Genomic DNA, 60,003 nt, shown 5'->3' on the forward strand with positions numbered 1-60,003 from the left:
TGGGTTGTGACCCCTGACCTATCGCTGGACGATATGTCCGACAGGGTCAGGGGTCGTTTCTGCAGCCGTGGCGACGCCACTTAAAGGGCAGGTGTTGGGCGGCAACTTTTTATTTTGGCCAACAGCCAGCACCTGCTCCCTTCTCCTTTCTTCTTCGGGGTGTCGGCCACGATCGCACAGCCCGGCGCTCCTCTTGATCTGACACCCCACACCCCGGTGGTCCAGCAGGGCCCCGGTGTGTGCAATGCTAGGCCCCTCCCCTTTAATCAGGGAGGTCTGCTAAGACATGGTGCTATGTGCCGACGGGCATGGCGCTGTTACACGAAGCACCGTGAAATTCACTGGTAGTGCCTCAAGAGGGAGGGGAGCGCTTCCAGTAGCACCCTGCTTCCTGCCTGGGGCGCTACCACTGAATTTAATGCGCAGGGGCGCTAACTTTTTCGGGGCGCTAAAATTAGCCCCGGCGCCACCGAATTTCTCCATAAGAGTCTAAATGGGCTGGAGGAGCAGAGGGATCCAGGGATACAGATACACAAATCACTAAAAGTAGCAACACAGGTTAATAAGGCCATTAAAAAAAAAGCACTGGGGTACATTCCTAAAGGAGCCTTCTGTTCCGTGCCTAGGAGCTCTGAACCATGGCAGAGAGCGGCTGGGACACGTTTCTCACACGCCTCGAGATTAACCCGCACGGCAACTTTGCTGTCAGTGAAGAGAGACAAGAAAGACCAAAGTGCCGTTTGCCCCTCTCAGTGTGGCCCTGAAGGACTGTGTCCAGGCTGGAGTTCTGTTCCCGCCGTACGATCCTCCCCAGATTGTCCTTTGAGCTCCAGCCAGGTGATGCTAAACACTCAGGTGGGAAAGAAGAAAATCTACAATAATGTGTTTAAAACAAAGCTCGTTTATTTGACATCTATCCAGAATATTAAACTCCAGCCCAGTTATAGGGGTTATTAACATCAGCAGAAACAAACCCCAACTGTCAGAATGAACATGGTTCAGTCCTGAATGTGATTAACAGCAGCAACAACAGCAGAATCCAACCCCTGCAGTCACTTGTGAACTCGCTGGTGTGTCAGCAGGTTGGATGACTGAGTGAATCCCTTCCCACACACGGAGCAGGAGAACGGCCTCTCCCCAGTGTGAACTCGCTACTGTATCAGCAGTTTGGATGCCAGAGTGAATCCCTTCCCTCACATGGATCAGGTGAACTGCCTCTCCCCAGTGTGAACTCGCTGGTGATTCAGCAGGTTGGATGCCAGAGTGAATCCCTTCCCACAAACGGAGCAGGTGAACGGCCTCTCCCCAGTGTGAGTGCGCTGGTGTACAGTGAGCTCAGATGATCGCCTGAACCCAGTCCCGCAGTGAGAGCACCTGAACGGTCTCTCGTCAGTGTGAACTCGCTGGTGTGTCAGTACGTGGGATGACTGAGTGAATCCCTTCCCACACTCAGAGCAGGTGAACGGCTTCTCTCCAGTATGAACTCGCTGGTGATTCAGCAGGTTGGTTGAATTAGTGAATCCCTTCCCACACAGAGCAGGTGAACGGTCTCTCTCCAGTGTGAACTCGCTGGTGATTCAGCAGGTTGGATGCCAGAGTGAATCCCTTCCCACAAACGGAGCAGGTGAACGGCCTCTCCCCAGTGTGAGTGCGCTGGTGTACAGTGAGCTCAGATGATCGCCTGAACCCAGTCCCGCAGTGAGAGCACCTGAACGGTCTCTCGTCAGTGTGAACTCGCTGGTGTGTCAGTACGTGGGATGACTGAGTGAATCCCTTCCCACACTCAGAGCAGGTGAACGGCTTCTCTCCAGTATGAACTCGCTGGTGATTCAGCAGGTTGGTTGAATTAGTGAATCCCTTCCCACACAGAGCAGGTGAACGGTCTCTCTCCAGTGCGAACTCGCTGGTGATTCAGCAGGTTGGATGAATTAGTGAATCCCTTCCAACACTCAGAGCAGGTGAACGGCCTCTCCCCAGTATGAATTCGCTGGTGTGTCTGAAGGTCAGATGACCGAGTGAATCCCTTCCCACACTCAGAGCAGGTAAATGGCCTCGCCCCAGTGTGAACTCGCTGGTGTGTCAGTAGGTGGGATGAATTAGTGAATCCCTTCCCACACTCAGAGCAGGTGAACAGTCTCTCCCCGGTGTGAATGCGCTTGTGTCTCGATAGGCCAGAGGATCGGCTGAAGCCTCGTCCACACACAGAACACGTGTACGGTTTCTCCCCGCTGTGAACGGTGCTTTTTGCTTCCATGTTCAGAGGCCGATGATATTCAGATCGGATGAGTTGAGTGACTCTGTCAGATCTTGAAGTGATGTTTGGTTTGAGCTTACCATCTGTAAATCCTCCCCTTTCAGTGCCCTGTAAAATTAATATAAAACAGGGAGCGTGAGAGACAACCCACAAGAAAACAAAGGCAGGTTGTGAAATTGAGCTCAAGGAATCTGGTCAATTGTGGGTCCGGCACTAGAAAAAAGTGACCATGAAAGCTGCTGGATTGTCATAAATACCCAACTGGTTCACTGATGTCCTTCAGGGAAGGGAATCTGCCACCTGGTCTGGGCCTACACAAGACTCTGGCCTCTATGGGAGGAGAGAGAGAGGTGGGAGGGGGAGGGGGCGAAGGAAAGGAACTTTATACATCTGCAACTCGACCAGAACTTTGATAGAACCTCCAAAACCCACAACCTCCACCACCTAGAAGGACAAGGGCAGCTGTTGTATGGGAGCACCATCACATCCAAGTTCCCCTCCCAGTCACACACCATCCTGACTCAGATATATTCATCGTTGCTGGGTCATAATCCTGGAACTCCTTACCGAACAACATTGTGGGAATACCTTCACCACACGGACTGCAGTAGTTCAAGAAGGTGACTCACCAGCCCCTTTCTCAACAGGAAACTGGGGATTGGCAATATTTGCTGCTCTTGCGAGCTACGCCCACATCCCAAGAATGAATTAAAACAAATCTGTAGATGTAAACTGGATTAAAAGCCTGTACAGAAATACTTGTTCCTAAAACAATACTCTTTTACATTGTACGGACAGTGTCTGTGTAACAACCTAATCTCCCCTAGAATCCACCTCCCTTGACAGTCTCACATTGGAAATTGTTGGGTCCTCCTGGGCTCAGAAGTACTGGGGGTTAAACCCAACAGCTTCTCCTCCATCTCCACTCCAGCTCAAACTGAAACATACAAACATAGAAACATAGAAGATAGGAGCAGGAGTAGGCCATTCGGCCCCTCTAGTCTGCTCCGCCATTCAATGCGATCATGGCTGATCATCAAAATTCAGTACCCGGTCCCTGCTTTCTCCCCATACCCCTTGATCCCTTTAGCTTTAAGAAATATATCCAACTCCTTCTTGAATATATTTAATGTATTGGCCTCTACTGCCTTCTGTGGTAGAGAATTCCACAGGTTCACCACTCTCTGGCTGAAGAAATTCCTCCTCATTTCTGTCCTAAATGGCTTACCCCATATCCTTAGACTGTGACCCCTGGTTCTGGATTCCCCGACCTTCAGGAACATCCTTCCTGCATCTAGTCTGTACAGTCCTGTCAGAATTTTATAAGTTTCAATGAGATCCCCTCTCATTCTTCTAAACTCCAGTGAGTACAAGCCCAATCGTCCCAATCTCTCATACGTCATTCCTGCCATCCCAGGTATCAGCCTGGTGAATCTTCGTTGAACTCCTTCCACGGCAAGAACGTCCTTCCTCAGATAAAGCGACCAAAACTGCACACAATACTCGAGATGTGGTCTCACCAAGGCCCTGTACAACTGCAGCAAGACATCCTTGTTCCTGTACTCAAACCCTCTTGCTACGAAGGCCGACATACCATTTGCCTTCTTAACCGCCTGCTGCACCTGCATGCTTACCTTCAGCGACTGGTGCACAAGGACACCCAGGTCTCATTGCACTTCCCCTTCTCCCAATCTATTGCCATTCAGATAATAATCTGCCTTCCTGTTTTTGCCACCAAAGTGGATAACCTCGCATTTATCCACATTATACTGCATCTGCCATGCTTCTGCCTAATCACCCAACCTGTCCAAATCATACTGGAGTTTTTCGGCATCCTCCTCACACACGCCCACCCTGCTTTGTGTCGTCTGCAAACTTGGAGATGTTACATCTAGTTCCCTCGTCTAGATCATTTATATATATTGTGAATAGCTGGGGTCCTAGGACCGATCCCTGCGGTACCCCACTAGTCACTGCCTGCCACTCGGAAAAAGACCTGTTTATTCCAACTCTTTGCTTCCTGTCTGCCAACCAGTTCTCTATTAAAGTCAGTACCTTGCCCCCAATCCCATGTGCCTTAACTTTACACGCTAATCTCTTATACGGTACCTTATCGAAAGCCTTCTGAAAGTCCAAATACACCACATCCACTGGTTCTCCCTTATCTATTCTACCAGTTACATCCTCAAAAAATTCAAGTAGATTAGTCAAGCACAATTTACCTTTTGTAAATCCATGTTGACTTTGTCCGATCCTGTCACTGTTTTCCAAGTGCTCTACTATTACATCTTTTATAATGGACTCTAGCATTTTCCCCACACCGATATAATTCCCCGTTTTCTCTCTACCACCTTTATTGAATAGTGGGGTAATATTAGCTACCCTCCAATCCATGGGAACTGTTCCAGAGTCTATCGAATTTTGGAAGATGACCAGCAATGCATCTACTACGTCTAGGGCTACTTCCTTAAGTACCCTAGGATGTCGATTATCAGGCCCTGGGGATTTATCGGCCTTCAATCCCGTCAATTTCCCTAACACCATTTCCCTACAAATACTGATTTCTTTCAGTTCCTCCCTCTCATTAGACCCTATGTTCCCCGACATCTCTGGGAGGTTATTTGTGTCCTCCTTTGTGAAGACAGAACCAAAGTATGTATTTAATTGGCCTGCCATTTCTTTGTTCCCCATTATAAATTCCCCTGATTCTGACTGCAAGGGACCTATGTTTGACTTCACCAATCTTTTTCTCTTCACATATCTACAGTTAGTTTTTATGTTCCCTGAAAGCTTACTCTCATACTCTATTTTCCCCTTCTTAATTAATCCCTTTGTCCTCCTTTGCTGAATCCTCAAATGCTCCCAATCCTCAGGTTTACTACTTTTTCTGGCCAATTTATATGTCCTCTCCTTGGATCTTATGCTATCCCTAATTTCCCTTCTTAGCCACGGTTGAGTCACCTTTTTTGTTTATTTTAATGCCAAACAGGGATGAACAAATTCTGTAGTTCATCCATGCGAATGTTTGCATAGCCTATCCACCGTCAACCCTTTGAGCAACATTCCCCAATCAATCCTACCCAACTCGCGCCTCATACCATCGTAGTTTCCTTTATTTAAATTCGGCACCCTAATCTCTGAGTCAACTACTTCACTCTCCATCTTAATGAAGAATTCTATCATATTATGATCGCTCTGACCCAAGGGGCCTCGCACAACAAGATTGCTAATTAATCCTTTCTCATTACATAATACCCAGTCTAAGTTGGCCTGATCTCTAGTTGGTTCCTCGACATATTGGTCCTGGAAACCATCCCGTATACACTCCAGGAATTCCTCCTCCACAGTATTGTTACTAATTTGGTTAGCCCAATCTATATGTAGATTAAAGTCACCCATGATAACTGCTGTGCCCTTATTGCACGCGTCTCTAATTTCCCATTTAATGCCATCCCCAACCTCTGCATTACTGTTTGGCAGTCTGTATAACACTCCCACTAATGTTTTCTGCCCCTTGGTATTTCTTAGCTCTACCCATACAGATTCCATATCATCAGAGCTAATATCCTTCCTTTCAATTGTGTTAATCTCCTCTTTAAAAAGCAATGCTACCCCACCTCCTTTTCCTTTTTGCCTATCTTTCCTGAATATTGAATACCCCTGAATGTTGAGTTCCCAGCCTTGGTCACCCTAGAGCCATGTTTCCGGAATCCCAATCATATCATATCCATTTACCTCTATTTGCACAACTAATTCATCCACCTTATTACGAATGCTCTTCGCATTAAGACACAAGGCCTTCACTCTTAACACTCTTACACCTTTTAGAATTATTATTTACTGTGGCTATGTTTGATTTAAACCCATGATTTCTCTGACCGCCACCTTTGTTTTTCTCCTTCCTGTCTTTTGCTTCTATCCTTGTTTCCCTTTCCTCTGTCTCATAAGAACATAAGAAATAGGAGCAGGATTAGGCCAATCGGCCCCTCGAGCCTGCTCTGCCATTCAATAAGATCATGGCTGATCTGATCCTAACCGCCAATCCACTATCACAGAACCATCTCCTGAATCTAACAGAATTAGACACACGAAATAGGAGCAGGATCAGGCTACACGGCCCCTGGGCCCGCTCCGCTACCCACAGGGCCATGACCGATCCGAACCTAGACTCATGTCCAAATTCCTGCCCGCTCCCCGTAACCCTTAATTCCCTTTACTTCTAGGAAACTGTCTATTTCTGTTTTAAATTTATGTAATGATGTAGCTTCTACAGCTTTTTGGGGCAGCATATTCCATGGACCTACCACCCTCTGAGTGAAGTAGTTCCTCCTCATCTCAGTTTTGAAAGAGCAGCCCCTTATTCTAAGACTATGCCCCCTAGTTCTAGTTTCACCCATCATCGGGAACATCTTCCCCGCATCCACCCGATCCAACCCCTTCACAATCTTATATGTTTCAATAAGATCGCCTCTCATTCTTCTGAACTCCAATGAGTAGAGTCCCAATCTACTCAACCTCTACTCATATGTCCATCCCCTCATCCCCGGGATTAACCGAGTGAACCTTCTTTGTACTGACTCGAGAGCAAATATGTCCTTTCTTAAGTATGGACACCAAAACTGTACGCAGTATTCCAGGTGCGGTCTCACCAATACCTTGTACAACTGAAGCAATACCTCCCTATTTTGATATTCTATCCCCCTAGCAATGAAAGCCAACATTCCATTGGCCTTCTTAATCACTTGCTGCACCTGCATACTAACCTTTTGAGTTTCGTGCACCAGGACCCCCAGATCCCTTTGTACTTCAGTACTTTCCAGTTTCTTGCCATTAAGATAATAACTTGCTCTACGATTTTTCCTGCCAAATGCATAACCTCACACTTTCCAGTATTGTATTCCATCTGCCAAATCTCTGCCCACTTACTTAGCCTGTCTATGTCCCCTTGCAGGTTTTTTATGTCCTCCTCACTCACTACTTTCCCTCCCATCTTAGTATCATCTGCAAACTTTGATATGTTACACTCAGTCCCCTCCTCCAAATCGTTAATATAGATTGTAAAGAGTTGGGGACCCAGCACTGACCCCTGCGTAACACCACAAGTTACTGATTGCCAGTCTGAGAATGAACCATTTATCCCAACTCTCTGCCTTCTGTTAGATAGCCAATCCTCTATCCATGCCAGAATATTACCCCCAGTCCCGTGATTTTTTATCTTAAGCAATAATCTTTTGTGTGGCACCTTGTCAAATGCCTTTTGGAAGTCTAAATACACTACGTCCACTGGTTCCCCTTTATCCACGCTATATGTTACTTCCTCAAAGAACTCCAGCAAATTTGTCAAACATGACTTCCCCTTCATAAAACCATGCTGACTTTATCCTATTAAATTATGATTTTCGAAATGTCCTGTTACTGTCTCCTTAATAATGGACTCCAAAATTTTACCTACCACAGATGTTAGGCTAACCGGTCTATAGTTCCCAGCCTTCTGTCTACTGCCCTTTTTAAATAAGGGTGTTACATTAGCAGTTTTCCAGTCTGCCGGGACCTTTGCCGAGTCCAGGGAGTTTTGGAAAATTATTACCAATGCATCCACAATCCCTACTGCCACTTCGCTCAAGACCCTAGGATGTAAGCCATCAGGTCCAGGTGATTTATCCGCCTTGAGTCCCATTATTTTACCGAATACCACTTCCTTAGTGATTTTGATCGTGTTTAGCTCCTCCCCCCCTTTAGCCCCCTGTTTGTCCAGTGTTGGGATATTCTTAGTGTCTTCTACTGTAAAGACTGATGTAAAATATTCATTCAGTGTTTTTGCCATCTCCATATTTCCCACCATTAATTTCCCGGTCTCATCCTCTAAGGGACCAACATTTACTTTAGCCACCCTTTTTCTTTTTATATAACTATAAAAACTCTTACTATCTGTTTTTATATTTTTTGCTAATTTACTTTCATAATCTATCTTCCCTTTCTTAATCAATCTTTTTGTTATTTTTTGCTGTCTTTTAAAGTTTTCCCAATCCTCTATCCTCCCACTAGATTTGGCTACCTTATGTGCCCTTGTTTTTAGTCGAATACTATCCTTAATTTCTTTACTTAGCCACGGATGGCTGTCTTTTCTTTTACACCCTTTTCTTCTCAGTGGAATATATATTTATTGGAAGTTGTAAAATAACTCCTTACATGTACACCACTGATCATGTATCGTCTTACCCTTTAATCTATTTTCCCAATCCACTCTACTCAATTCCGCTCTCATACCTTCATAGTCTCCTTTATTCAAGCTTAGCATGCTTTTTTGAGATCCAACCTTCTCACCCTCTAATTGAATATGGAATTCAACCATGTTATGGTCACTCATTCCAATGGGATCCTTTACTAGGACATTTTTAATTAATCCTGTCTCGTTACACAACACCAGATCTAAGGTTGCTTGCCCCCTGGTCGGTTCAGTTACATACTGCTCAAGAAACCCATCCCTAATACACTCAATGAACTCATCCTCAAGGCAGCCCTGCCCAATTTGATTTGTCCAATTAATATGATAGTTAAAATCCTCCATAATTATGGATGTTCCCTTATTACAAGCCTCAACTATTTCCTGATTGATACTCCGTCCAACAGAGTTGCAACTGTTCGGAGGCCTATAGACTATGCCCACTGTGGTAAACCACTTTTATCGTTACACTATGTTTATATCGTTACACTATGGTTATCACTGTTTACACTGTTGTATCACTACACAAGGTCACCTCTTGTCATGCTGTTATACCTGGGCTGACCACAGCTGACTCCGCCCATGGCTCCGCCTGCTTGCCCAGGTATAAAGGTGGTCGACTGGCTGGTATTCCTCCTTGTTGGACCCGATCACCCACAAGGGTGGGCTCTGTTATTTAGCCAATAAAAACCTATAGTTACTTTCTTAACTCGTCGCTTTTCATTGGATGAATTGATAGGTATATCAATTTTATTGGCTAAATTTTGAAATGAGTGGATCAGAGCAGCAAAACGACCAGCCAAACGGCCAGCTACAACAGCCACAGCAGCCGGCCTGGCTGTGAGCCCTCCGACCGCCGTACCTGGATCTAAACCCACAGGCAGCGAACTCAGCCCTCGACTTCAAACACTGGCTGAGCTGTTTCGAATCCTACCTGGGAGAATCCAGCGTGCCTCCGGGATCCAAACTAAGAGTTCTGACCGCCCAAGTGAGCCCTAAAGTATTTGCATTCATCCAGGACCTTACTACATATGAGGACGCCCTCAACCTGCTGAAAGAGCAGTACCGGAGCCCGGTAAATTCCATGTATGCCAGACATCTCCTGAGATCCCGCTCGCAACAGCCAGGAGAGTCTGTAGATGAATTTTTACGGGCGCTACAAACACTCGGCAGGGACTGTGACTTTAAAGCTGTAACGGCTGCAGAAAATACTGAAGGGAATATCCGCGATGCCTTCGTGAAAGGCCTTCGGTCCGACTACTCACGGCAAAGACTGCTCGAATCAAAGGACCTCGACCTGAATACAACTGCAGCCCTCGCTCGCTCTCTGGAAGTGGCCCATCGGGACCTCGAGGCGTACTCCAGGTACTGTGCTGCGCGACCCTGGGACTCGGGCACGACCCCGGCCGCAATACCACTCGCACTGCCGCCTCTGGGACCTACCTCAGCGTCGGCGTCCCAGAACCGATCGGGACCGCCACCCCCGGTACCGGCTGCGACATCGGAGCCCCGCGATCGGGCCGCCGGCTGCTTCTTCTGTGGCCAGGCGAAACACCCGAGGACGCGCTGCCCTGCAAGAAACGCGACTTGCTCTGATTGCCACAAGAAAGGCCACTTCGCGAAGGCCTGCAGGGGGAGAGCCACAGACGCCAGCAGTGCCTCATGCGAGTTGTGGGGGTGGCCATCTTTCATCAAGGCCACAGATGCCAGTATCCCCTCGTGTGAGTCGTGGGGGCGGCCATCTTTGATCAAGGCCACCGACGCCAGCAGTGCCTCATGTGAGTTGTGGGGGCGGCCATCTTCTCCGCCATTTTATTCAACGTCGTGGGCGCCGCCATTTTGTCCACCGCACTCGACCGCCACCTTGTCTCCAGACCCGACCACCGCCTCACCCGCAGACTACAGCAGCTCGCTCAGCCATACACTAGCCTCCGTCACACTGGACCAAGCTCGCCCGCATCACCTGTCCAAGTCTATGATGGACATCAAAGTAAACGGCCACGCCACGACCTGCCTGTTCGACAGCGGAAGCACGGAGAGCTTCATCCATCCAGACACGGTGAGCCACTACTCCCTCACTGTCCGGCCAACGCGCAACCGGATCTCAATGGCGTCGAGGTCCCATTCTACAGACATCAGCGGCTACTGTGTCGTGACCCTGTCGGTTAGGGGCACGGAGTATAAAAATTTTAAACTCCTCGTCCTGCCCCAGCTCTGCACTGCCATCCTACTAGGGCTGGACTTCCAATCCCACCTCCAAAGTGTCACTTTGGCATACGGTGGACCCCTCCCCCCACTCACAGTCGACAACCAGCAGCCTCTAAACCGCCCACCGCGTACCACCTGCGGCCTATCCACCCTCAAGGTCCCGCCCCCCTCCCTGTTCGCTAACCTCACCCGCGACTGTAAACCCGTCGCCACCAAGAGCAGGCGGTACAGCGCCGGGGACAGAGCTTTTATTAGCTCTGAGGTGCAGCGTCTCCTGAAGGAGGGCATCATCGAGAGGAGCAACAGCCCCTGGCGTGCCCAGGTCGTAGTCGTTAAGACCGGCAATAAAAACCACCTGGTCATCGACTACAGCCAAACCATAAACCGGTACACCCAGCTGGACGCATACCCCCTTCCCCGCATATCTGATATGGTCAATCAGATTGCACAGTACCGGGTTTTCTCTACCATCGACCTTAAGTCGGCCTATCACCAACTCCCTATCCGCACTGAGGACCACCAGTATACCGCCTTCGAGGTGAATGGCCGCCTCTACCACTTCCTTAGGGTTCCCTTTGGCGTCACCAACGGGGTTTCGGTCTTCCAAAGGGAGATGGACTGGATGGTTGACCAGAACGGGCTGCAGGCCACGTTCCCTTATCTAGATAACGTCACCATCTGCGGCCGCAGCCAGCAGGACCACGATGCTAATCTGGAGAAATTCCTCCGTACGGCCCAACGGCTGGACCTCACTTACAATAAGGAGAAATGTGTGTTTAACACCTCGCATCTTGCCATCCTCAGCTGCGTAGTAGAGAACGGAGTCATTGGCCCCGACCCCGAAAGAATGCGCCCCCTCATGGAGCTTCCCCTCCCCCACTGTCCAAAGGCGCTGAAGAGAACCCTGGGGCTCTTCGCCTACTATGCCCAATGGGTGCCGAATTATGCGGACAAAGCCAAACCCCTCATGAAGTCCACCTCCTTCCCCCTGACGGCAGAAGCGTGCGCAGCCTTCTCCCTCATAAAGAGAGACATTGCTAAGGCCACAATGCACGCGGTGGATGAGTCTATCCCTTTCCGAGTGGAGAGCGATGCATCCGACTTCGCCCTAGCTGCAACCCTTAACCAGGCGGGGAGACCTGTGGCCTTCTTCTCAAGGACCCTCCAGGGCCCTGAGATCCGACACTCTTCGGTCGAGAAGGAGGCCCAAGTGATCGTGGAGGCAGTACGACGCTGGAGGCATTACCTGGTGATACGCTTATCAATTACTTCATAAAAGGTGATGAGTCGAAGAAGAGATGATGAGTCGAAAGAAGAGATGAATAAGGCTTTTATTAGCTAAGAAGAGACCATGCTTCTTCGTGAGTGACTGAACAAGTCTGAACGAAACCCACACAGTGGTGGGTGGAGTCAGCTGAGGCATGCCTCCATACACAGCGCCACCCAGAGGTGGCAATATACAATACAGTGGTTTACCACATTCACCCCTTGTTTAATGTGAAGTCCGGCGGGGTGAAGGGTACTACAAGTTAAGTCTATCAGGAGGCCTTGTCTGACGTCCTGATCGTCGTGGTGGCGGCGGTGGTGTTGCAGCATCCGACGTCGGGTCTGGTGTCTGGGTGGTTGGCGAAGATTCCTGGGGCTTTGGCATGCCGTCTGCAGGGGTTGGGTTGGGAGGGGTGGTGGGGGTTAACAGTGGTAAGGGGGATAACGGTGGTAAGGGGGATAATGGTGGTAATTCAGGGGTACCCGAGGGTGCGAGATCTCGTATGGAGACCGTGTCCTCCCGCCCGTCTGGGTATGTCACCCAGGCATACTGGGGGTTGGCGTGCAGGAGGTGCACCCGCTCGACCAGGGGGTCCGTTTTATGCGTCCTCACGTGCCTCCGCAGTAGGACGGGCCCAGGAGAAGTCAACCATGCCGGTAGCGAGGTTCCCGATGTAGACTTCCGGGGGAAAACGAACATTTTCTCATGAGGGGTCGCATTAGTGGCAGTACAAAGCAGTGACCGAATGGAGTGAAGCGCTGCAGGGAGGACCTCCTGCCAGCGGGAGGTCGGAAGGCCCTTAGATTTTAGTGCTAAGAGGACTGCCTTCCAAACCGTCGCGTTCTCCCTTTCCACCTGGCCGTTCCCCCGGGGGTTGTAACTGGTGGTCCTGCTCGTGGCGATACCTCTTGTTAGCAGGTACTGCCGAAGTTCGTCGCTCATGAACGATGAGCCCCTGTCGCTATGTATATAGCTGGGGAACCCGAACAGAGCGAAGATGTCATTCAGACACTTGATGACCGTGGTACTGGTCATGTCTGGGCAAGGGATGGCAAAGGGGAAACGGGAGTACTCATCAACTATGTTGAGGAAGTACACATTGCGGTCAGCGGAGGGGAGGGGCCCTTTAAAATCGACGCTCAGGCGTTCGAAGGGGCGGGTGGCCTTGATCAGGCTTGCTCTGTCCGGCCTATAGAAGTGCGGTTTGCACTCGGCGCAGATTTGGCAGCTCTTGGTCATGGTCCTGACCTCCTCGATGGAGTAGGGCAGGTTACGGGATTTGATAAAATGGAAAAACCTGGTGACCCCCGGGTGGCAGAGGTCATTGTGGAGGGACTGCAGCCTATCACTCTGCGCGTTGGCGCATGTACCACATGATAGGGCATCTGGGGGCTCATTGAGTTTCCCTGGCCGATACAAGATATCATAATTGTAGGTGGAGAGTTCGATTCTCCACCTCAAGATCTTGTCGTTCTTGATTTTACCCCTCTGCTTATTATTAAACATAAAAGCTACTGAACGCTGGTCAGTGAGCAGGGTAAATCGTTTCCCGGCCAGGTAATGCCTCCAGTGATGCACCGCTTCTACAATAGCCTGGGCCTCCTTTTCGACGGAGGAGTGTCTCGTCTCGGGGCCCTGGAGGGTCCTTGAGAAAAAGGCCACGGGTCTGCCCGCCTGGTTAAGGGTCGCGGCTAGGGCGAAGTCGGAGGCATCGCTCTCCACTTGGAAGGGGATGGACTCATCCACCGCGTGCATTGCGGCCTTCGCGATATCGTTCTTGATAAGAGTGAAGGCTGCACACGCCTCTGGTGTCAGGGGGAAGGAGGTGGCTTTGATGAGGGGCCTGGCTTTGTCTGCATAGAGGGGCACCCACTGGGCGTAGTAGGAGAAAAACCCCAGGCATCTCTTCAGTGCTTTTTGGCAGTGGGGAAGGGGTAGCTCCATTAGGGGGCGCATTCTGTCGGGGTCGGGCCCGATGACTCCGTTCTCCACCACGCAGCCGAGGATGGCCAGGCGCTTGGTGTGAAACATACATTTTTCCTTATTGTACGTTAGGTTCAGCCGTTGGGCCGTACGGAGGAAATTTGCTAGATTAACGTCATGGTCCTGCTGGTCGTGGCCGCAGATGGTGACGTTATCCAAATAGGGGAAGGTTGCCCGCAGCGCGTTCTGGTCAACCATTCGGTCCATCTCCCTTTGGAAGACCGAAACCCCGTTGGTGACGCCGAAGGGGACCCTAAGGAAGTGGTAGAGGCGGCCGTTTGCCTCGAAGGCAGTATACTGGCGGTCCTCATGGCGGATGGGCAGCTGGTGGTACGCTGACTTAAGGTCGATGGTGGAGAATACTTTGTATTGCGCAATCTGATTGACCATATCAGATATGCGAGGGAGGGGGTACGCGTCCAGCTGGGTGTACCGGTTTATGGTTTGGCTGTAGTCGATTACCATGCGGCGTTTTGCAGTGGTTTTAACGACTACAACTTGGGCTCGCCAGGGGCTAGTGCTACCTTCGATAATGCCCTCCTTCAAGAGCCGCTCCACCTCAGAGCTGATAAAAGCTCTGTCCCCGGCACTGTACCGCCTGCTTTTGGTAGCGATGGGTTTACAGTCGCGGGTGAGGTTAGCGAACAGGGGAGGGGGGGGGACTTTTAATGTGGAAAGGCTGCAGGTGGTTTGCAGCGGGCGATTTAAAAGTTGTTGGTTGCAGACTGTGAGTGGGGGGAGGGGTCCACCGTATGCTAGTGTGACACTCTTAAGGTGGCACTGAAAATCCAACCCTAGCAGGACGGCAGCGCAAAGACGGGGCAGGACTAGCAGTTTAAATTTTTGATATTCAGTGCCCCCTACTGACAGGGTCACCACACAGTAGCCGCTGATGTCCATTGACTGGGACTTGGACGCCATAGAAATGCGATGGTGCGTTGGCAGAATCGTGAGGGAGTGGCTACGTACCGTGTCGGGGTGGACGAAACTCTCTGTGCTCCCGCTGTCGATCAGGCAACTGGTGGCGCGGCCGTTTACCGCGATATCCATCATGGAGCTGGATAGATGGTGAGGGTGGCCTTGATCCAGCGTCACGGAGGCCAGTATGTGGCTTAGTGAGTCACTATAGTCATCCGCCGAGACGGTGGTCGGTTCCGGTGACGAAATGGCGGTTGAGTGCGTTGGATACGATGGCGGCGGATGCCATGCGGCCGGGGGTACACAAAATGGCGGATAAGATGGCTGCTCCCACGGCCCGCACGCTGCGCTGCTGGCTGGCTTCCCCTTGCAGGCGTTAGCGTAATGGCCTTTCTTCCCGCAGCCCGAGCAGGTAGCTGTCTTAGCTGGGCAGTGCGCTCTGGGATGTTTTAACTGGCCACAGAAATAGCATTTTTGGGCCTGGTTACTGGGCATCGAAGCAGTTCTTACCGGAGGCTGCTGTCTCGGTTGGGTCGCTGCAGCGGTTGGTGCCGGGGGCGGCGGTCCCGTGTCCCACGGTTTCGATTGCCATGTCTCGGCGCCGTTACGGGGGTATGCCTCGAGGTTTCGGTGGGCCTCCTCTAACGAGAGCGCAAGGGCAATGGTCGTCTTCAGGTCGGGTTCCTTGCTTTCTAGCAGTCTCTGCCGGGTGTGGTCTGACTGGAGGCCCCTGACGAAGGCATCACAGGCGAGTCCCTGCGCGTGCTCCACAGCCGTTACCGCTTTACAATCGCAGTCTCTGCAGAGTGCCAGTAGCGCCCGTGCAAATGCCCCTACCGATTCTCCCGGTTGCTGCCTGCGGGATCCCAAGAGGTGTCGGGCGTAAATTGTGTTCACTGGGCGCGTATATTGCCCTTTTAGTAGCTCGAGGGCCGCCACGTACGTATTAGAGTCCCGGATTAGCATATATACTTGATGGCTCACCTGGGCGGTCAAAATTTTCAGTTTGTGATCCTCCTCTGTAACCTGTGAGATTGCGAGGAAGGATTCAAAGCAGCTCAGCCAGTGTTCAAACTTGGCTGATGCACCCACATCTTGAGGGTCGAGGTCCAGGCGTGGTGGTCTGAGGGCTCTCAGCAATGTCTGCTGTATCCGTTGCTGTTGTTGCTCCTCAGGTGTCGCCATTTAACTTTTAGCTAATAAAATTGATACGCTTATCAATTACTTCATAAAAGGTGATGAGTCGAAGAAGAGATGATGAGTCGAAAGAAGAGATGAATAAGGCTTTTATTAGCTAAGAAGAGACCATGCTTCTTCGTGAGTGACTGAACAAGTCTGAACGAAACCCACACAGTGGTGGGTGGAGTCAGCTGAGGCATGCCTCCATACACAGCGCCACCCAGAGGTGGCAATATACAATACAGTGGTTTACCACACCTGGCAGGCAAACGATTTACCCTCCTCACCGACCAGCGTTCGGTCGCTTTTATGTTTAATAACAAGCTGAGGGGCAAAATCAAGAACGACAAGATCTTGAGGTGGAGAATCGAGCTCTCCACCTATGATTATGATATCTTGTACCGGCCTGGTAAACTGAACGAACCCCCAGATGCTCTATCACGAAGTACATGCGCCAACGCTCAAATTGATAGACTGCAGACCCTCCACAACGACCTCTGCCACCCCGGGGTCACCAGACTTTGCCACTTCATTAAGGCCCGCAACCTGCCCTACTCCATCGAGGAGGTCAGGACCATGACCAGGAACTGCCAAACCTGTGCCGAATGCAAACCGCATTTCTTTAGGCCGGACAGAGCAAGCCTGATCAAAGCCACGCGCCCCTTCGAGCGCTTGAGCATCGACTTTAAGGGGCCCCTCCCGTCCTCTGACCGTAATGTGTACTTCCTCAACATCATTGATGAGTACTCCCGTTTCCTCTTTGCCTTCCCCTGCCCAGACATGACCAGTACCACGGTCATCAAATGCCTGAACGACCTTTTCGCCTTGTTCGGGTTCCCGAACTATATACATAGCGACCGGGGCTCATCCTTCATGAGCGAGGAACTTCGCCAGTTCCTACTAGCGAGAGGTATTGCTGCAAGCAGGACCACCAGCTACAACCCCCGAGGGAACGGCCAGGTGGAAAGAGAGAACGCGACTGTCTGGAAGGCCGTTCTCTTAGCCTTAAAGTCTAAGGGCCTCCCAACCTCTCGCTGGCAGGAAGTCCTCCCGGCAGCGCTGCATTCCATCCGGTCACTGCTTTGCACTGCCATTAACGCCACCCCCCATGAACGAATGTTTGTTTTCCCCAGGAAGTCGACTACGGGAACCTCGCTACCAACATGGCTGACTTCCCCGGGGCCCGTCTTGCTGCGAAAGCACGTGAGGGCCCATAAAACAGACCCCCTGGTCGAGAGGGTGGACCTCCTGCACGCCAACCCCCAGTACGCCTATGTGGCATACCCAGACGGGCGGGAGGACACAGTCTCCTTACGAGACCTTGCACCCTCGGGCACCCCTGAGACACCACCGTTACCCCCCACCACCCCCCCAAATCCAGCCCAGGTAGACGGCATGCCGGAACCCCACGAGCCTTCGCCGACCACGCAGACACCAGCATTAACATCGGATACTGCACCACCGCCGCTGCGCCGATCAGAAAGACTTACGAGGCCTCCGGACAGACTGACATACCCGAACTGGTAGTACACTTCACCCCGCCGGACTCAAATTTAAACAAGGGGTGAATGTGGTAAACCACTTTTATCGTTACACTATGTTTATATCGTTACACTATGGTTATCACTGTTTACACTGTTGTATCACTACACAAGGTCACCTCTTGTCACGCTGTTATACCTGGGCTGACCACAGCTGACTCCGCCCATGGCTCCGCCTGCTTGCCCAGGTATAAAGGTGGTCGACTGGCTGGTATTCCTCCTTGTTGGACCCGATCACCCACGAGGGTGGGCTCTGTTATTTAGCAATTAAAAACCTATAGTTACTTTCTTAACTCGTCGCTTTTCATTGGATGAATTGATAGGTATATCACCCACTAGTGTTTTTTCCCCTTATTATTCCTTACCTCCACCCAAACTGTTTCATTATCCTGATCTTTTGACCCAATATCATTTCTCTGTATTAGTGATTCCTTCCTTTATTAGCATAGCCACCCCACCTCCCCTTCCTTCCTGCCTGTCCTTCCTGATCGTTAAATAACCTGGTATGTTTAATTCCCAGGCACTGTCACCCTGCAGCCATGTTTCTGTAATGGCCACAAGATCATACCCATATGTAGTTATTTGTGCCATTAACTCGTCTATTTTGTTACGAATGCCAAGTGCATTCAGATAGAGAACTTTCAAATATGTTTTATGACACTTAGTTCCTGCTTTTGCCCTTTTTATTACTTTACCTTTTACTCCATACCTTCTGCCTCTTCCTGACATGCTCTGGTTTTTAATTTCCCCACTGCTACCTAAGTCTATGACCTTCTCTGTTGTCATTTTTATTATTTGCTCTCTAGGAACCTCCCCCCTGCTCAGGTTCCCAACCTCCTGCCATTTTAGTTTAAACCCTCCCCCAGAGTACTAGCAAACACTCCCCCTAGGACAGCGGTCCCGGTCCTGCCCAGGTGCAAACCGTCAGGTTTGTACTAGCCCCACCTCCCCCAGAACCGGTTCCAATGTCCCAGGAATTTGAATCCCTCCCCCTTGCACCATTCCTCTAGCCACGTAGTCATCTGAAATATCCTTCTATTTCTACTCTGACTAGCACGTGGCACTGGTAGCAATCCTGAGATTACTACCTTGGAGGACCTATTTTTTAATTTACCTCCTAACCCCCTATATTCAGCTTTTAGGACCTCATCCCATTGTTTTACCTATATCGTTGGTACCTATATGCACTATGACAATTGGCTGTTTACCCTCCCCTTCCAAAATGTTCTGCAGCCGCTCTGAGACATCCTTGACCCTTGCACCAGGAAGGCAACATACCATCCTGGAGTCACGTTTGCGGCCGCAGAAATGCCTATCTATTCCCCTTACAATAGAATCCCTTATTACTATAGCTCTCCCACTCTTTTTCCTCCCGTCCTGTGCAGCAGAACCACCCACGGTGCCAGGAAGTTGGCTGCTGCTGCCTTCCCCTGATAAGCCATCCTCCCCAACAATATCCAAAGCGGTATATCTGTTTGAGAGGGGGATGGTCACAGGGGACCCCTGCACTACCTGCCTGCGCCTACTACTCTGCCTGGTGGTCAACCATTCTCTTCCTGCCTGTGCAGCCTTTACCTGCGGTGTGACCAACTCCCTAAACGTGCTAGCCACGATGTCCTCAGCATCGCGAATGCTCCAGTATGTATCCACTCGCAGCTCCAGCGCCGCAATGCGCGCTGTCAGTAGCTGCAGCTGGATACACTTCCCGCACACATGGTTATCAGGGACACAGGAAGTGTCACAAGAATTACAGACACCCTATAAACTCCGCCGCCTCGCTCTTTATATCACTGCCGCCACTCCTCACAGGTCCGCTGCTGTGGGGCTTACCTGCTCCACCACCTCGCTTTATATCACCACCGCCGCTCCTCACAGGTCCGCCGCCACTGTGGGGCCTACCTGTGCCTCGGATAATAGATACATAGAAGATAGGAGCAGGAGTTGGCCATTCGGCCCCTCGAGTACCTGAAGGAAAGAAATGTGCAGGGTTACGGGGAAAGGGCGGGGAGTGGGACTCGCTGAAGTGGTCTTGCAGAGAGCCGGCACGGGCTCGACGGGCCGAATGGCCTCCTTCTGTGCTGTAACTATTCTCTGATTTGTTTGTTCTACAGAAGCACAAGGTTTATCTGCTTTTATTGATGAATTTAAAAAGTCTCTATTAAAACCTGAGCCAGTGTGTTGTGAGACAAAGAGCCTTGTGTCCAATGCGGGGAATAAAGGCCAACAGCCTCCCCGGGCCCCGGGCCCTGAACAAGGGACTGGAGAAACTCGCTGCCCTGCGGATCAGACAATCAGCCGGCGCTAGTCCCGCCCCTCAGGCTCCCCGATTGGTTGGAGGACCCGCCGCCGGCTCGCTCCTGCAGCCCCGCCCACTGGGTGCCGCTAGTCCCGCCCCTCGGGCCCGCGATTGGTTGGAGGACCCGCCGCCGGCCCCCTCCTCCAGCCCCACCCACTGGGTGCCACTAGTCCCGCCCCTCGGGCTCCCCGATTGGTTGGAGGACCTGCCGCCGGCTCGCTCCTCCAGCCCCGCCCCGCTCCCTCCCTATTGGTGGGAAGCTGCCGTCAATCAGGCGGCGGGCCCGGGTGACGTGTCCCCGAGGAGATCACGTGCACCATCCAAGTGCCGCCGCTCGGTCCGGGGCCTCGCGGACTCTGAGGTTTTTCTATTTCTCTCGATTCTCTCCCGATCCACCCCGCGCCATTCTCCACCCAATCGGAGCGGAGAAAACTCACTTCGCGTCACCGATCGCGACTCTGGAACCGACACCAAGGCCTTTCCCCGGAATGGCCCCGCGCCGACTCCGTCCGGTAGGAATCCGAGTGCGCAGGCGCAGCTCCGAGTGGGGGAGGGGGGTTGGTCTCCTCTGGGCATGCGCGGTCATTGCCCTTTGTGACCGGGAGGGGTTGCTGTGCCGGACTCGGCCCAAACCGCCGCTCCCTGTGCGCATGCGCGGACTCTCGGCTGTCAATCAACCAACCGCCAGAAGAGGTCGCTGGTGACACCAGTGAAGAAAGAAAGACTTGCATTTATATAGCGCCTTTCACCACCACCGGACGCCCCAAAGTACTTTACAGCCAATGAAGTACTTTTGCAGTGTAGTCACTGTTGTAATGTAGGAAATGCGGCAGTCAGTTAGCACACAGCAAGCTCCGACAAACAGCAATGTGATAATGACCAGATAATCTATCATTTTTTATGTTGATTGAGGGATAAACATTGGCTCGGACACTGGGGATAATTCCCCTGCTCTTTCCCACATTACAACAGTGACTACTTCATTGTAGTACTTCATTGGCTGTAAAGCACTTTAGGATATCTGGTGGCACTATATAAATGCAAGTCTTTCTTTCCTGAAATAATGCCATGGGATCTTTTACATCCACCTGAGAGAGCAAACAGGGCCTCAATTTAACATCTCATCCGAAAGACAGCACCTCTGACAGTGCCGCACTCCCTCAGCACTGCACTGGAGTGTCAGCCTGGATTTTTGTGCTCAAGTCTCTGGAGTGGGACTATGAACCCACAACTTTCTGACTCAGAGGCGAGAGTGCTGCCCACTGAGCCACTGGCTGACACTAAAGAGCAAGCAGTTCTGACGAATGGTCATCGACCTGATACGTTAACTCTGTTTCTCTCTCCACAGATGCTGCCTGACCAGCTGAGTATTTCCAGCATTTTCTGTTTTTATTAAAGAAACGAGGGAGTGATTGCTGACGGGAAGAATGTTGGGTCGTCCTGCGCATGCGCACCTCCCTGGCGGCTGAGGCAAAACACCGACTCGCCCCCACCTGAGCCGCTCACGCGTACCAGATGTTGCAGCTCCGCATGCACGCCCGATGTTCCAACCACGGGGTTTTGTGTGCTGAGCATGCATGTTGCAGACTGATCGGGACGGGCGATTGTAGAGCAGGAGGGAGAGCGCGGGTGCCATGAGCACATGCGCGGGACTCAGTCAAGAGTGCTTTCTGGAGCGCGGGGGCTTGTGGGTATTACAGCCGCCATTACTGCTGATCCTTTCAACCAACCTGTGCAGCAGCTGGGGCCTGAAAATCAGCTTCACTGCCCCTAGGTTCGGAAAGGGGAAAATTAAACAACAGTTTGCCTCTGATCCTTTTCTGATCTCAATTTACAGGGTTATAGAAGTGGAGCAGTTACAGGCGGGAAGCTCAGACCAAACATCACGTCAAGATCTGACAGAGTCACGAGATTCATCAGGACCTGAATATCATCGGCATTTGCACATGGAAGGAGAGAGCAGGGATCGCAACGCAGACAAACCGCACACGTGTTCAGTGTGTGGACGCGGATTCAGCCGATCGCCTGACCTGGTGAGACACGTGCACCGTCACACCGGGGAGAAACCGGGTAAAGGTGGGGATGGCGGAAAGGGATTCAGTTCCCCGTCTGCATTGGAAGTTCAACGGCGCAGTCGCACCAGTTGACCTGCTCCGTGTGTGGAAAGGGATTTGTTCGTTCATCCCACCTGCAAACACACCAGGGAGTTCACACTGGGGAGAGACCATTTCAATGTTCTGACTGTGGGAAGAGCTTTAAAAGCGCTCAGTATCTGAAGGGACACCAGCTTGTTCACACTGATGAGAGACCATTTCAATGTTCTGACTGTGGGAAGAGCTTTAAAAGCCCCAGGGAACTAAAGCAACACCAACTTGTCCACACTGATGAGAGACCATTTCAGTGTCCTGACTGTGGGAAGAGCTTTAAAAGCCCCAGGGAACTGAAGGGACACCAGCTTGTTCACACTGACGAGAGACCCGTTAAATGTTCTGACTGTGGGAAGAGCTTTAAAAGCCCCCAGGAGCTGAAGCGACACTGGCTCCTACACACTGGGCAGAGGCCGTTCACCTGCTCTGTGTGTGGGAAGGGATTCACTTGGTCACCCCACCTACTGACACACCAGCGAGTTCACACTGGGGAGAGGCCGTTCACCTGCTCCGTGTGTGGGAAGGGATTCATTCAGTCATCCCACCTGCTGGAGCATCAGCGAGTTCACACTGGGGAAGAGACCGTTCACCTGCTCCGTGTGTGGGAAGGTATTCGCTCGGCCCTCCAACCTGCTGGTATATCAGCGAGTTCACACTGGGGAGAGACCGTTCACCTGCTCCGTGTGTGGGAAGGGATTCACTCAGTCATCCAACCTGCTGACACACCAGCGACTTCACACTGATCATAGAATCTAACAGCACAGAAGGAGGTGATTCGGCCCATCGTGTCTGTGCCCATCGTGTCTTTGAAAGAGCTGTCCAATTTAGTCCCAAACCCCAGCTTTATCCCCAGAACTCTGCAAACTAGTCCTCTTCGAGGACTCGTCCAATTACTGTTTGAAAGTTCCTGTGGAACCTGATTCCAGCATCCTTTCAGATGGTGCGTTCCAGATCTTAACAACCCTCTGTATGAAAACAATTCTCCTCATTTCCCTCTAGTTCTTTTAGTATCTATTTTAAATCTGTGACCTTTGGTTACCGACCCACTTGCCAGAGTGAACAATTTCTCCCTACTTGCTCGATGAAAACCCCTCATCATTTTGAACATCTCTATTAGGTCTCCTCTTAACCTTCTCTGCTCTAAGGGGAACAATCCCAGCTTCTCCAGTCTCTCCACATAACTGAAGTCCCTCATCCCTGGTACCATCCTGGTCAACCTCCTCTGCACCCTCTCCAAGGCCTTGACATCCTTCCTAAAGTGTGGTGCCCAGAACTGTACACAAGACTCCAGCTGAGGCCAAAACCCTGCAGCTGTACAAAACCCTGGTTAGACCACACCTGGAGCACTGTGAGCAGTTCTGGGCACCACACCTTAGGAAGGATATATTGGCCTTGGAGGGAGTGCAGCGTAGGTTTACCAGAATGATACCTGGACTTCAAGGGTTAAGTTACGAGGAGAGATTACACAAATTAGGGTTGTAATCCCTGGAATTTAGCAAGTTAAGGGGTGATCTGATCGAAGTTTTCAGGATATTAAGGGGAACAGATAGGGTAGATAGAGAGAAACTATTTCCGCTGGTTGGGGATTCTAGGACTGGGGGCAGAGTCTAAAAATTAGAGCCAGACCTTTCAGGAGTGCAATTAGGAAACACTTCTACACACAAAGGGTGGTAGAGGTTTGGAACTCTCTTCCGCAAACAGCAATTGATGCTCGATCAATTGTTAATTTTAAATCTGAGATTGATAGGTTTTTGTTAACCAAAGGTATTAAGGGATATGGGCCAAAGGCGGGTGTATGGAGTTAGGTCACAGATCAGCCATGATCTCATTGAATGGCGGAACAGGCTCGAGGGGCTGAATGGCCTCCTCCTGTCCTATGTTCCTAACTAGTGATTTGTAAAGGTTTAGTGTAACTTCCTTGTTTTTGTATTCAATGGCACTATTTACAAAGCCAAGTATCCCATACGCTTTCTGAACCGCCTCACCAACTTGCCGTGGCACTTTCAAAGACTTGTGAATATGGACCCCCAGGTCCCTCTGCTCTTGCACCCCCTCAAAATAGTCCCATTTAGATTATACGGCCTCTCCCTGTTGTTTCTCCCAAAGTGCATCACTTCACACTTATCCTCATTTAATGTCATCTGCCTTGTGTCTGCTCATTTCACAGTCTGTCTCTGTCCTTCTGAAGTCTGCTACTACTACACTCACAAAACTTGGCAACATAGTAAATAGTATCATCCGTAAACTTTGAAATTGTTCACCTATACCCAAGTCCAGGTCATTTATATATAACAAGAAAAGCAATGGTCCTAATCCCGACCCCTCGGGGAACCCACTGCATACTTCCCTCCAGTCAGAAAAACATCCCTCAGCACTGCTCACTGCCTCCTCTCCCTTAGCCAATTAGCAGGAGTGGGCCATTCGGCCCCTCGAGCCTGCTCCACCATTCAATAAGATCATGGCTGATCATCGACCTCCATATCCCTTGATACCCCCAGAGTCCAAAAATCTATCGATCTCAGCCTTGAATATACTCAAAGACTCAGCATTCACAGCCCTCTGGGGCAGAGAATTCCAAAGATTCACAACCCTCTGAGTGAAGAAATTCCTCCTCATCTCAGTCTTAAATGGCCAACCCCTTATCCTGAGACTGTGCCCCCTAGTTCTGGACACTCCAGCCAGGGGAAACAACCTCAGCATTTACCCTGTCAATCCCCCTCAGAATCTTGTATGTTTCAATGAGATCACCTCTCATTCTTCTAAACTCCAGAGAGTATCGGCCCATTCTACACAATCTCTCCTCGTAGGACAGCTCTCTCATCCCAGGAACCAATCTAGTGGACCTTCGTTGCACCGCCTCCAAGGCAAGTATATCCTTCCTTAGATAAGGAGACTAAAACTGTGCACAGTACTCCAGGTGTGGTCTCACCAAGGCCCTGTACAATTGGAGCAAGACTTCCTTACTCTTATACTCCAACCCCCTTGCAATAAAGGCCAACATGCCACTTGCCTTCCTTATTGCTTGCTGTACCTGCACGCTAGCTTTGTGTTTCTTGCACGAGGACACCCAAATCTCTCTGAACACCAACATTTGAAAGTTTCTCACCATTTAAAAAATATTCTGTTTTTCTATTCTTCCTACCAAAGTGAATAACCTCACATTTCCCTACATTATACTCCATCTGCCACCTTATTGCCCACTCACTTAGTCTGTCTATATCCCTTTGCAGACTCTGTGTTCTCCTCACAGCTTACTGTCCCACCTAGCTTTGTATCATCAGCAAACTTGGATATATTACACTCGGTCCCTTCATCTAGGTCATTAATATAGATTGTAAATAGCTGAGGCCCCAACACTGATCCTTGCGGCACCTGAGGAAGTGTACTTTTATATTACAAAATGGCTTCCCAAGGTACAGACCAGAAAACACAAAATGGCTTCCATAGTTTAGTAATTGCTAGTTCTGCTGAAAAAGCGGAACTCTCCAATTAACAAAATGATCTCAGCTGTTTATTAGAACAAAAACCTCCAAAGATACATACTGCTAGCCTCCCTATCTCTTTCTCATAGCGAGATGAAGAGAGTCCTTGAGTCATGTATAAACCAGGATGGGGAGTCAGAGAACAGAACTTATAGATTAGATAACCCCATCTGTAGGCATTCCTTTTGTTCCAGTCCTTTTTATCCTTGATTACAGTTCGACTGACACTATATTTTTCTTATTACTAATTATGATCTCAGACTTCGATCGTGTGATTCTGAAGGCCTGCTTTAACTATAAATATGTTACCTTTTGCCTATGATCTTCGAAGTGGTCAGCGTAGCCATTGTCTACATGTCCACTTCCCTTGTATACAAGAAGTAATAAAGTCTTCCTTTGACGATACTTTGTGTTTAAAGAGTCTTACTCGGAAGTCGAGACTTCGACACACCCCACTAGTTACAGCCTGCCAACCTGAAAAAGGTCCGTTTATCCCTACTCTCTGTTTTCAGTCCATTAACCAATCTTCTATCCATGCTACTATATTACCCCCAACCCCATGAGCCCTAATCTTGTGTATAATATTTTATGTGGCACCTTGTCGAATGTCTTTTGGAAATCCAAATATACTACATCCACTGGTTCCCCTCTATCTACCCTGCCAGTTACATCCTCAAATAACTAATAAATTTGTCAAACACCATTTCCCTTTCATAAAACCATGTTCACTCAGCCTACCCATGTTATGATTTTCTAAGTGCCCTGATACAACTTCCGTAACAATGGATTCCAGCATTTTCCCACCGACTGATGTCAGGCTAACTGGCCTGTCATTCCCTGTTTTTTCTCTCCCTCCTTTCTTGAATAGCGGTGTTACATTTGCGACCTTCCAATCCGCTGGGACCGTTCTAGAATCTCGGGAATTTTGGAAGATCAAAACCAAAGCATCCACTGTCTCTTCAGCCACCTCTTTTAGAACCTTAGGATGTAGCCCGTCAGGTCCAGGGGATTTGTCGGCCTTTAGTCCCATTAGTTTCTCTAGTACTTTACATTAAGTTCCTCACCCTCATTAAACCCTCGGTTCCCCACCATCTTTGGTTTGCTTTTGTGTCTTCTACTGTGAAGACAGATACAAAATATTTGTTTTAACGTTTCTGCCATTTCCTTATTCCCCATAATAATTTCTCCTGTCTCTACCTCTAAGGGACCAACGTTGTCAGCTGTGGCTCAGTGGGCAGCTCACTCGCCTCTGGGTCAAAGGGTTGTGGGTTCAAGTCCCACTCCAGGGACTCGAGCACATAAAGCTAGGCTGACACTCCAGTGCAGTGCTGAGGGAGTGCTGCACTGACGGAGGGGCCGTCTTTCTGATGAGACGTTAAACCGAGGCCCCGACTGCCCTCTCAGGTGGATGTAAAAGATCCCATGGCACTATTTCGCAGAAGAGTAGGGGAGTTATCCCGGAGTCCTGGCCAATATTTATCCCACAACCAACATAACAAAAACAGATTATCTGGTCATTATCACATTGCTGTTTGTGGCAGCTTGCTGTGCGCTGCCGCATTTCCCACATTACAACAGTGACTCCACTTCAAAAAGTACTTCATTGACTGTAAAGCGCTTTGAGATGTCCGCTGGTCGTGAATGGCGCTATATAAATGCAAGTCTTTCTTCACTTATGCTACTCTCTTCCTTTTTAATGCTTTTGATTTAATTTTTAAACATTTAAGAAATTATTGCAGTGACAAAGGCTGTCTCTGAAACTGCAGGAAATTTGTCTTTAAATAAGCTTTTTTTAAATTAATTAAAAAAAATTTTTTTTTGTGAAGCTGCTGTGGCTCTGGCCCTTTGCCAGGCCCGCTGCCTGCGGCCCCTCTCCCAGATTCCAGCCCCAGCTCTGTGCTGCCTGCGGCCCCTCTCCCAGATTCCAGCCCCAGCTCTGTGCTGCCTGCGGCCCCTCTCCCAGATTCCAGCCCCAGCTCTGTGCTGCCTGCGGCCCCTCTCCCAGATTCCAGCCCCAGCTCTGTGCTGCCTGCGGCCCCTCTCCCAGATTCCAGCCCCAGCTCTGTGCTGCCTGCGGCCCCTCTCCCAGATTCCAGCCCCAGCTCTGTGCTGCCTGAGCTGCTCTCACCTGGGGACAGCGCGTCACAATCGGCCCCAGCTCACCTGAGCTGGAGAGGCCCCGCCCCCTTGCCGCGCCGTCATTGGTTGGAGGACCAGGCCGCCCAGTTGAGTCCTCCCAGCTCAACCCTCGTCCTATTGGTCCGCGCTCCCGTCAGTCACTGGCCGGGTCGGCCTCCATCCACCTGATTGGGCCGCTTCCTGTGATGACGTCACAATCGGGCCCCAGCCTCAGCACCGGGGAGGAAGGTCCCGCCCCCTTGCCGCGCCACCATTGGTTGGAGGACCAGGCCGCCCAGTTCAGTCCTCCCAGCTCAGCCCTCTTCCTATTGGTCAGCGCTCCAGTCAGTCAGAATCACATTGCTCCGGCTCACTCCGGCCCCCCGCGCGGCTCAATCCGCTCCGTTCGGTGTCCGCGGAAGTCCCGCCCGCCCGACTCTCAGGTTTGGTTTTCTCGTATTTTACTTTATAATCTCGCTCTCCGCTCCCCCCTCACCTCCACTTAAATCGATTCCCCAACACTTTACTTTACCCCGGCCGCTGATTCCGCCTCTTCCCCGGGCCCGGCCTTCCATCCATTCCCCGGAGGCCCCGCGCAGGCGCACTGGCAGCCTGGTGTTGTGGTGAGGCCGAATGAGCATGCGCGGCCCCGCCTCTCCACATTTAAAGGGCCACCCACCCCCTCCACATTTAAAGGGACACCCACCCCCTTCACATTTAAAGGGACACCCACCCCCTCCACATTTAAAGGGACACCCACCCCCTCCACATTTAAAGGGACACCCACCCCCTCCACATTTAAAGGGACACCCACCCCCTCCACATTTAAAGGGACACCCACCCCTTCACATTTAAAGGGACACCCACCCCCTCCACATTTAAAGGGACACCCACCCCCTCCACATTTAAAGGGACACCCACCCCCTCCACATTTAAAGGGACACCCACCCCCCTCCACATTTAAAGGGACACCCACCCCCCTCCACATTTAAAGGGACACCCACCCCCTCCACATTTAAAGGGACACCCACCCCCTCCACATTTAAAGGGACACCCACCCCCTCCACATTTAAAGGGACACACACCACCCTCCACATTTAAAGGGACACCCACCCCCTCCACATTTAAAGGGACACCCACCCCCTCCACATTTAAAGGGACACCACCCCCTCCACATTTAAAGGGACACCCACCCCCTCCACATTTAAAGGGACACCCACCCCCTCCACATTTAAAGGGACACCCACCCCCTCCACATTTAAAGGGACACCCACCCCCTCCACATTTAAAGGGACTCCCTCCCCGCTGCACATTATAAGAACATAAGAAGTAGGAGCAGGAGTCGGCCATACGGCCCCTCGGGCCTGCTCCGCCATTCAATAGGATCATGGCTGATCCGAATCTAGACTCACGTCCACGTCCCTGCCCACTCCCCGTAACCCCTAATTCCCTTATCAGCTAGTTTCTATAGTTATATAAAAAGAAAAAGGGTGGCTAAAGTAAATGTTGGTCCCTTAGAGGATGAGACCGGGAAATTAATGGTGGGAAACATGGAGATGGCAAAAACACTGAACAATTATTTTGTTTCAGTCTTTACGGTAGAGGACACCAAGAATATCCCAACACTGGACAAACAGGGGGCTCTAGGCGGGGAGGAGCTAAATACAATTAAAATCACTAAGGAATTGGTACTCAGTAAAATAATGGGACTCAAGGCAGATAAATCACCTGGACCTGATGGCTTACATCCTCGGGTCTTGAGGGAAGTGGCGGTAGGGATTGTGGATTCATTGGTAATAATTTTCCAAAACTCCCTGGACTCAGCAAAGGTCCCGGCAGATTGGAAAACTGCTAATGTAACACCCTTATTTAAAAAGGGTAGTAGGCAGAAGGCTGGAAACTATAGACCTGTTAGCCTAACATCTGTGGTTGGTAAAATTTTGGAGTCCATTATTAAGGAGACAGTAACGGGACATTTGGATAAACATAATTTAATAGGACAAACTCAGCATGGTTTTATGAAGGGGAAGTCCTGTTTGACAAACTTGCTTGAGTTCTTTGAGGATGTAACATACAGGGTGGATAAAGGGGAACCAGTGGACGTAGTGTATTTAGACTTCCAAAAGGCATTTGACAAGGTGCCACACAAAAGATTATTGCTCAAGATAAAAAATCACGGGATTGGGGCTAATATTCTGGCATGGGTGGAGGATTGGTTATCTAACAGAAAGCAGAGAGTTGGGATAAATGGTTCATTCTCAGACTGGCAATCAGTAACTAGTGGTGTTCCGCAGGGGTCAGTGCTGGGTCCCCAACTCTTTACAATCTATATTAACGATTTGGAGGAGGGGACCGAGTGTAACATATAAAAGTTTGCAGATGATACAAAGATGGGACGGAAAGTAGTGAGTGAGGAGGACATAAAAAACCTGCAAAGGGACATAGACAGGCTAAGTAAGTGGGCAGAGATTTGGCAAATGGAATACAATACTGGAAAGTGTGAGGTTATGCACTTTGGCAGGAAAAATCATAGAGCAAGTTATTATCTTAATGGCATGAAACTGGAAAGTACTGCAGTACAAAGGGATCTGGGGGTCCTGGTGCGCGAAGCTCAAAAAGTTAGTATGCAGGTGCAGCAGGTGATCCAAGAAGGCCAATGGAATGTTGGCTTTTATTGCTAGGGGGATAGAATATAAAAACAGGGAGGTATTGCTGCAGTTATACAAGGTATTGGTGAGACCGCACCTGGAATACTGCATACAGTTTTGGTGTCCATACTTAAGAAAAGACATACTTGCTCTCGAGGCAGTACAAAGAAGGTTCACTCGGTTAATCCCGGGGATGAGGGGGTGGACATATGAGGAGAGGTTGAGTAGATTTGGAATAACAACAGAAAATGCTGGAAAAACTCAGCAAGTCAGGCAACATCCGTGGAGAGAAATTTGAGTTGACGTTTCGGGTTTGACCCTTCTTCAAAACTGGAGAGAAAAGGAACTAGATCGAAGGCAGGGCTGCGATCGGACAAAAGAATAAAAGAACCAAAAGAAGTAAAAGAGATTAGAAGCTAGACGAGATGGTAATAGGCTGTGATTAGGTGTAAAGTGTACTGGCAGGGCAAAAGATAGCTGCCAGGTGTGAGAGAGAAACAAAAGGAAAGGGGGGGGGAAAGGAAAGGAGTGGAAAAATATAAGTGAAAATGAAATAGGGGCCGAGGTTATGATCTGAAATTGTTGAACTCGATATTGAGTCCGGAAGGCTGCAGACTGCCTAATCGGAAGATGAGGTGCTGTTCCTCGAGTTTACGTTGAGCTTCCGTGGAACAGTACAAGAGGCCAAGGACGGTGAGGTCCGAGTGGGAATGGAGCGGTGAATTGAAATGACAGGCGACCGGAAGCTCGGGGTCACCCTTACGGACTGAACGGAGGTGTTCCGCAAAGCGGTCACCCAATCTGCGTTTGGTCTCCCCAATGTAGAGGAGACCGCATCGTGAGCAGCGAATACAGTATACTAGATTGCGAGAAGTACAAGTACAAGTAAAGTAGATTGGGACTCTACTCATTGGAGTTCAGAAGAATGAGAGGCGATCTTATTGAAACATATAAGATTGCGAAGGGGCTTGATCGGGTGGATGCGGTGAGGATGTTCCTAATGATGGGTGAAACTAGAACTAGGGGGCATAAGCTTAGAATAAGGGGCTGCTCTTTCAAAACTGAGATGAGGAGAAACTTCTTCACTCAGAGGGTAGTAGGTCTGTGGAATTTGCTGCCCCAGAAAGCTGTGGAAGCTACATCATTAAATAAATTTAAAACAGAAATAGACAGTTTCCTAGAAGTAAAGGGAATTAGGGGTTACGGGGAGTGGGCAGGAAATCGGACTTGAGTCTAGGTTCGGAACGGTCATGGCCCTGTGGGTGGCGGAGTGGGCCCAGGGGCCGTGTAGCCTGGTCCTGCTCCTACTTCTTGTGTTCTAATTCTGTGTTAGATTTCAGGAGATGGTTCTATTCACAGGGATTAGTGGAGACCTCGGGAACAGGCTGCCAGCTAGGAGTCCTTCAAGAGTAAATTGGGCCTGTTCCTGGCTGGGGTGGAGATCACCTTTTACAGAAGGTAAGTACTGCAGGAAATACAGGGACAGAGTGATCTCCTGGACGAGTTTCGATCACCTAGATGGGTCGGAGAGGAATTTCCCAGATTTTTTTCGCCCAAATTGGCCATTGGATTTTTTATCTGGTTTTTCGCCTCTCCCAGGAGATCACATGGGTTCGGGTGGGATGGAGATTGGAAGTAGATTTGATGTTAGGATCAGATCAGCCATGATCTTATTGAATGGCAGAGCAGGCTCGAGGGGCCGATTGGCCTACTCCTGCTCCTATTTCTTATGTTCTTATGTAAACTGTCTGTCTCTGTTTTAAATCTATTTAATGTTGCAGCTCTCTGGGGCAGCAAATTCCATAGATTTACCACCCTCTGAGTGAAGAAGTTTCTCCTCATCTCAGTTTTGAAAGGGCAGCCCCTTATTCTAAGATTATGCCCCCGAGGTCTAGTCTCATACATCAGTGGAAACATCCTCACCGTATCCACCCGATCAAGTCCCCTCACAATCTTATATGTTTCGATAAGATCGCCTCTCATTCTTCTGAATTCCAATGAGTAGAGTCCCAACCTACTCAACCTTTCCTCATAAGTCAACCCCCTCATCTCTGGAATCAACCGAGTGAACCTTCTCTGAACCGCCTCGAGAGCAAGTATATCTTTTCTTAAATATGGAAACCAAAACTGCATGCAGTATTCCAGGCGTGGCCTCACCAATACCCTGTATAACTGCAGCAAGATTTCCCTGTTTTTATACTCCATTTAAAGGGACACCCACCCCCTTCACATTTAAAGGGATACCCACCCCCTCCACATTTAAAGGGACACCCACCCCGTCCACATTTAAAGGGACTACCTCCCCCCCTCTCATGTCCTCTACTGTGGAGGAGGAATTCCTGGAGTGTTTACGGGATGGTTAGACTGGGTATTGTGGAAACGTGAATAAAATGGACAATGAATTGGCTTACAAAAATGGTTTGGATGTGGAAATGGGAATAAAATGGGCAATGAATTGGCTTACAAAATGGCTTCACACAAGGAAAGTCTAGGTTAGATTAAAAAGCAGCCCCAGCTTTGCAAAGTGCAAAAGCTAGCAGAACAGAGAATCTGCCTCAGCCTGAGGCCAAGTGTTAACGAAGTGCCAACGACCAGATCAGGGCCACTGAAAGGGCCTAACTGCTGACTAGACAATGATTGACTAGCCATTGTTCAGTGCCCACAGCAGTGAGACAAGTCAGGACTTGCCTGCCAGACTGAAGACCAGATCATGGTCAAACCGAAAGGGCTTGAGTGATCCCCATTGGAGAACGCTTGTTGCCAGGGAAGTGATGTAAGGAAACACTTGTTGCCAGGGAAGTGATGTAGTGACCCTTGTCCAACGGTATAATAGGGGCTTCCCCACCGGTATTCTCTCTCTCTTAGCCAGAAGGTGTGTGGAACATCAAGAGGGTCAGACATCTCCCGGGGACGTAAATGCTGGCACCACGTGTCTAACCCGGTGTGACTCTCGGGACACGAATGTACTGTTGATATGCTGTATGACCACTCCGAACAGTAATGAATAAAATGATGTTGTTTTAACTCTCCGAACCCTCGAGCCTGGAATTCTTCGTACTACGGAACTCAAGAAGAGGACCAGAAAAACCCGGTTCTTACAGCTTGGCGTAGTCACGGCAGGATCGCAAGACATCAAGAAAGGGGAAAAAGGTAAGCACTGGAATTTATTGTGCCCTTTTTGCACCCTGTCTCTGCGATCTTTATTGAACGAACCAACCGGGTAGCGTACCCTCTGGCTGGCGGTTAACGGAGCACAGGTCCCATCGCTAGCTAGCACGCGGCGGAGTCCGGGACGACTCTAGTCTATTTTAAACTTATTCGTTAAGTCTACGACCTGTGGCAACATGACAGAACCAAGTAGAAAACCAACGACGGAAAAAGGAGGCAGAGCCCCTCCTGAGACCACGTTAGAAGAAATAGTAATCCAACTCAAGCAGTATATAGAAAGTACATTCGATGTCCCACAACATGAATATAATATCGAACAAAAATTTGGTGCCTCAAAAGGACAATGGTCCCTTGATGATATAAAAAGAGCATGGGGCAAGACCACCCGTATGAAAGGAGGGAAAAGAAAAACGGGCTGGGTATTGGCCACCTTGAAACAGTGTAGGCAGAGAGGGGAAATAACTCGGAAGGCGGCAGAGGCCAAAGAAAAAGAACAAAAAACAGCTCTCCATGAACAGATAACAAAATACAAAACCGAGTTAGAGAAACACCAAAAATGCCTTGAAAAAGCAAACGAAAGAGCAGAAAAGTGGAAGGCAAAAACCAAGAAGGAAAGGGAGATACACAGGGAAAGTCCCGGAGTGGTGACGATTACTCCGACGCCCTTGTATCCTACCTATCCTGCAGCGCCCCCTACAGCCCCTCCGGCATATGAACAGCCCACGCTCCAACCCCGATCAAACGAAGCCCATATTGCTAAAATAAATACCCCTCTTACGGACTCATCAGACGAAGAAGATATAACCAAGAAACCACCCCCACGCCTTGCCCCCATCAGGTTACAAAAACATGAAGTAGGCGGCCGAAATCTCCGAATTTATACCTATTACCAGGTTATAGCAGTAGTAGTTAGCGCAAGAGAGTCGGCCGCCCTGACGGCAATAGTAAATATGGCCGTCACCGGACGAGCAAACGCCCTACTTAACGCAGCCAGACAAAGCATCGGGGCCACGGCGCATTGGGCTCAGTTCGCCGGTTCCAGTCCAGCTGGAGATTTGCGTTTTTTAATCCAAGCACCTTACGGAGAGGGAGGAGGGAGAGCGAGTGAAAGCAAGATCCCAACATACAGGAGAGAGAGAGAGAAAGCGGAGAGAGCCCTTCTTCCAGTCCTAGCCATGTCTGCGTTCGCCTGCCGCGATTACTTCGCCGCCAAGTGCTTGATGTCCATTTCCAGCGAGGCGGTGTGGCGCGCCGAGCATGCGCAGGAGATCGGCATCTTCCCACAGCGCATCAGCCAGGGCTCGAGCGGCAGCTACTTCATCCCCGAGCCCGGCGGGAAAATTATCGGTGTTTTTAAAACTAAAAATGAGGAACCGTATGGTCAGCTGAACCCTAAATGGACCAAGTGGCTGCAGAAGCTCTGCTGTCCGTGCTGCTTTGGCAGAGACTGTCTTGTCCTCAATCAGGGCTATCTGTCGGAAGCTGGGGCCAGCCTGGTGTACCAGAAACTGGGGCTTAACGTAGTACCAAAGACTAAGGTGGTGTATTTAGCAAGCGAGACTTTTAACTACAGTGTAATCGACCGAGGGAAATCTCGGGGAAGAAACTGGCTCTCGAGAAAGTGCCGAAAGTTGAGCAGCAGAGGGCTGAGACACAGGAACTACCCTTACACAATCCCGAAATGGTCCTTTACACGGATGGGTCATCCTTTGTGGAAAAAGGAACCCGATTGGCAGGGTGGGCGGTTACAACAGAATTCGCAGTAGTACGAGCAGGAAGTATGGGAGGAGGGGCCTCAGCACAACAGGCAGAACGAGTCGCCCTCACCCAAGCCTGTCTCTATGCTCGAGACAAGACGGCCAATATATATACCGATTCTAGATATGCTTTTGGCATCGCTCATGACTTTGGACAAGGTTCTCTGACAGCTGCAGGTTAAACAACGGCTCACTAAGTATCACTCTGAAGGAGTGCCATGGCCTCAGGCCCTACCCCTTGTCCTATGTAGTATTCGAGCCACCCCGAATAGGACCACTGGACTCAGCCCCTATGAGGTCGTTACCGGTAGACCAATGTCGCTACCCGGAACAATAGATCTACGTAGGGCTGACATTCATCTTCTAAGTGGCACAGTACTAAAGTATTGCAAAGATCTAACAGATGCTGTCAGTTTTGCTTCCCAACAGGTCAGCGCAGCTTGGCAAGAACCCCCACCGGGAGGACACAGTTTAGTCCCCGGGCTACAAGTTTGGGTAAAGAAAATAAAGCCAGCCCCCCTGGAAGACAAGTGGGAAGGTCCGTATGTCATCCTGTTGACCACAGGAGCAGCCGTGAAAGTACAAGGAAAGAAAGCTTGGATACACGCGTCACACGTGAAAAGGGATACGACAGGAGCCCCAACAGAAGAATAAATTGGACTTATTGTGTACCATGATTCCCATCAGCATATTGCTGGCCATCTCCTTTACCCCTTTTCTAACATGGGTAGGAGGTATAGAGAATAACTTATTTTATCGGACCCACCTACAGATACACGGAGACCGGAGTGTATGCTACCCCCTGGCCACATCAGTGGAATCCTGGTTTGCAGCCACACCAGGTTGGCAACCCCTCCCACTATATACCGCCGACACAACGAAACAGACATGCGAGGGCCAGACGGGTCAATATAGCCAGGGCGTTCGGGGGCAATGCGTGCAGCTAATAAGCTCAACAGACCCCGGTTGCCGAGGGCTCGTGGGTGAGAATTGCACAACGTCAGGTAGCTATCCCGTGTTTTACGGGTAAGGGATGGGGATGCGTATATGCCCTTGTCCCCCAGGACAATACCTGCATACAGCAACAATGTGCCCGACACCACTGTCAGGTACACAGGGGCCAGCTGGCCTGTACATGCGAGGAACAAGGTGCTTTAATGTCACAGCAGGAAGACAATTCATTTGTGGTCAGTGTAACGGGACCCATGTATCATCCGGTAAATGGATCTTCCCATTTGATACATTCCAGCTGTCCGGGTCTGGGGGAAACTCAAATGACCCCCTTAACTATTATTAGACACAGTTTGCGAAGGTTGATAACCGGGAGGTCAAATGTTACCGAGCGAAGCACGGGTTTGCGTTCCTCCTCAATGGAATGTATACAACAGCGACGCCAAAACTCCCCTCTCTCTTCGCAGTAGGAGTAATCGCCCCCGTAGCTGTTCCCTGCCCCACCAGTACACCATCCAGACGGAAACGCCGGGCAGTCTCCGAGGAGTTCTGTGCTGATTGGCGAGATCCAACCACACTGGGTAGCTCAGTAGGGTGGGGTATTCTATCGGCCATATCATTGGGAGGGGGCACAGGAGTGATAGCAGCCAAGAATAGGAATTATCTAATGCGCGGAATCACCCTCCTGGGCAATAGCACCATTAAAGCATTAACCGCCATAAATAAGGAAATGGCAACCCTACGTCTTTTTAGCATGCAAAACCGATATGCTTTGAACTACCTCTTGGCACAAGAGGGAGGTGTGTGTATGATTATAGAAGACAAATGCATTACAAACGTCAATAGTGAGAGACAAAATATCCAAGACGCTATAGACAAGATTAATAATCAACTGGCCGACTTCATTGAAGCCGGAGGGGGTGAAGGATGGTTTACATGGCTGAAAACATTGGGACAGAAATTACTGTATGGTTTGATTGTTATAAGTGGTGTAATTTTGGGAATTATTATTGTTGTAAATAGTATCAAATGTTGTATAAGTCGTGCAGGAGCTACTATACCCCCTCGCCTCTCCCGAATATGGGTAGAAGTAGACACAGCAAAGCAGGGGGAACCCCCAGAGGAAGCCTGTTCGGTCCTACACAGTTATCTGTAAATTCTAAATTAAAACCCTTTTGGTTGTGTTCATGGCCAGAACACAAACAAAACGGAGACACAGAGTGTGTTTTTGATAAAGTGCACTATCAAGAATATACCTTGTATATAATGATTCTTGTAGATTGTATAAAGAATCAAAGGGAGGGGTGTGGAAACGTGAATAAAATGGACAATGAATTGGCTTACAAAATGGCTTCACACAAGGAAAGTCTAGATTAGATTAAAAAGCAGCCCCAGCTTTGCAAAGTGCAAAAGTTAGCAGCAGAGAGAGAATCTGCCTCAGCCTGAGGCCAAGTGTTAACGAAGTGCTAACGACCAGATCAGGGCCACTGAAAAAGCCTAACTGCTGACTAGAGAATGATTGACTAGCCATTGTTCAGTGCCCACAACAGTGAGGCAAGTCAGGACTTGCCTGCCAGACTGAAGACCAGATCATGGTCAAGCCGAAAGGGCTTGAGTGACCCCTTATTGGAGAACGCTTGTTGCCAGGGAAGTGATGTAGTGACCCTTGTCCAACGGTATAATAGGGGCTTCCCCACAGGTATTCTCTCTCTTAGCCAGAAGGCGTGTGGAACATCAAGAGGGTCAGACATCTCCCGGGGACATAAATGCTGGCACCACGTGTCTAACCCGGGGTGACCCTCGGGACACGAATGTACTGTCGATATGCTGTATGACCACTCCGAACAGTAATGAAGTAATAAAATGATGTTGTTTTAACTCTCCGAACCCTCGAGCCTGGAATTCTTCGTACTACGGAACTCAAGAAGAGGACCAGAAAAACCTGGGGCTAGATTTTCAGTTTAGGCAGTTTTGGGGCGCTAGCTTTAGCGCCCGCCCGAAGTTAGCGCCCGCCCCAAAGTAGCGCCCCGTTGCCGGGAATTCAGTGGCTTCGCCCTAAGAGGTTGGTGGAGCGCTAAAAGAGGCGTTCCACTACTCTCTTTAGGCGCTAAGCCGGCGGTCCAGAGGGATAGCGCCCAGGCGGGGCGCAGCACGGGTGCGGTCATTTTTGCACTGACAGCAGACCCCGTGGTGCCGACCAGCTCTTAAAGGGGGAAGGGACGAATTGGTCTGCTGCCACGCCCTGCACACTGCAGCCTTGCAAAGAGGCCTCAACACTACTGCTCAGCCCCAGGGAGTCATGGCAACGCCAGAGAAGGCCCGTCAGCGTGCCCTGCGCTTCTCAGAGGGTGATCTGGACATAATGGTCACAGCTCTGGAGGTGAGGCGCAAGATCTTGTTTCCAGAGAGTGGGAGGAATCCAACCCACCACGACTACACCAAAGCCTGGAAGCAGATCGCCCAGAGGGTGACGTTCACCGGCGAGGCCCCCAGGACCCACAAACAATGCCGTAAGAAATACAACGATCTGACCAGGATTGTGAGGGTGAGTAGCCTTTCCAGTCTCCTCCTCATTCTTGCATGTACACCTGACATGATGGGCAAAGGGACCTGAAAGTCCTTTTGGCCAGCCCTCAGCCAGCAGCATTGGGACAGTCATGAGCATCAAATGGCCATTCGGCACTCTACACTTTGGCCAAGCTATTCCACCATGGGAGGCAGTGGACAGTACATCAGGGCTTCACTCTGTCCAAGCTATTCCACCATGGGAGGCAGTGCACACTACATCAGGGCTTCACTGCGCACTTACAGCCCGTCCTTTCTCTTGCAGGCTAAAGTAGCGTTTAATCGCCAGGCCCGTGCCAGGGGTGGCCGCGCCAAGCTGCAGAAGCTCACTCGGCTGGAGGAGCGCGTGTGTGTGCTCATGGGAGCACGTGTGATTGTCCCCACAGCGTGCGGTGTATCCGACCCTCCACTGCCCGGCAATGGTAAGGACCTCGCCTTTTGGCCCTCTCGCGTCGCACTGGCCCATCCGAGCTACCTCCTTTGCCACTGTCCCACCAATGCGCTGAATCCCACCAGTCCTAACTCCCTCGCTGACGCCGTCTCCTCACTCTGAAGCTACTCTTGTGCATTCCTGCTTTCAGCTGGTGACGACCAGGACCCTGAGGCTGCCAGTGACAGCACCTCCAACCAGGAGGAGGAGGAGGAGCAAGCCGGACCTTCGGGGGAACAGTCACGTCCCGCAGGAGAGGAGGAAATGCTCGACACCTCCTCACTGGACGAGTGCCTGGAGGAACTGTCGCAGGGCAATGCAGCTTCTGGGACCAGTGGCGTCCAGCCACCCAGCAGCCGTGCGCGTGGCCCGCGGCCTTCCCCCCAAAGGGGGGAAGGATCAGAGGGGAGTGCTGCTGCTCGGCACACTCGCCGTCACCAACGCGGCAAGGGTCCCCTAGTTCGGCCCCCTCCTCCCCAGCGGGAGAGTCGCGACTCCAGTCCGGACACCTTCACTTCGGAGGAGGTGCGGAAGCTCGATCAGATGGCCGACGACTCGGACCGGCGCCACACGGAGCTCATGAGCGTGGTGGGGCGCATGCCTGAGGCCATCGAGTCGCTGGCGACCAGTGTGCGCGAGTTCGGGGCAGCAACTGCCGCGACTGGCCGCATGCTAACTGATGCCGTCAAGACCCTGGCGGATGTGATGCGCGCGCACACCAGGACCAGAGGGCCACTCACTGCTGCCACACGCGCTGTCTCAGGCAGGCATCGCCAGGGCAGGCGCCGCGCTGGACCATCCCAGCAAGCCGGCCGTCGGCTGATTGCTGCGGATCCTGCAGTGCGGGCCCGGCCGAGTGCCACCGCGCCACAGCACCAGCCAGCGCATCCCAGACGCCAGCTGGCCCACATTGCACCATCCGTCGCCGCCATTCCCCCTCTGGGGCGTCAAGGGCAAGCGGCTGCAGCTGATGGTGGCCAGGCTCAGGCGCGCCACTCAGGAGACGGCCCCTCGAGGCCCAAACGCCGTGTAGGCCGCCCCCCAGTGGCATCTGGCGGAAGGGCATCTGAGCCTCAGGCGCCTTCCCCCAGCCTCGCAGCAGCCACTGGGCAGAGCTTGCGAAGGAGCAGCAGGCAGGGCAGGGGAGGCAAAATGCTGGCCAAGGTCTCGCCCTCGCGGGCCACTCAGTAGAGGGTGTGGCCAGCTTTCCTTTAATATGGCGGTGGCCATCTTTATTTTGCCCATGGTTGTGCTTTTGGAGGGCTTTTTTTTTGCGTTAGGCCGACGTTGAGGCCCGGTTTCAATAAAGGTGGAGTGGCTCCTCCCCAGTTTGTGGGAGTGAGTCGTTTGTTGGGCTTTTTGTGGGGCCCGTTTATTGTTTTTGGGGATTCATGTGGGAAGGGCTTTTCATTTTTGTTTAATAAAAAATTATCTTTATTCATGCAGTCTCCATGGTTGTTCTTCTTAGTGTTTGTTGGCTTCGCCGGCTGAGGGCTTGCGGAGCGGCTGCATTCATCTTCCCTCATGGCCCCTGGCCATTCCCTGACAGGGGGCTTAGAAGTACCGTGTAATAAGGTGGCGTCGTGCGGCCCTTGGCCCTGGTTGCTCCCTCCTGGGAACGTACTCCTGCTCCTCCTCCTCCTCCTCCTCCTCCTCCTCATGCTCCTCCTGCTCCTCCTCCTGAGGTGCTGGTCCAACGTCAGGTGGCAGTGCCTGAGTCCTGCGGATAGCCAGGTTGTGTAGCATGCAGCAAACCACCACAAATTGGGAGACCCGGTCCGGCGAATACTGGAGAGCTCCTCCGGAGCGATCAAGGCAGCGGAACCGCTGCTTGAGGACCCCAATAGTTAGCTCGATGATGTTGCGGGTGGTTTGATGGCTCTCGTTGTAGGCCTCTTCAGCAGCGGTCCTGGGCGCGCGGAGCGGGGTCATGAGCCAGGTGCACAAAGGATAGCCTTTGTCCCCGAGTAGCCATCCTCTTGGGGGAGGCTGTGCCTGGAACATGTCATGCACAGTACTCTGCCGCAGGATAAAGGCATCGTGGCTGCTGCCTGGGAAGCTGGCATTGACTGCCATGATGCGCTGCTTGTGGTCACAGACCAGCTGCACATTCAGAGAATGGTAGCCCTTCCTGTTGCGATACTGCTCGCCATGCTCCAGAGGGGCCCGCAAAGCCACATGCGTACAGTCAATGGCGCCCTGCACCAAGGGGAATTCCCCGAGTCTGGAAAATCCCAATGCGCGCTGATGCTGGCTCTCCAGGGCCATGGGGAAGGAGATGAATTGGCTTCTCCTTCTGAACAGTGCTTCGGTCACCTGGCGGATGCAGCGATGCGCGCCGTACTGGGAGATGTTTGCTATGTCCCCAGCAGCGTATTGGAAGGAGCCGGTGGCATAGAAGTTCAATGCCACTGTCACCTTCACTTCCACCGACAGAGACGTCCTGCACCTGAGCTTTGGCCGCAGATCTCGGCGAAGCAGGTGGCAGATCTCTGCAATCACCCCCTTCCGGAATCGGAGCCTTTTAACACATCGCGCGGCACTCATGTTTAGGTAGGAGCGCTGCTGGCGGTATAGCCTGACTGGGTAAGGCCTACGTGGCCGACGCCTGTAGCCCCCTCTGCCTCTAGCCAGGGCTGCCCCTCTCACAATACGTCTGCGAGCCCTACGGACATGGAGCTGCAGCTCCGCGTTGGCACCCCATGCAACCCCCATCAAATCCTGGCAAACACTCTAATTTCCAAATGGCCACTTGCAGCGCTGTTGCCTGAGTCCAAAAATACCTGGCTCTTGCTGCTTGAAACCAGTTAGCTATCCTCCTTGTTGTGTCTCCAGAAATGCGTTGCACAAGACTGTTTTCTGAAATAATGGATGGCCTTTATACTGGAGAGGACGTTCCCTTTAATTAGCGCCCCCCGGGGCCCGCGCTGGTTGTGTTGCGTTCCTTTTTCCAAACGCTCCGGCCGCCCGCCGCACAATGGGGCGGTCCGACTGAAGTTTGCAATCGGGGCGGCCAAAGGGCGTTGCACGAGGATGTGACGTCATTTTCTGCGCGCGCATCCGGGCGGGCGCTAAACTTTGCGCCGGCGCTAACGGGCAACTTAATTTGGGGCGGGGCGCAAACTGCGCTGCGCCCGGGCGCTACACGCATAGCGCCCGGAAATCACTTCTCTTAAGGCGCTAACTGCTGGCGCAAGCAACTGAAAATCTAGCCCCTGGTTCTTACAGTGCTAACTGTAATTATAAGGCCATGTCTGCAGAAGAACATAGGGAAGAGTCGGTACGGGATGCATTTATTAATGGATTACTGTCTAGATCAATTCGTCAGCGGTTATTAGAAAATAAGACCTTAGATCTTGAGTGCTTTTGAGCAAGCCTCTACATTGGATTTGGCTCAGAGAAGTTCGGATTCTTATGCTCTTTTTGATCGGCCTGCGACCGTGGTTTCGGCAGTTCCAAATGAAAGGGAGTAACGTGGATTTAATAGGAGTGGTTTATCAGATTCCGAAACAGTTTCTATTTCGGCAGCTGTTGTCTCTAGGATTCAGAAGTGTTATTTTTGCGGGAACGCCCGGCACCCCCGTTTGAAGTGCCCTGCCCGGGAGGCTGTGTGTAGTAAATGTGGCAAGGGAGGTCATTACGCACGTGTTTGCAAATCGGTAGCCTCCTCTGCGACCATTCAGCCTTTAGATAGGGCTTTTATTGCATCAGTTTCTGCCGCCTTTTCCCATGGCCTAAACAAAGCTATAGTTATGGCCCAAGTTAATGGGTTAGAAGTGAAGGCCCTTATAGATACGGGCAGTACTGAGAGCTTTATAAGTCTTCAGTTTGTGAGGGAGAAGCGTTTGAAAATTTCGCCTGTTTCCTATCAGGTGTGTATGGCTCAGACGACTCTCACCTCACAAGTAGCTGGTTGTTGCCTTGTGAAATTAATTCTCCTAGGTAATACGTATACTGATATACACCTATCCGTTCTGCCTAATCTCTGTGCGGACATTTTGATTGGTCACGATGTGCTTCAATTACATGAGTCCCTCAGTCTTTCTTTCGGAGGAACCAAGCCACCTTTGTCTATTTGTGGATTAACTTCTTTATCCATTTCTCCATTATCACTTTTTTCCAATTTGATGCCGGACTGTAAGCCAATTACTACCAAGTGAAGAAGGTATAGCAGTCAGGATAAAGAATTTATTAATTCTGAAGTTCAACGTCTTTTATCGGAAGGAATCATTGAACCTAGTTTTTCACCCTGGCGGGCACAGGTAGTTGTCACCACTAATGAGAGACATAAGAAGCGAATGGTGATAGACTACACTCAAACTATTAACAGGTATACTCAATTAGATGCGTACCCCCTGCCTAAGATTGATGAGCTTATCAATAAAGTATCTCAATATAAGGTTTTTAGCACTATTGATCTAAAGAGTGCTTATCATCAGATTCCTATCGCTAAGAGGGACAAACCATATACGGCCTTTGAAGCTGGCGGAAAGCTGTACCAGTTCTGCTGAGTACCATTCGGTGTTACTAACGGTGTCGCCTGTTTTCAACGGGCAATGGATGCTTTTATAAGTGATAATTCTCTCTCTGACACCTTCTCATATTTAGATGACATCACGGTGTGTGGCAAATCAAGGGTGGAGCACGATTTTAATCTAGAAAGATTCCGTCAAGTTGCGGAAAAAGTTGGCTTAACTTTCAATAAAGAGAAGTGTATCTTTTCGACCACCGAGGTAAATTTACTGGGGTATATTATCTCGGGAAATAAGATTAAACCAGATCCAGAACGGCTGCGACCACTAATTGAGTTACCTTGCCCTACTAATTCTAAGGCCTTGCAACGAGTTGTTGGACTGTTTTCTTATTCTAATTGGATTGCAAACTTCTCGCAGAAGATCCGGCCCCTTATTCGGGTTACGACATATCCTCTATCATGGGAGGCCAGGATGTGTTTTGATAATCTTAAAAAGGATATCCTTGGAGCAGTTGTGCATTCTATTGACGAGCAGGTTCCCTTTGTGATTGAGACGGACGCTTCCGATTTTGCAATTGGGGCTACCCTGAACCAAAATGGAAGACCTGTGGCCTTTTTCTCACGTACTCTGAGCCATAGTGAGCAGAGACATTCATCAATAGAGAAAGAGGCGTACGCAATAGTAGAAGCACTGCGTAAATGGAGACATTATTTATCTGGGTGACATTTTACGTTAGTAACTGACCAAAAATCTGTGTCCTTCATGTTTGATGTCAAACATTTCGGAAAGATCAAGAATGATAAAATAATGAGGTGGAGGATCGAGTTGGCATGCTACCATTTCGATATAGTCTATCGTCCGAGGAAGGATAATGTTGCCGCTGATGCGCTGTCGAGGGCTTATTGTTCTGTGCTTCACGGAGATACGCTTATTAATCTTCATAATGCTTTGTGCCATCCTGGTGTTACGAGGATGATACACTTCGTACGCAGTAAGAATTTGCCCTTTTCAGTTGAAGACGTCAAGCGGATGACTTAGTCATGCTCTGTCTGCGCCCGGTGTAAACCGAATTTCTTTAAGCCTCAACGAGCTCACCTTATAAAGGCTACTTCTCCCTTTGAACGCCTGAGCGTTGATTTTAAGGGGCCTCTTCCTTCAACGACTCAGAATCGATATATATTTACTGTTGTGGATGAGTTTTCAAGGTTCCCTTTTGTTTTTCCTTGTGCAGATGTATCAGCTGCTACAGTTATTAAATGTCTGACTCAACTTTTTGTCATCTTTGGGATGCCTGCGTATATCCATTCGGATCAGGGAAGTTCTTTTATGTCTTCCCAGTTGAAGGAATACCTCCAGAGTTGGGGAATTTCTACTAGCAGAACTACCCCGTATAATCCCCAGGGTAATGGACAGTGCGAATGATACAATGGGGTGATCTGGAAGGCAGTTATGTTGGCTTTGACATCCCAGAACCTTAAGAATACACAGTGGGAAATGGTACTGCCTGATGCCCTGCATTCCATTAGATCATTGCTTTCAACAGCTACTAATGTGACCCCCCATGAAAGGCTCTTCAACTATCCGCGGAGATCTACTACGGGATATTCGGTACCTTCATGGCTTACTATGCAGGGACCTGTGCTGCTCCGACGCCATGTTAGACTGTCAAAGTATGATCCTTTAGTGAAGGAGGTGGAGCTATTGGAGGCAAATTCCCAATATGCTCACATTCGATTCCAAGATGGGAAAGAAAGTACGGTTTCAGTTAAAGACTTAGCTCCTTGTGGTGGCCAGCCCGCTCCTGAGGACATTAACAATAGCCATAATTCAGATAATGTTGATGTCGTCACAGATACTACGAACATTTCCAATCCTATTGCAGACACTTACAATTCTCTTAGTCTGCCCCCGATGGATGTTCATGACCCTCCCAGTCTACCTTCGAATGGGACTTCCAATCCGGAAACCGTTGATAATCGGGATATTGATAGCCTCCCTGCAGAAGATATTTCTGTGTCTCCTGGTGTGGGAGGGCAAGGAACTTCACCAAGGCTAAGAAGGTCGACACGAACAAGATATCCGGTCGACCGATTAAAAATGGACTTTTAAAATAATTAATAATTTAATAGTAAAATTTTAAAATTGTTGAAGGCATTATACATGTATTGCTCTAGTCATAAATAACTAATTGTAAACTGTAAAGGCTACCTAGGTTGAAGTATATTTTAAAAGGAGGGGTGAATGTGGTGATTATTCTTGTTTTATAAGAAGCATTGTAATTGGTTGCCTGTTTTCCTGCCTTGAGATATATGCTGTAAACTTATTGGTTAGTTGATTCCATGCGACCTGTGGTGGCCATCTTAAATTCAGTTCTCTACAGCTTGGTTGAGACTGGGTGCTCAACATGTACTTGCTGGTTTTTAAGGTTAATAAAGCCGAGCTTTTGAAAGGCAAGCTACTCTTTATTGTTTGTAGGCATTGTGTTATGATCTGGAAAGCAATGTCTGAATGAGTGATGGGAGCAGAGGCAATAGTAACTTTTAAACCTGAATTAGTGAAATACACAAAGGGGAGAACATTAGCAGTGCTCTGGGCACAGAGCAGGGGAGTGGGACACATTGGCCTGCTCTTTCAAAGGGCCCGCTGTGCCCAATGGCCTCATTCTGTGCTGTCTGGTCCCAAGTTTCTATGGTATCAACCTCGAACTCTTTGTTCCTGAGCGAGTAATAAACGATAAATGTACCTGAATGCTATTTACAGAAGCAGACCTTTAGCGTGTGAAATTGCATTGGGAAGTTTAATTCTGTTAACCAGCAAACTATGACCAAAAATTGATAAAAAGGGAGAAAATCGACTGAGTATACCAGCAAGAAACATTTAAAAATTGTAGGAACTTCTGAAAGTAAGTAAACATGAAGAGTAGCAAAAGTAAACATTGGTCCCTTAGAGGCTGAGACAGGAGAAATTATAATGGGAAATAAGGAAATGGCAGATTTTAAACAAATATTTTGTATCTGTCTTCACAGTAGAAGACACAAATAACGCACCAAAAATAGCAGGGAACCAAGGGACTAATGAAAGTGCTGACATCAATTACTTTAAGTTCCTGCGAGAAAAAAAGTACTTGAGAAACTAATGGGACTAAAAGCCGACAAATCACCAGGACCTGACGGCCGACATCCTAGGGTTCTACAAGAGGTGGCTGAAGAGAGAGTGGATGCATTGGTTGTGATCTTCCAAAATCCCCAACATTCTGGAACAGTCCCAGCGGATTAGAAGGTAGAAAAAGTAACCCCGCTATTCTAGAAAGGGGGAAGAGAGAAAGCAGGGAACTACAGGCCAGTGAGCCTGGCGTCAGGAAAATGCTGGAATCCATTATTAAGGGAGGGGTAAGAGGGCACTTAGAAAATCATATGATCAGGCGGAGTCAACATGGTTTTATGAAAGAGAAATCATGCTATTACTGTTTTTTGAGGATGCAACTAGCTGGATAGATAATGGGGAACTGGTGGATGTAAAATATTTGGATTGCCAAAAGGCATTTGATAAGGTGCCACATAAAAGGTTGCTGTGCAAGATAAGGACTCATGGGGTGAGGGGAATATATTAGCTACAAGGACAGGTTGGAGAAGCTGGATTTGTTTTCATTAGAGCAAAGGAGGTTGAGGGGTGATTTGATAGAGGTGTACAAGATTATGATGGGTTTGGATAGACTAGACGGGGAAAGGCTGTTCCCACTAATGGATGGTACGAGGACTAGGGGACACAGACTTAAGGTTTTGGACAAGAGATACGGGGGGGGGATGTGAGTAAAAACCTTCTTACGCAGCGAGTGGTGAGGACCTGGAACTCGCTGCCGACGGAAGTGGTGGAAGTGGAGACACTCAATGTTTTCAATGGGAGACTGGATAGGCACTTGAGGGAAATAAACTTACAGGGCTACGGGGATAGAGCGGGGGAATGGGACTGACTGGATTGCTCGACAGAGAGCCGGCACGGACTCGATGGGCCGAATGGCCTCCTTCTGTGCCGTTATGACTATTAGCATTGATAGAGGATTGGTGAACTGACAGAAAACAGAGAGTAGGGATAAACAGGACATTTTCAGCTTGGCAGGCTAGTGGGGTGCCACAAGGATCAGTGCTTGGGCCTCTGCTATTTACAATCTATATTACTGACTTAGACGAAGGGACCGAGTGTAATGTATCCAAGTTTGCTGCTGATACAAAGCTAGGTGGGAAAATAAGCTATGGAAATGTGTGCGTATTCACTTTAGTAGGAAGAGTAGAAAAACAGAACCTTTTTTAAATGGTGAAAAATTATTAAATGTTGGTGTTCAGAGAGATTTAGGTGTTCTCGTACAGGAAACAAAGTTAGCATGCAGGTACCGCGAGCAATTGAGAAGGCGGATGGCATGTTGGCCTTTATTACAAGGGGTTGGAATACAACAGTGAGGAAGTCTTGCGACAATTGGACAGGGCTTTGGTGAGACAACACCCAGAGTACCGTGCACAGTTTTGGTCTCATATCGATAAAGGATGGGATAAAGACAGTAGGGAGAAATGATCTTAGCTCCAAAAATAAAGTAAATAAATCAGTTTGGGTGGAGCCAAGAAACAGCAAGGGGCAGAAAACATTGGTTGGAGGTGATTATAGGCCCCCAAACTGCAGTTGTAATGTAGGGCAGCGTATAATTCAGGGAACTAGAGGTGCATGTAGCAAGGGTAATATAGTAATCATGGGGGATTTTAAGCTATGTATAGATTGGGGAAACCAAATCTGCAGTAATAGTGTGGGGACATCATCTGAGTCAATGGGACTCTCTCTGACCTTTCTCCCCAGTCCATCTCCAGGGCCAGTGTGTATCTGAGTCAATGGGACTCTCTGACCTTTCTCACCAGTCTATCTCCAGGACCAGTGTGTATCTGAGTCAATGGGACTCTCTCTGACCTTTCTCCCCAGTCCATCTCCAGGACCAGTGTGTATCTGAGTCAATGGGACTCTCTCTGACCTTTCTCCCCGGTCCATCTCCAGGACCAGTGTGTATCTGAGTCAATGGGACTCTCTCTGACCTTTCTCCCCGGTCCATCTCCAGGACCAGTGTGTATCTGAGTCAATGGGACTCTCTCTGACCTTTCTCCCCGGTCCATCTCCAGGACCAGTGTGTATCTGAGTCAATGGGACTCTCTGACCTTTCTCCCCAGTCCATCTCCAGGACCAGTGAGTACCTGAGTCAATGGGACTCTCTGACCTTTCTCCCCAGTCCATCTCCAGGACCAGTGTGTATCTGAGTCAACGGGACTCTCTCTGACCTTTCTCCCCAGTCCATCTCCAGGACCAGTGAGTATCTGAGTCAATGGGACTCTCTCTGAGCTTTCTCCCTAGTCCATCTCCAGGACCAGTGTGTATCTGAGTCAATGGGACTCTCTGACCTTTCTCCCCAGTCCATCTCCAGGACCAGTGTGTATCTGAGTCAATGGGACTCTCTCTGACCTTTCTCCCCAGTCCATCTCCAGGACCAGTGTGTATCTGAGTCAATGGGACTCTCTGACCTTTCTCCCCAGTCCATCTCCAGGACCAGTGTGTATCTGAGTCAATGGGACTCTCTGACCTTTCTCCCCAGTCCATCTCCAGGACCAGTGTGTATCTGAGTCAATGGGACTCTCTCTGACCTTTCTCCCCAGTCCATCTCCAGGACCAGTGTGTATCTGAGTCAATGGGACTCTCTCTGACCTTTCTCCCCGGTCTATCTCCAGGACCAGTGTGTATCTGAGTCAATGGGACTCTCTCTGACCTTTCTCCCCAGTCCATCTCCAGGACCAGTGTGTATCTGAGTCAATGGGACTCTCTCTGACCTTTCTCCCCAGTCCATCTCCAGGACCAGAGTGTATCTGAGTCAATGGGACTCTCTCTGAACTTTCTCCCCAGTCCATCTCCAGGACCAGTGTGTATCTGTGGTGATTATTCTTTATGTTTAGTAAGAAGTATTGTAATTGGTTGTTTGTTTCCTGCCTTGAGATATATGCTGTAAACTCATTGGTAGTAGATGTAATGTGATTTGTGGTGGCCATCTTAAATTCAGTTCTCTACAGCCTTGGTTGGGACTGGGTGTTGAAAGATCTGCTACTGGATTTTTAAAGTTAATAAAGCCTAGATTTAGAAAGGCAAATCTACTCTTTATTTCAATTTATTAACTTTAAGTCAGAATGGAGCGATATCTTCAACCGGAACGATTCAATGCTGACCCTAATTCTGCAGGAGTGGATGATAAATGGAAACACTGGTATCGTACATTAAAAAACATTTTGGGTGTGTTGGATCAAGAGTCTCTAAATAAGCTGAATATGCTGATCAACTACATTGCTCCGGATGTGTATAAGTATATTTTGGACTGTGAAACTTACGAATTGGCTATTTCTACATTGGAAAAGATTTTTGTTAAACCAAAGAATGAGGTATTTGCACGTCACCTTCTATCTGCCCGTAGGCAGCAGGTGGGAGAATCTTTGGATACTTATTTACAAGCACTTCGGCGCCTTAGTGCTGACTGTAATTATAAGGCCGTGACGGCAGAAGAATATAAGGAAGAATCGGTACGGGATGCTTTTATTAATGGATTACTGTCTAGATCAATTAGTCAGCGGTTGTTAGAAAATAAGACTTTGGATCTTAAGAGTGCTTTCGAGCAAGCCTCTACATTGGATGTGGCTCAGAGAAGTTCGGATTCTTATGCTCTTTTAATCAGCCTGCGACTGTGGTTTCGGCAGTTCCAGATGAAAAGGAATTATGTGGACTTAATAGGAGTGGTTTACTAGATTCTGAAACAGTTTCTACTTCGGCGGCTGTTGCCTCTAGGATTCAGAAGTGTTATTTTTGTGGGAACGTCCGGCACCCTCGTCTGAAGTGTCCTGCTCGGGAGGCTGTGTGTAGTAAATGCGGCAAGAGAGGTCATTATGCACGGGTTTGTAAATCATCAGGTTCAATTACCTCCTCTGCGACTATTCAGCCTTTAGATAGGGCGTTTATTGCATCAATTTCTGCTGCATTTGCTCATGGCCTAAACAAAGCTATAGTTACGGCCCAAGTTAATGGGTTAGAAGTGAAGGCCCTTATAAAACTCTCGGTACTGCCCGTATCTATAAGTCTTCAGTTTGCGAAGGAGAAGCGTTTGAAAATTTCGCCTGTTACTTATCAGGTGTGTATGGCTCAGACGACTCTCACTTCACAAGTAGCTGGTTGTTGCCTTGTGAAATTGATTCTTCTAGATAATACGTATACTGATATACGCCTATCTGTTCTGCCTAATCTCTGTGCGGATATTTTGATTGGTCATGATGTGCTTCAATTACATGAGTCTCTCAGTCTTTCGTTTGGAGGGACTAAGCCACCTTTATCTATTTGTGGATTAACCTCTTCCATTTCTCCATTATCACTTTTTTCCAATTTGATGCCAGATTGTAAGTCAATTGCTAACAAGTCAAGAAGGTATAGCAGTCAGGATAGAGAATTTATTAATTCTGAAGTTCAACGTCTTTTATTGGAAGGAATCATTGAACCTAGTTGTTCGCCTTGGCGGACACAGGTAGTTGTCACCACTAACGAGAGACATAAGAAATGAATGGTGATAGACTACTCCCAAACTATTAATAGGTATACTCAATTAGATGCGTACCCTTTGCCTAAGATTGATGAGCTTATCAACAAAGTATCTCAGTATAAGGTTTTTAGCACTATTGATTTAAAGAGTGCTTATCATCAGATTCCTATTGTTAAGAGGGATCAACCATATACGGCCTTTGAGGCTGGCGGAAAGCTGTATCAGTTTTGCCGAATACCATTTGGTGTTACTAATGGTGTTGCTTGTTTTCAACGGGCAATGGATGCTTTTATAAGTGATAACTCTCTCTCTGACACCTTTTCATACTTAGATGACATCACGGTGTGTGGCAAATCAAGGGTGGAGCATGATTCTAATTTAGAAAGATTCCTTCAAGCTGCGGAAAAAGTTGGTTTAACTTTCAATAAAGAGAAGTGTACCTTTTCGACCACTGAGGTAAATCTACTGGGGTACATTATCTCGGGAAACAAGATTAAACCAGACCCAGAACGTCTGCGACCATTGATTGATTTACCTTGTCCTACTAATTCTAAGGCTTTGCAACGAGTTGTTGGACTGTTTTCTTACTATTCTAATTGGATTGCAAACTTTTCACAGAAGATCCGGCCTCTTATTCGGGTTACGACATATCCTCTATCATGGGAGGCCAGGACGTGTTTTGATAATTTTAAAAAGGATATCCTTGGAGCAGTTGTGCATTCTATTGATGAGCAGGTTCCTTTTGTGATTGAGACGGATGCTTCTGATTTTGCAATTGGGGCTACGCTGAACCAAAATGGAAGACCTGTGGCCTTTTTCTCACGTACCTTGAACAATAGCGAAAAAAGGCATTCCTCAATAGAGAAAGAGGCGTATGCAATAGTAGAAGCACTGCGTAAATGGAGGCATTATTTATCGGGGCGACATTTTACGTTGGTAACTGATCAAAAGTCTGTGTCCTTTATGTTTGATGTCAAACATTTTGGAAAGATTAAGAATGATAAAATAATGAGGTGGAGGATTGAGTTGGCATGTTACCACTTTGATATAGTTTATCGTCTGGGGAAGGATAATGTTGCTGCTGATGCGCTGTCGAGGGCTTATTGTTCTGTGATTCACGGAGATACGCTTATTAATCTTCACAATGCCTTATGCCATCCTGGGGTTACGAGGATGATACACTTCGTACGCAGTAAGAATTTGCCCTTTTCAGTTGAAGACGTCAAGCGGATGACTTCATCATGTTCTATCTGTGCTCGGTGTAAACCGAATTTCTTTAAGCCTCAACGAGCTCATCTTATAAAGGCTACTTCTCCTTTTGAACGTTTGAGCATCGATTTTAAGGGGCCTCTTCCTTCAACGACTCAAAATTGATATATATTTACTGTTGTGGATGAGTTTTCAAGGTTCCCTTTTGCTTTTCCTTGTGCAGATGTATCAGCTGCTACAGTTATCAAATGTCTGACTCAACCTTTTGTCATTTTTGGGATGCCTGCGTATATCCATTCGGATCAGGGAAGTTCTTTTATGTCTTCCCAGTTGAAGGAATACCTTCAGAGTCGGGGAATCTCTACTGGTAGAACTACCCCGTATAATCCCCAGGGTAATGGACAGTGCGAACGATACAATGGGGTGATCTGGAAGGCAGTTATGTTGGCTTTGACATCCCAGAACCTTAAGAATACACAGTGGGAAATGGTACTGCCTGATGCCCTGCATTCCATTAGATCATTGCTTTCAACAGCTACTAATGTGACCCCCCATGAAAGGCTCTTCAACTATCCGCGGAGATCTACTACGGGATATTCGGTACCTTCATGGCTTACTATGCAGGGACCTGTGCTGCTTCGACGCCATGTTAGATTGCCAAAATATGATCCTTTAGTGGAGGAGGTGGAGCTGTTGGAGGCAAATTCCCAATATGCTCATATTCGATTCCAAGATGGGAAAGAAAGTACTGTTTCAGTTAAAGACTTGGCTCCTTGTGGTGGCCAGCCCTCTTCTGAGGATATTAACAATAGTCATGATTCAGATAATGTGGATGTCGTTACAGATACTACAAATATTTCCAATCCTATTGCAGATAATTATACTTCTATTAGTCAGCCTTCGATGGATGTTCATGACCGTCCCCGTTTACCTCCTGATGGGATTTCCAATCCGGAAACCGTTGATAATCAGGATATGGATAGCCTTCCTGCAGAAGATACTTCTGTGTCTCCTGGTGTGGGAGGGCAAGGAATTTCACCAAGGTTAAGAAGGTCGACATGAACAAGATATCCGGTCGACCGACTGAAAATGGACTTTTAAATTGATAGTAATGTTTTAAAATTGTTGAAATATTATATTTGTATTGTTTTAGTTGTAAATAATTAATTGTAAATTGTAAAGGTTATTTAGATTGGAGTATATTTTAAAAGGAGGGGTGAATGTGGTGATTATTCTTCATGTTTAGTAAGAAGTATTGTAATTGGTTGTTTGTTTCCTGCCTTGAGATATATGCTGTAAACTCATTGGTAGTTGATGTCATGTGATTTGTGGTGGCCATCTTAAATTCAGTTCTCTACAGCCTTGGTTGGGACTGGGTGTTGAAAGATGTGCTACTGGATTTTTATAGTTAATAAAGCCTAGATTTAGAAAGGCAAATCTACTTTTTATTTCAATATCTGAGTCAATGGGACTCTCTCTGACCTTTCTCCCCAGGCCATCTCCAGGACCAGTGTGTATCTGAGTCAATGGGACTCACTCTGACCTTTCTCCCCAGGCCATCTCCAGGACCAGTGTGTATCTGAGTCAATGGGACTCTCTCTGACCTTTCTCCCCAGTCCATCTCCAGGACCAGTGTGTATCTGAGTCAATGGGACTCTGACCTTTTTCCCCAATCGATCTCTGAATCGGAAGAGTTCTCTCTGGTTGGTGCTCACAATCCTGTGTTGGTTCACCTGCTGTCGTTCCTCAGCCTACAATCCCGGTTTACTCTCAGCTGTGAACCTTTCTCAATCACTCAGTCTTTCACCAGGAAATCTAATTATGGCAGGACAGAAAATAACAATATCAACCAGTGTGAAGTAATATAATATAGACATTTCTTCTGCTTCATAAAAATAAAAGTTTGGGTCCAAGTACTTCGGTCTGATGTTGTCCCTTTTCTCAGATCCCCGCCATGCCCGCCTGGGCTTCCAGCAAATCACCAAGGTTCTGGATAGAAATGTACAATTTCCCTGTGCTTTAGGCAAACCGAAGCTGGGGCAATCTTTCCCAGGTAACACACTGACTGATCTCACTGGGCCCATCCTCCCCGGGTTACACACTGCCTGATCTCACTGGGCCCATCCTCCCCGGGTTACACACTGTCTGATCTCACTGGGCCCATCCTCCCCGGGTTACACACTGTCTGATCTCACTGGGCCCATCCTCCCCGGGTTACACACTGTCTGATCTCACTGGGCCCATCCTCCCCGGGTTACACACTGTCTGATCTCACTGGGTCCATCCTCCCCGGGTTACACACTGTCTGATCTCACTGGACCCATCCTCCCCGGGTTACACACCATCTGATCTCACTGGGCCCATCCTCCCCGGGTTACACACTGTCTGATCTCACTGGGCACATCCTCCCCGGGTTACACACTGTCTGATCTCACTGGACCCATCCTCCCCGGGTTACACACTGTCTGATCTCACTGGGCACATCCTCCCCGGGTTACACACTGCCTGATCTCACTGGGCCCATCCTCCCCAGGTTACACACTGTCTGATCTCACTGGACCCATCCTCCCCAGGTTACACAGTCTGATCTCACTGGGCCCATCCTCCCCGGGTTACACACTGCCTGATCTCACTGGGCCCATCCTCCCCGGGTTACACACTGTCTGATCTCACTGGGCCCATCCTCCCCGGGTTACACACTGTCTGATCACACTGGGCCCATCCTCCCCGGGTTACACACTGTCTGATCTCACTGGGCCCATCCTCCCCGGGTTACACACTGTCTGATCTCACTGGACCCATCCTCCCTGGGTTACACACTGTCTGATCTCACTGGGCCCATCCTCCCCAGGTTACACACTGTCTGATCTCACTGGGCCCATCCTCCCCGGGTTACACACAGTCTGATCTCACTGGGCCCATCCTCCCCGGGTTACACACTGTCTGATCTCACTGGGCCCATCCTCCCCGGGTTACACACTCTCTGACCTCACTGGGCACATCCTCCCCGGGTTACACACTGTCTGATCTCACTGGGCCCATCCTCCCCGGGTTACACACTGTCTGATCTCACTGGGCCCATCCTCCCCGGGTTACACACTGTCTGATCTCACTGGGCCCATCCTCCCCGGGTTACACACTGTCTGATCTCACTGGGCCCATCCTCCCCGGGTTACACACTGTCTGATCTCACTGGGCCCATCCTCCCCGGCTTACACACTGTCTGATCTCACTGGGCCCATCCTCCCCGGCTTACACACTGTCTGATCTCACTGGGCCCATCCTCCCCGGGTTACACAATCATAGAAATTTACAGCACAGGAGGGGGACATTCGGCCCATCTTGTCCGAGTCGGCTGACAAAGATCTATCCACTCTAATCCCACTTTCCCACACTTGGTCCATAGCCGTGTAGCTTACGGCACTTCAAGCAGTTTTTAAACGTGATGAGGTTCTCTGCCTCGACCACCCTTTCAGGCAGTGAGTTCCAGACCTCCACCACCCTCTGGGTGTAAAAAACTCACCTCAAAACCCCTCTAATCCTTTGACCATCTGCTTTAAATCTATGCCCCCTGGCTATTGACCTCTCCACTAAGGGAAATAGGTCCTTGCTATCCACTATCTAGGCCCCTAATAATTTGATACACCTCAATCGAGTCTCCCCTTGGCCTTCTCTGTTCCAAAGAAAACAACCCCAGCCTATCCAATCTTTCCACATAGCAAAAATTCCCCGGCCCAGGCAAAATCCCCATAAATCTCCTCTGCACCCTCTGGTGCAATCACATCCTTCCTGTAATGTGGTGACCAGAACTGCACGCAGTATTCTAGCTGTGGTCTAGCCATACAGTTCACTCATTACCTCCCAGCTCTTATATTCTATGCCTCGGCTAGTAAAGACCTTTCTCCCCAGTCCATCCACTAGACGGTGCAGAGCAGATGTAATTTTTTTCACCCAGAGGGTGATAGGGGTCTGGAACTCACTGCCTGAAAGGGTGGTAGAGGCAGAGACCCTCAGCACATTTAAAAAGTACTTGGGTGTACACTTGAAGAGCCGTAACCTACAGGGCTGTGGAGCAAGAGTCTGCAGGACCAGTTCATGGAATCCATTCGGGACAGTTTCCTGGAACAAAATGTCATGGAACCAACAATGTTAGAACTTGTATTGTGTAATAAGACAGGGTTAATTAGCAACCTCATAGTAAAGGATCCAGTGGGGCAGAGTGATCATAATATGTTAGAACTTCACATTAATTTTGAGAGAGTGACTTGCCTAAGTCCGAAACTAGTGTCTTAAACTTAAATAAAGCCAATTACATAGGTATGAGGGGCGAGTTGGCTGAGGTAGATTGGAAAAATAGATTAAAAGGTATGGCGGTAGATAAGCAGTGGCTAGCATTTAAAGAAATATTTCATAATTCTCAACTAAAATACATTCCATTGAGAAACAAAAACTCCACAGGAAGTGATCCAACCGTGGCTAACTAAAGGTAAGGATAGCATTAGATTGACAGAAGCTTATAATGTTGCAAAGAATAATAGTAAGCCTGAGGATTGAGAGAGTTTCAGAAACCAGCAAAGAGTGACCAAAAATTGATAAAAAAGGGAAAAAAATGCAATGACAGAAAACGAGCAAGAAATCTAAAAGCAGATTGTAATATTGTCTACAAGTATGTAGGAAGGGAGTAGCAAAAGTAAACATTGGTCCCTTAGAGGCTGAGACAGGAGAAATGATTATGGGGAATAAGGAAATGGCAGAAACGTTAAACAAATATTTTGTATCTGTCTTCACAGTAGAAGACACAAAAAGCATATCAAAAATGGTGGGGAACCAAGGGTCTAATGAGGGTGAGGAACTTAACGTAATTCATATGAGTAGCGAAAAAGTACTTGAGAAACTAATAGGACTGAAAACCGACAAATCCCCTGGACCTGACCGCCTACATCCTAGGGTTGTAAAAGAGGTGGCTGAAGAGATAGTGGACGCATTGGTTTTGATCTTCCAAAATTCTGGAATGGTCCCAGTGGATTGGAAGGTCGCAAATGTAACACTGCTATTCAAGAAAGGAGGGAGAGGAAAAACAGGGAACGACAGGCCAGTTAGCCCGACATCAGTCATTCGGAAAACACTGGAATCCATTGTTAAGGAAGTGGTATCCAGGCACTTAGAAAAATCATAACATGATTAGGCAAAGTCAACATGGTTTTATGAAAGGGAAATCATGTTTGACAAATTTAGAGTTTTTTGATGATGTTACTAGCAGGGTAGATAAAGGGGAACCAGTGGATGTAGTATATTTAGATTTCCAAAAGGCAGTCGATAAGGTGCCACGTAAAAGGTTATTGCACAAGATTAGGGCTCATGGGGTTGGGGGTAATACAGTAGCATAGATCAAGGATTGGTTACCAGACAGAAAACAGAGTAGGGATAAATGGATCTTTTTCAGGTTGGCAGGCTGTAACTAGTGGGGTGCCACTAGGACCAGTGTTGGGGCCTCAGCTATTTACAATCTACATTAATGACCTAGATGAAGGGACAATGTGTAATGTATCCAAGTTTGCTGACGATACAAATCTAGGTGGGACGGTAAGCGGTGAGGAGAACACAAAAACTCTGCAAAGGGATATAGACAAGACTCTGAGTGGGCAGTAAGGTGGCAGATGGAGTGCAATGTGGGGAAATGTGAGGTTATTCACTTTGGTAGGAAGAATAGAAAAACAGAATATTTTTTAAAATGGTGAGAAACTTTCAAATGTTGGTGTTCAGAAAGATTTGGGTGTCCTCGTGCAAGAAACACAGAAAGCTAGCATGCAGGTACAGCAAGCAATAAGGAAGGCAAATGACATATTGGCGTTTATTGCAAGGGGGTTGGAGTATAAGAGTAAGGAAGTCTTGCTCCAATTGTACAGGGCCTTGGTCAGACCACACCTGGAGTTCTGTGCACAGTTTTAGTCTCCTTATCTAAGGAAGGATATACTTGCCTTGGAGGCGGTGCAACGAAGGTTCACTAGATTGATTCCTGGGATGAGAGGGCTGTCCTATGAGGAGAGATTGTGTAGAATGGGCCGATACTCTCTGGAGTTTAGAAGAATGAGAGGTGATCTCATTGAAACATGTAAGATTCTGAAGGGGATTGACAGGGTAGATGCCGAGAGGTTGTTTCCCCGGGCTGGAGTGTCTAGAACTAGGGGGCATAGTCTCGGGGCATAGTCTCACAACGTGGACCACTTTCCATACCTCGGGAGCCTACTGTCAACAAGGACAGACGGCGATGACAAAGTCTAACACCGCCTTTAGTGTGCCAGTGCAGCCTTCGGTCGCCTGAGGAAGAGTGTGTTTGAAGACCAGGACCTCAAACCCGGCACTAAGCTCATGGTCTACAGAGCAGCAGTGATACCCGCCCTGCTGTATGCCTCAGAGACATGGACCATGTACAGCAGGCACCTCAAAGCACTGGAGAGGTACCACCAACGCTGCCTCCGCAAGATCCTGCAAATCCATTGGCAGGATAGGCGCACCAACGTTGGTGTTCTTGCTCAGGCCAACATCCCCAGCATCGAAGCTTTGACCACGCTCGATCAGCTCCAATGGACGGGTCACATTGTCCACATGCCCGATACGAGACTCCCAAAACAAGCGCTCTACTCGGAGCTCCGACACAGCAAGAGAGCCCCAGGTGGGCAGAGGAAACGCTTCAAGGACACCCTCAGACTCCTTGAAAAAGTGCAACATCCCCACCGACACCTGGGAATCCCTGGCCCAAGACCGCACAAAGTGGAGAAGAAGCATCCGGGAAGGCACCGAACACAGAGTCTCCTCGCGGGAGCAATCGGAAGACAAACGCAGGCAGCGCAAGGAGCGCACGTCAACCCAAACACCCCACCCCCACCACCCAAAGAACCACCCCCCACAGCCCGCTCCCCCCCTCCCCCCGGGCCCGCTTCGCCCCCAGGTTCCCTGAGATTGCCTGAGAGAGGCCGGCGCTGCTGTAAATGCCGGAGATTCTCTGATCCACACTCACCGCACCATCCGCCGCTCCTCAGTCCTGCCGCCATTTTATCTCCTTCCTCAAACCGGAGCCTCATCCGGGGACTGCGAGCAGCACCGAGCATGCGCACTGCGGGCACGCAGCCCGCGCTTAAAGTTCCTCACTGAGTCCGTCTCTTCTATTGGCTGCGCTCACCAATCGCAGCCCGCAACGGCTCGGGGCCCCGCCCACTGTGTTAAAAGGCCGCCGCCAGCTCCGGGGTCACGTGGCTCCTGATCGGCCGTTCAACCGCCTGAGCGCGCGGGTGAGGTCATAGCCCCGCCCACCCGCGAGCCCTTGTTGCCCAAGGTGCCGGCCGACTGCTCGTCCCTTCTCCCCGGGGGGGCACTCCTCTCTAACTCTGTTCTCCAACTGCTCCCCGCTCCTGGCTGCGGCTTTTATAGCAGCCGCCGGCCCCGCCCAGCCCAGCCGCGCCTTCTGATTGGCTGAAAACCCGGCAAATCTCCGCCTCTGATTGGCGCGTTTTTCAATCCGCTCCAACCTCGGACACCATAATTAATTTAGACAACCAAATTTTAATTTGATTGGTGGAGGGTTATTTA

General features: G+C 49.3%; 1 pseudogene across 1 annotated transcript; it reads right to left on the reverse strand.

Annotated features, from left to right (window-relative positions):
- Positions 1-741: 741 nt before the first annotated feature.
- On the reverse strand, positions 742-59,800 carry LOC147096548 (uncharacterized; annotated as a pseudogene). Its single transcript, XR_015074934.1, has 3 exons — positions 59,435-59,800; positions 54,078-54,231; positions 742-2,362 (listed from the first exon to the last, which is right to left on the reverse strand). The product of XR_015074934.1 is annotated as an uncharacterized LOC147096548 (transcript).
- Positions 59,801-60,003: the final 203 nt, after the last annotated feature.

Source organism: Somniosus microcephalus, unplaced genomic scaffold (genome assembly GCF_052327205.1).
Source record: "Somniosus microcephalus isolate GS21.2 unplaced genomic scaffold, FLI_Smic_1.0 unresolved_chr1, whole genome shotgun sequence".
Taxonomy (NCBI): domain Eukaryota; kingdom Metazoa; phylum Chordata; class Chondrichthyes; order Squaliformes; family Somniosidae; genus Somniosus; species Somniosus microcephalus.